Genomic DNA, 71511 nt, shown 5'->3' on the forward strand with positions numbered 1-71511 from the left:
CATTGCCGTCAGCCTCCTTGACAGTCAGCGTGCTTCGCACTGAGCCTACCGTCCTGCAAACATGCCAGACTTTGCAGTCAGCATTCTCTCCTTCTGGAGTGTTCTTCCCTCTGGCACATCACGTGCTTGGCTCCTTTTTGATTCGGGTCCAAATACAGCTCCTGCTTCCTAGTGAGGCTTTTCCTGGGTGCCCTACCTCAGTCAGCTGCCAGTTACTCTCTGCTTCTATTCTCTTCCGAGCACTTCTTGAATGCATTTGTTGCATTTATCTCTCTCTTCTACTAGAACCCAAACCCCAGGAGGGTGACCCCAAAACCTAGAGTAGGACCTGACCTTTGCCAGGCACCTTGATAATATCTGTGGAATGGACCAGTGAATATCCAGATATATCCTAAACACAAAGACCTCAAAATGCCAAGAACCCCAAAGCTGACAACCATGAGGTCTTGACCCAAGAGTCTTAAAATCTTTATCCCCCTAATCCCCAGTGAAATGACCTCAGATCATCGCAACCTACCGAATGGGCCATAAATTCCTACAAATGCTTCTAAACCCTTTGCAATCCCAAAATACCTGAAATGGCCCGACTTCAAACAAAAAGATCCCAAAGCGGCATAAATTAACTCAAAGTGCCTTTAAGCCCTAAATGATCTTCAGTGACACCGAATGATGCCAAAGGGTATTAACCATCCTTGAAAAGCTCTAAGCAGCCCCAAGAGAACCTAAATCTTATAAGCCTCTTAAAGACTTTATTTTTGAATCCTAAATAATTTTAACTTCAAATGCGAATATTCTGAATTTTTTTTAAAAAAGGCCTAATTCTAAGGACTCTAGAGAACCCAGTCCTGTGAATGACCCAGTGGCTGACAACCCTGAAGCCCTGAAGACTGAAAATGATCCCGAATGACTGTGAATCCCCCTAGAACAGAGGGCTCCTAGGGAAGAGGCTGTCTGATTACAATGTTAACTCAGATTCAGCAGATCTGACTTGAGATGCGGCCTTACTACCCAACTCCCATGGGGTGCTGATGTTGCTGGTCTACATACCACCGCCCCAAGCCCCAGATTATACCACATGACCCTAAACTAGCTCAAACAAGTCTAACTGCCTTTAAGGATCACAATACACTGAATAGAGTATAACTCTTACATCTCCCTAGAGTGCTTTAAAAATTCAAATTTACTTAATTTTTAAGTGACTCTAAACCCCAACAGTTCAAAAGAATCTAAAAGACCCAAACGGTCCTAAATACACCTAAGATCCCAGGTTCCCTAAACAACTCAGCTAGACCCAACATTTTTCTAAACCCAAGTTGACCTTCAGTCTGACAATGGAGCCCAGATCTAATGAGCCTGACTCTCCCAGTCTCAATGACACGAATGCTGACAACTCCAGCGAACCTGATGGTGATGACCCAGCAATCCAAATATGGGGCAGGCACCGTGTTGGTGGCCTGTCCTGACCTCGATTACCCCACGCCCCAGTGACTCAGCATTTATGCTCCAAAGGCCAGGGCTCTGTGTATATGCCTTTACTTTAACCCTGAACTAGAAGAGCTATTTATACTGACTTGGAAGACCCTGAGTCCCCAACCAACAACAATGGGCGATCGCCCCTGGCTCCACTGACCCTGACAGCCTGAAAGTCTAATTGCCATGATCTGATTACCCTGAACTCTAAACTCTGGGAAGGAGATTGGAGCAGCCCCACACACATTCTGACCAGAACCCTGACCCTACACTCATCCCTTTAATGATGGGGTACCTTCACCCTAATAATCCTAATGGCATGAGAACAGGGACAGAGATTACCCTGCAGTTTAGCTGGGCCTCAACTGGATTTTGATCCTCAGAGCCATAAACCCTGATAATCCTGACCTTAAACCCTAACCCCCTGAACAACCACAAAGTGGTATTAAGACAACCCACCGAGGCAGTGATGCCAATCCCCCTGGTGCAGGACACCGTCAGCCCTCACCACCACATTCCTTGCCTTTGGCCCCACCTGCATACCCACCGCCTGAGAAGCTAATTACAAAATAAGATCAAGTGATATTCTTTAGAAGTTTATTATTGCACATTGACCAAAACTCATCAGAGGGCTGTGCACCATATGCCCCCCACCCCCACAATACAATCACTGCAATTCATCCTGAATTAAGATGAAAGTAATGCAGATTTTAGGCTTTATAAAACCAAATTTAAGCTGACCTTAGAGTCATGAAGTTGCTTTCTAGGCCAGTGTGACATTCAGCGTGTTGAAGGAAAATTAAATGCCCGGAATGCCACGCACATAATGGACAAGCCAGGCACAAGAATCCATACAGGACATTGTGAGTGATTCCGCTGAGTATCCTGATGTTAACTGCTTTATCTCTCCATGGGAAATGGTCCCAAAATGCATCCCCTGCAAATTCAAGATCTATAATACTTTCTCAGACATATTGAAAGATAATAATTTGATTTCCATGAAGTAGACAAAAGGAGCTTAAAGTCCTGGTAATAAAAATTTGTCTCACAGCATGCCATAATTTCTTTACTCAGAATCCAGAGAGAAAGTCTAATAAAGTCCATAGGCCTGGCACAAAATCAATTCCACTCACTGCAAGTTGGTGTCGAGAAATAATGTTGAGGGAAAACGACTAGTTGGTGAAAGATACAGACAGGATGTTATTATTTATGGGTCACACACACACACATGAACACTCCACACATAAACATGTAGAAAGAGGCTGGAACCATATGTAATTGTGAAAGGTTACCTTTTGACTAGGCTGGGCAGTGGTGATGCTGCCTTTTCCTGTGATGGACTAACATTTTTCAAAACAGTTTCCCTTTCTTCAGTGATACACAAGCACACAATCTAAAGAGTCAAAACTTGTCTCTCCTGCTCCTTCCGGGCCCCACCCCCACCCCTCCCACCACACTGAAGGCATTCAGCCAATTCTTCATGGTCTTCTGCTTTATCTGGAAGTGACACACTGCTGTCGCCCTTTCTGATTTGCTAATCTGGACTCTTGTTTGTCTCCATCTCCTTCCCCACCTCCTTGTACCAATCATAATTTCTGGAGGGACTCATGTCCAGCCTTTACATTATACCACAAATACTTCATAAAGCTGAGCTGTGTCCGTACCATGATTATTTTCCTTTCTTACCCAAGGTGGAGCTGACCCCAGACCCCCCAGCTCTAAGCACTGCCACTTCTCAGTGATTATTCCCTCCTTCTAAGCCATCTTCAGGCTACCATGTGCTTATGAGTAATTCCCAAAGCCGCTAGTGAACCATGGAAGCTTCGGTTCTTTCCCTTGTCATTTACCTAACAGTGGAAACCGTTAAGATCGCAGACACAGAGAGACAAGAAAGAGGGTGTGTCTGGAGGGCAGGGTGTTTCAGGGGAGGAGCCACATGGTAATTCAGAAGGCCACACCCTCCTCTGTGTAAGCTTTAAAGGCCTGCTGAAATTTCCCCTCTCTGTTCGTTCCTGCTCCCTGCCCGACTGATTGTTCCATCTTGTCTTTCCTCGGTGAGTCTCTGTTCTCGCATGACAGCAGATGGCCCCATCTCAGATATTTCACTTGGCTTTGCCTTCTCTAAGGAGGCCAGGCCATTGGGTTTTGGGGGGCAGCTTTGAGTTGCTTTCCTTCATTCTTCTCAGTGCTCACATCTGTGGACCCAAAGGTACCCGCCAGGCAGAAATAATGAGTGAAGGCATTTTGGGAACACATTGCTGAGTTTTCAGCCCATATTACAGAAGCACTTTGCCCTATAGACTCCAGGCTTAATTTATGCCCCACGTGGACCAATTCATCTGTTCCCTGGAACATTGGGCTTCCTTGGGCTGTGTCCACGGGATGGCTTGTGGGCTCATGGGGGGGGGGGTACTACGGAGCTCAGGCCAGTGGTTGGGCAGTGCCCTCCCTGTTGATGGCATTTGGCTTTGTCTCTTTTCTTCTGACTCACATTTTGGCTGTAATCTTGGGGTTCATTTTAGGGACATACACTGGTGCCCACTTGCTGAACCCCCCCAGGCCTTGGGGCCCTCCAAGTGAGCCTGGCTCTTCCTGACTTCTAGGCCCTGCCCATTCCCTGCTGTTTTTTCTACCTGTGGCCACAACGCCCTCCCTGGACAACCTGCATTCCAGTTGTCCGCCTGCATAGGTCACTCCTACCACCAGTCCCCACCTAGCTGCTTCCTTTTCCCTTTTCCTTAGGCTCTGCCTGGAGGTGTCCTTGGGGTCCGTCAGGTTGGGGAGCTCTGTCCTTCCTCCATCTGGTCCCCGAATGGCTTCCAACCACCCTCAGAATGAACTTCTGTATAGTCTTCCACACCCTTGTCATCAACCTCATCTCACGTACCCACCATCCTGCTCCTTCTGTCCACATCTGCTTCCCTATGCCCTCAGCACATTCTCAACTTGGCCCTTTGAGCACAGTGTCTCTCCCTGCCAAGGTGCTGCAGGAAGAGACACCAGGCATTTTGCCACAGCTGCCTCATTCTTATTTTTCACGTCTTAGCTCAACCGTCCCTTCTGCAAAGAGGCCATCCTGATCACCCTAGTAATGTCCTTCTTCTGCAGTCAGTCTTTAAAACTTAAAAAAAGTTTATTATTGAGACACAATCTACATACAGGGAAATGCACCTATCGTAAGTACACAGCTTGGAGACTTTTGACAAATGCGTACCTTAGTGTAGCAATCTCTCCATCAAGAATCAGCCATTCCTCAGTGCCTTGTTATCACACCACCTTGTTTCATCGAATCCACTCAGCTCTGCACAACACTGTCTTGTTCGTCTGTAATTTGTTTTCCGTCTCCTCTTCTACGATGGAAGCCCCCATGAAACAGAGAGCTTGTCTGTCTTCTTCACTGCTGTCTCCCTCATGTTCAGGACGTCCCTCTCAGTCTCACTGACTGAGTCAATGAATGGTCTTCCCATTTGCATGAGCACGTGGCCCCTGGCTTCGGTGCTGCAAACTCGCCCAAGGGGTTCTGGGGGATTAGGCATTGTCCTCTCCTTAGTGGAAGGGAATTCAAGACGCAGGAACCCCTGAGGTGAGCAACACTCTTACTACCTCCGCTTCTGCGGGAATAAAGTTGGCTGACTCTTTCTCCGAGCTGGTGCTCTGCTTCACCGCTTCGCCATCCACACCTGCCCATCTGAGAGCGCCATCTTGGGAAGTCATGGTCGGGAAGTCAAACTCAGTCCAGAAGCCAATGTCATTCATGTGAACCTTGCAACGTCTGGGTGAAGCATGAGTGTGTGAGCTGGAGTTTGTGTGCATGAAGGTGTGTGCACACCTTTGCAAATCGACTTCTGTTTAGGTAGAATGTCCTCGCAGATACTTCCCCCTCAGACCATGAAGAAGGTCTTTACAAACCTACCTCCAGGAGGTGGTAGGTGTGGAGGCTGAAGACTAGGTGTCGCCCCCTGTTGGTACCTTCTAGCTCTATCACTGAGCATTTTACAGTCACTGTCCCACTGTCATATTGGCTGAGTGCCACAGTCCTGCTCCACAGCACAAGCCCAGTCCTGAGAAGGACCGAGGGCCAGGACAGCACCATCTCTCAAACTGATGGTTAATGAGAACGTCAAAGGCAAGCTCTGCAGAAGATCTTGCTCCAGACGTTCAGGTTCCTCCTGAATCCTGGCGGGTGGAGCCCTCGCCTGTCTGAGTCTGTGGTTTAGGGCACCCCCTGGTGGAAGATGCTCTGCTACTTCCACTCTCCCACCTCTCCTGAGCCGTGGCAGGCCTCCGCAGCGGCGTGGGAGGAGACTACAACCTCTGTCTTAATGGAAATAATGGAATTTTTAAAACCTTAGAAATAATGTCATTTTGACCTTGGTGGCTTGTGCATCACGTTGCACAAGGTGCAGCGAAGAGGTGCCCTGAGGTCGCAGGAGAGTCTCTTACCTGGGAGAGGCTCCGGTGAAAGCTTCCCTGGGCTCAGTGGTTTGTGCCGGGCGCTCTGGCACAGCCCCGTGTGCTCGGATGAGTTCCGAGCCAGACTGCTCAGGTCCCCATGCTCGTCCCGCTGTTGTGAGCCCTGGATTCCTCTCCGCCCACCTCCATTTCATCAACAAGTTGAGGGGGAAAATATTAGGACTCATCTCGTGGGGCTGCTGCAGGGATTGACTGCCTCTAGAACGTTTAGAAAAGTGCCTTGGTGGGGCCTATGTGAGTGTTAGCAACTATTCTGTTCTAGTTTTACTTAGACCAAAATCCCCACAAAAATCCTAGGAAGCTTCACAATTGCTGCAAAAATGTAGGTAACAAATGAGGTAGCAAGTGCAAGAGGTAGAGAAGATAGACTGCTAAAACTAATAATATTTTAAAGTACGCGTATACAGGATTGAGCGCGGGCCTGCGAACCACACGATCGCGGTTCGATTCCCAGTCAGGGCACATACCTGGGTTGCAGGCCAGTTTTCAGCAGGGGACTCATGAGAGGCAACCATACATTGATATTTCTCTCCTTCTCTCCTTCCCTTCCCCTCTAAAGATAAATAAAATATTTTTTTAAAAAAGTACAAGTATACAATTTATAAATAAATATCAGCATGTATTAAGAATGCTCCCAGGGCAGGTGTCCAATCTGAAAAGCTTGAGGACCATTAGTTCTGAGCCTGGATGGGGACAAGTGACCCCCAACTGAGGTATGGGTTTCACCCCGGGCATCGCCTTGGGTTTGCTCAGCTGTCCTGTGGGCTGGCAAGGGCCTCACTGTTACGTTTCACGTGGGGACACTGAAGCACAGAAAGGTCAGCACCCTGTCCAAAGATATAGGGCGTGTCCTCCAGCTAGGCAGGGCCTCTTCTCCGCAAAGGCTGCTGGTTCTCACGTGCTCCTGGACGCTTTCCAGGACAGTAAGCCTCCTGGCTGCCCGCTTCTCCTTGCAGGCTCCAAGGAAAGACCCTCAGCCTTTATAACTCACCTCTGGCTACCTTCTGCCCCCCACCCTTGCTCCCTTCTTGTAAGGCTAAGCAGGTTCGGGACCAGGGGAGCTGAGGGCTAGGCCTCGCATGGAACTTTATATGTCCTGCCACGTCTAGGGTAGAGAGAATGCCCTGCATTGTCTTCGTCCCCAACAGAGCCATGTCTTGGGCCTTTTCTGCCATTCTGGACCACAGGGTGCCTGTTGTCATCCTCAGGCCATGTGCAAAGCAATCACTAACAAGCAGGCGCGAAGTTGCACGTGATTCATAGAAGATTCCGTTGTTAAGCAAGTTTGTCCGTGTCTGAGTCAATCTCTAGAAAAAAGCCATTTCTGAAAATCCAACTGTCACGATGGTTTTGTAGGACCATTGCTTGGGCTCCAACATAGATTTTTGGTTCAGAATTTCATTCAAATGCATAATGAGGGACTGGTGGTATATCTGTCACTGCCAGACACTATTCTGGGTGCTAGGGATATCAGTAAAGATAATAAGACAGGCAAGTTCCTTGATTGCTCAGAGCTACTTTCTAGTGGGGAGGGAGAAATGAAAATATTAATCACAAATCAGCTGAATGACTGCCCTGATTCTTCACCCCTCCATGCATCCACGTGGCTGCCTAGATTCACTAAGTGTGGAGAACACCCCTCCACTCCTTGACTTTGGGCTTGATCACAAGACACGCTTTGGCCAACGGTATGTGGGTAGAAGTGAGTGTGTCTGTTAGTTTTGAGCCTAAATCTTAAGAGATCTCATTCATTTCCTTTGGCTCAATTGCTGCTCAGCCATTCCCATGGGAAAATATGCCCAGTCTGGTCCCAGCAGGAGGACAATACACATACGGATCAGAGCTGCCCCTAACTGACCCTCAGCCCTCCCATGAGGAGCTTAGCTGTCTAGCTGAGCCCAATTTAGAGCAGCTGAACCACAGCCAACCTGTAGATGTGAGCAATAGTACAGGATTGTGGTTTTAAGCCATGGAGTTTTGAGGTGCTTTGTTACACAGCAATAGCTGGCTGATACAAGTGCTTAGAAGATAACAAGAACCTGAGATAGATGCAGCAGAAAGGACCTCCTTTACACAGAATCATCTGCCAAGGTTTGGTGAGAAACCGACATACAGGCTGAGACTGAAGGCTGAGAATGGACTTCCCACGTGATGAAGGGAGAGGGGTAAGAACAAAGCCCTGAGGCTGGAGAGAACGTGTGTTTCGGAGGTGACGGAAGACTTGAGTGGCTGAAACAGAGTTAGTCAGGGAAAGAGGGGCCAAGATGAAGTTAAAGAGTGGAACAGAGCATTTGAGGCCAGGGCAAGAAGTTTGAATTTTATTTTTAGTACCACAAGAAGCTTTTAAAAAGAGCGGTGGGGCAACGCTGGGGAGAGGGAATGTCTTATGTTTTTAACAGACCGTCCTTGTTCTGTGTGGACAAAGGCAGGAATACCAGACAGGAGCCTATGGTAGACACCCAGGTGGGATGATGGCCGCCAGCACCAGGTGGTCGCAGTGGTGGTACTGAAAAGCAAGTGGACTAATAATGCACTTTTAGAACAGGTACTACAGGACCAAGATTTCTGGTCTGGGGTATGTTGAAAACTACCATCAACTGCCAACCAGTTCCCCTCCCTGAAAAACTAGTCCTGGGAACTTAGAGGGAGAAAGGAAGGTAGATGATGGGTATGGGCATTTGAAGGAGAATGCAGAAGTAATGGCAGCCTGTATTCACTAATGTTTGTTGAGTACTTCCTATGTCTTAGGCACTTCCCTAAGCACTGGGCTTTCTCACACCAATCCCGTGAGGTAGGTCATTGTCTGTACTTTGCAAATGAGGAAACAGAGATACCACAAGGGTCAGTGACTTGCTCAAGGGCACACAGAGCCGGTAAGAGGAGTGGAGGGATCTGGGACTCAGCACAGTCTCTGTGTTGGCCATATCCCGGGGAAGGGCTCTAGGAAAATGATGTCATGAGTCGCTATTTTAAGACTTTCAGAGGTCCCTCATTTAGATCTGAGCGATGGACCCTCTACACTCTGGCACCAGGGCTTGGAGACTGGATCCTCAAGGCCCCTGAGTGCCTCATGTGTTGTCTCGTGTCAAAAACCTCTCAGGATCCTGTAGCCCCACCCCAACCCCCAACCTCCAGACTCATCTTTTCTCCCATCCTGGATGGTGGCTAATTCACTTGAGACACCTCTTTCTTAGCTAATAATGTTAACACACAAGAGTTCATTTTTTTGTATTTGTTTTTTTTTTTTTAAGATTTTGTTTATTGCAGAAAAGGGAAAGGGAGGGAGAAAGGTAAGGAGAGAAACATTGGCCTCTTGCACGCGCCCTGACTAGGGACTAACCCACCCAGGTACGAGCCCTATTGGGAATCTAACTAACAAGCCCTCACTTCTTGGGATGACGCCCAACCAACTGAACTACACCAGTCAGGGCTTTTGCATTTGTTGTTTGCTTTTAAACATGAGTTTTGTTTTAAATACACACTGAAAAGGTCAAATTTTTAAAACTCTGCTTTAAATCCCTTTTGAGAACCGAAAGCCAAATTCTGGGTGAGAGCCGGGTGTGGTGGGGGCAACATGGGGCTCTGCTGGGTACGTAGGCACGTCACAGGCAGCGGCTTGTTCTCACGCAGGTGGCTCCCACCCTGTCACTACGAGCTCCTAGGCCAGCTGTAACTGCTCCCCAGGCAACCTCTGATTTTCTTCTGGTTCTTTGTTCACCCGATTCCCCTTCCTGCCTGCTCCCATCCTTCCCACCAGCAGGAAGAGATGACAAAAACCGGAGAGAAAGCTTCCTTCAGCTGGCCCCCACGGAGCCGGGGACGCCTCTGGGCCTTGCCGAGAACAATGGAGCTGTCGAGGTGCTCGGGAGAGCCTGGGGTCTGCTTCCTCTGGACCATCTTCATCCTCACCTGCCATTTTTGCTGACTGAAGCTGTTCCCATTCATTCATTCACATGGACCATTCATTGCCTGTAGGAAATGCCTTAGAAGGGGGTGGGGTGGGGGTGAGGTTCCCTTGCATCATGGCAGTGTAAGGAGAAGGGCAGTGCACTAAAAAAGGGAGAGAAGTCCATGAACTTGACTTGTCCAGCTTCTGTGGCTCCTGGTTCCTCATTTCCTAGATGAGAGGGCAGAGCTCAAGGCACGCCAACTCTTGCTTTTTCCTCCCATGTCGTTTCTAAGGTGCCTCGCTGTGTGCTCTCGTCTCTGCCTGGAAGCCACTGCAGAGGGTCCATCCTCCCCCTGTCTGAGTTGTTTCCAGTTTGGACAGAGCAATGTGAACATCCTTGTGTCTTTTGGAGGACCTGACACTGCTTGCTCACGGGTCTCTCTCGAGGATTGGAACTGAAGCCTGCGGGAGTTCAGGCTCAGCTAGGCTTTCTGTAGGGCAGAGGGAGAGCTGGGCTGGTTCAGAGCTGGGTGAGCGGCTGCTCCTGAGCCCCAGTGGCCTCACCCCCATCTGTTCAGTCAGGGTCCAAGGAAGATGCCCCAAGAAGGTGGGGGCTTCCTTCAGAGCTTCAGCAAGTGCTTCTCAGTGCAACAGCCCAGTCCGCCCTTCAGCCACACTGGGTGGAGGTCTCATGTGAACTGGAAATGCTTAAATGAGAGAAACAGGGGCCATGGAGGGTTTTTTTTTTTGCCTGAAAAAAAAATAGGATAAATAAAAACAGAGAGGAAAATCAGGGGACCGAGCAGAGAGCAGGACTGTGTATATAACCCATAAGCAGAAAACACGATTGCCGGCCCCAGGATTTTTAAAGCTTTTGGTGGGACAGCTGCGACCAGGAACACCACCCCCAGGTGCCTGGCTTTGGGTGGGTATTCTGATGATACTAGGAGGATGCACGCCCCCACCCCCCTGCTCCTACTTGAGGGCCACGGCCTTCCATTAAAGGCTCCAGCAGCAAGAAATGACCTTCCAACCATGATGATGAAAAGTATAAAGAATACCAGAATGTATTTAAAGGAGGCAAGAAGATGTGGAGGTTAAAGTGTGGCCTTCGAAGCCAGACTGACTGCCTGGGGCCTCTGCTTCCTAGCAGTCATGCCTGGTGCCGAAGCCTCAGCCTCCCCTTCTGTAAAACAACTGTAGTGCCTGCCAAGGCTGTGAGAGTTAAAGCAATGACAGGTAACTTCCTGAAACCGGGCCTGGCAGTAAGCATTCAAGAAAGTGCTCGCAGATGTTTTTGAAATGAGGGGTGAGATAGAAACATTTCTTTATGGTCCTGAAAGGCACCTGCCTCAGAGCGGCCTGCTTGTGTGGTCTCAGCAACACCTTCAGTAGCCAGCACAGCCTGAAGGTGTGACTTTAGGGCCAACATAACATGATTTCAAATCCTGTAGATTCAATAATGACATTTCTTAAGAAACCTGGGCTGTGGTGCAGGTGGTTAGACATGGAGGATTTGACTCTCTCCCAACCTTAGGTAATCTTTTCATTCATGAGAGAAAGAAATCTATAGTACATTTAAAAATCGCATTAAAAGACATGTCCAAGCCCTTCAATGGAATAGGAAGAAGTTCTTTCTCCAACTCTAGCATCAGAGAGGATTAGGAACTCACAGGTTTGGGGGGATGGTGTGGGGAAAGTGGTTGGAGAGGCTGGTAACACGGCACACACTTTCAGCTATAAGGTGAATAAGGTCTGAGGAGCTAATGCGAAGCATAGTGACGGCAGCTGACAACACTGCTGTATAACTGAGTTTGCTAAGGAAATACAACTTAAATGTCTTCACCAAAGTTAAACAAAGATAAATGTGTGAGGTGACAGATGTATTCATTAACTACCTGGGGAATCCTTTGGTAACACATATGTGTAGCAAATTTCCACTACATACACTTTAAATATCTTATTTTATATGCCAATTATACCTCCATAAAGCTGAAAGAAAGTAAGCCAGCTTAAATACAACACTCAGCATTCCTACTTTTGCAGGTGACAGGCCCAAAACAAAAGAAATGTCCTGATGTATCAGATCCGGTAACACTGAGGGAAAGCTCCACAGTTTCGGGCCCTTTTGGCTCAAATATTCAGAACTGACTGGAAGAGGTTCCTGCCTTTCCAAACAGTCTAGGAAGTGAATTAGGATTTTCTAATCTGACTTCCGCCAAGGTGGAGGCGTAGGTGGAAACAGGTTGTGCCTTCTCCCACAACCAAGTTTGAATACAACAAAGGTTTGGAGAACAAAGACACAGCCAAAGAACAGAAAATTGAATTATACGGAAGTCCGACAACAACGAACCGTTCAACCAGGACGGTAAGAGGGGTGGAGCCAGCAGCGGAACAGGGTCGGGCAGGAAAGATCCCCTAACCCCACATGCACAGGCAGCTGGGGTAGCATCGCGGACCCAGTGAGGGTGCAGGGCAGGCTGACTGGGGTCACACATTTGAGCACAGATAAACCATCAGAGCAATGAGACGGACCCAGCAGGCCCCAGAGGGTGAACCCAGTGAGTGCGACACATTCGCACATTGTGCCCAGTGGTCGCACATTTGCGCGCAGTGGAACGGACTGTGAGGCCCGGCGCAGAGGCAACCGCCATTGCTTTCCTTTGACCGCCCCCCACCCACATACACCTAGGGCTCTGCTCCTCATACGTAACAGGCATGAACAGTCCAAAATATGGCTCAAGAAGAACTCAAAGCCCCAGAGCTGATAACTCTAAGCAACCAAGAAGTAGCGAACCTATCAGATGCACAGTTCAAAATACTGGTGATCAGGATGCTCACAGAACTGGTTGATTATAGTCACAAATTAGAGGAACATATGAAGGCTAAACTAACTGAAATGAAGGGAAATGCACAGGAAACCAATAGTGATGGAAAGGAAACTGGGACTCAAATCAATGGAGTGGACCAGAGGAAAGAACAAAACATCCAACCAAAAAGAATGAAGAAACAAGAATTCAAAAAAATGAGGAGAGGCTCAGGAACCTCCAGGACATCTTTAAATGTTCCAACATCCGAATTATAGGGGTACCAGAAGGGGAAAAGAAACAGCCACGAGTGGAAAACGTATTTGAACAAATAATAAAGGAGAACTTCCCCAGTCTGGCAAAGGACATAGACTTCCAGGAAGTCCGGGAAGCTCAGAGAGTGCCAAAGAAGTTGGACCCAAGAAGGAACTCACCAAGGCACATCATAATTACATTAGCCAAGACTAAAATGAAGGAGAGAATCCTAGAAGCAGCAAGAGATAAGGGGACAGTCACCTACAAAGGAGTTCCCATCAGACTTGCGGATTTCTCAAAAGAGACCTTACAGGCAAGAAAGGGCTGGAAAGAAGTATTCCAAGTCATGAAATCTAAAGACCTACAGCCAAGACTGCTTTATCCAGCAAAACTTTCATTTAGAATGGAAGGACAGATAAAGTGCTTCTCAGATAAGATCAAATTCAAGGCGTTCATCATCACCAAACCCTTGTTATATGAAATGTTAAAGGGACTTATCTAAGAAAAAGAAGATGAAAAATATGAACAGTGAAAGGACAGCAAACTCACAATTATCAACAACCACACCTAAAACAGAAGCAAACCAAGAGGACAGCTAGATCAGGAGTGGAACCATAGAAATGAAGGACACATGGAGGGTTAGCAACAGGGGAGTGGGAGGAGGAGAAGGGGGAGAAGGTACAGAGAATAGCATAGACAGTAGGTAGAAAATAGATAGGGGGAGAGCAAGAATAATAGGGGAAATATAGAATCTAAAGAAGTTAGTTGAGACACGTGGTCATAAACTAAAGGGGGGAGAATGGTGGGGGAGGGGGTGTCCAGGTGGAGGGGAATGAAGGGGATAAATAGAACAACTGTAATGGTATAATCAATAAAATATATTTTAAAAAAAGGATTTTCTAATCTAAGAGAAACAAATGGTAAGAGAAGAATCTAGCTGGACATGGGACCCAAGGAACAGCTCAAGCCATCTTCAATTTTTTCTTGAATTTATTAGGGTGACATTGGTTAATGATATTGTATAGGTTTCAAGTGTCCGATTCTATAATATATCATCTGTGTATTGCGTTATGTTCACCATCCCAAGTAAACTCTCCTTCCAGCACCATTTATCCCTCCTATACTCTCTTCCACGACCCCCACCCCTCTTTCCCGCTGGTAGTTACTGTACTATTGTCCATGCCTATGAGGTATGTTTTTTCTTATTTTGCTTAATCCCTTCACCTTTTTCACCCAGCTGCCTAAACCCCTCCCCTCTGACAGCTGTCAGTCTGTTCAGTGTATCTGTGACTTTCTGTTTTGTTTGTTTGTTTATTTTGTTCATTAGGTTCCATATATAAGTAAAATCATATGGTGTTTGGCTTTTTCTGACGGGCATATTTCACTTAGCATAATACTCTCCAGGTCCATCCATGCTGTCCTGAAAGGTAAGATTTCCTTCCGTTTTATGGCTGAGTAGCATTCCATTGTGTAAGTGTACGGCAGCTTTTTTTATTTACTTGCTGTACTGATGAGCGTTTGGGCTGCTTCCTAATCTTGGCTATTGTAAATAACACTGCAATGTAATAAGGGTGCATATATTCTTTCAAATTAGTGTTTCAGGTTACTTTGGATATATTCCCAGAAGTGGAATGGGTAGGTTCCATTTCATAGTCAGAGATAGAAACCTTCAGGGAAGATTATACTTGGAGAATAGGCCTAGCGTGTGCTTCTGCACTGCCCCCTGCTGGCTGATGCTGGAACATGAATTCCTCCCGTGACTCCAGAAGACCTCATAGGAGGCCACATTGCTGTTCTCGGGAGACTGGAGGCTCCTCAAAGCAAGTGTTGAGCTAGGGGCAGTGGGAGTTGGCCAAGACCCTCCCATCAATGAAGGCCAGGCCTGGAAAGTGGATTTGAACAGCAGCGAGGAACAACTTCTCTGAGGCATGTCGGAGCTGGTTAGTACTTCTAGAACAAAGGCACAGGATCTTAGTGGAAGGAAAGAGATTCAGGGGCAGCAGAATTCAGGAGTCAGGCAGGTAGAGACGTGCTGAGTGCCCCACTGTGAGGGCTCTCGTCCCTGCAGGTGGTCTGGGGCGGTTGCCGTGCAGAGAACACAAGGTGACCTAAACACATGGCTGCAATTGGAGGGACTCTCAGTACACTACGGAAGACAAAAACATAAATGAGTAGTTATGTCACAAATGACGAGGAGGCAAGTTATTTCACCCAGAATCTTAAGACAGGTCTCCTGAAGGTCATGTCTGAGCTGGTCCTTAGGTGTGAGTGGGAATTCTGCAGGGAGTGGGGAAGGGCTTGAGAGGGTCGGCAACAGGGTGAGACTGTAATAAGCGCGCGTTGGGGATTATGGAAGGTGAGCTTGGAGAACACGGCAGGGTTGGTTACAAAGGACCACCTGCACTTTGTTCAGGTGCCGTGACGTTCTGCGCATGGCGGAACACTCTTAAAGATTTGGAGGACCCTCAGAGAGGAAGAACAGTAGATGCAAAACAGACCACAGGGGTCAACCTATTTTGCTTTCCTTGTAGACTCAGAAAGGTTGACAACCTGGATTGTTTCTGATACACCTGAAGGATGTTCTCACAAACCTGCCATATCTCTTGTCAACAGTTTTTGTTCTTTGCCTTTTTTACGGTGCAGGCAACCTCTGTAGTACTCAGGCTTTTGCTGGGGTGGGAAGGCAAAGACGATCATCCTTGGTTACTTTGCTCCACATATATAATGTTGCTGTGCCACTGATGAGATATAAGGAGCTCTTTTAAGAGACCCAGGAATTCCACCTTTCAGAGCGTCCTGCTTACCTGCACCCTTGCTCCTCCATGTGTGGCCCATGGACCAGCCGCGCTGGCATCACCTTGTTAGAACTGCAGAATCTCAGGCTGCCCCAAACCTGCCAAGGCCGAATCTGACTTAACCGAGATCCCCAGGGAATTTGTGTGCATTAGAGCTTCCGACGCGCTCCCCTATGGGGTGCAGGACCCACCGAGGGAGGGATTGTCGCTGATCTCGCCTTGTCTGTTCTCCAGCCTCGTGGCTTCACTGTCTTCCATAGGCCCCCAGGGCCCTGCTGGGCTGAACTATTTGTAGCTCTTTGAATGCACCTGATCTTTTTTTCCCTTCAGTGATACTGCTCTTTTCCTGTCTTCACCTGGGTACCACATTCATCCTTTCAGACGTGCCCTCTCGGGAAAACCTTTCCTGCTAGCGCCCATGGCTGGCACAACATTCTCCCACTGGGCACGCGTGTTATCCGTATCTCCCCCATCACAGTGCAAGCACCTTGAAGGCCGTGGTGGTTACTCGTTCACTGTGGTATCTGCAGAGCCTGTGGATGGTCAGACATGTACTAGGAAGTCTGTAAAGATTTACCGCTAACTGATCCCGAAGGCCAGCAGCAGCCCCAGGTGCTACCTCCGTTCTGTCCTTGGCGCTTCCCAGGGCCCACGTCCTGCTGGGTGTCCACCAAGTCACTGCATGCGGGGAGAGAGATCTGCAGGGCAATCTCCAATCCAGCTACTGCCCACTGTGGGACAGGGATTCTGCTCTGACTGGGGAGGGCTATAAAAATTGTCTGTAGAATGACTGAATGTGTGTAAAAGCGTACAAAGTGGGCAGTTACACTAGTCAGGCTGGGGCTGTCACACAGGCTCCCAAGAGCATTGTGCGCACAGCTTCCAAGTTCACAGTCGGCCACGTCATGCTGGTAACTTGCTGTGGGCCAGGTGTATTAATCATGAGTCTTATTTTCTGTACTTTGTGATTTTTTTGACATCTTAAAAAAATCTCTTTAGCTGGGGAGAGACTACCCATCTCAGGGCCAACCAATATTTAGAGAGCAAAGGGCTGGCTGGGAGCCTGCCTTTGATATGCAAATGAACCAGTGCGGAGCCTGACCTGGGAGCCTGACCTGCAATGTCAGGCCCAAGCACGGTAGGCCGGGGAGGCGGTGGGGGCGGGGCGGGGGGGGGGGCATCAGTCCCCTACTTTAAAGGGCCAGGTACCTGAAAAAATAAAGACTGCCACCATCACCCAAAGCCTGCTGAAATTACTCAAACTAGCCAATCCTGAACTCTTCACCCTGCCTTGTCCTCCCCGTGAAAGCCCAATAAAGGCTTCTGGCCTAGACTGTCCCTGGGGTTCCTTGTGTGGGCCCCTGCATGACTTGCCATACCTCTCATTTCTACAGGAACTGAGGAACCTCAAACTTCCCTTTCGATGGCATTGACCTCTTTGTGTTATCACTCAGTCACCTTTATAAAGTAAGACCTGGGCACAGAAGACCAGGTTACTATTTATATCATAAAAGTTGGCAAACTGTACCAATCAGGGCTCCCCTCGCCCACTTACCACACCCAGAGGGCTGTTACACTAGCACACCAGCACACCTCTGTACACGTGCACACACACGCATGCAAATATCCAACGGCAGGCGTGTTGCCTTTCTCAGCCACCATTATTGCTCCATCAGGGAAGAGACTGACACACAGTGCAAACTTAATTTGAGTTTGTTGAATGAAGGCGTGAATGAGCCCACACAATGTCCAAGATGAGGCAAAGGAGGACATTAGCTAAAATGTTGCACTTAAGTTAGGAGCCGAAGTAGTGTCCAGAAGAAAAATGATTTGTAATTCTAAGCAAAGCCATCTGCTAAGGCAGAGGGCCAATGACCTTGAAATAGAGAGGTGGAGGCCCCACAGACAGGCTCAGGCCCGCCCGGAGGTAGAGTCTGGAATCTGGACTTCCGGAAACATCTGTCTGCACAGGTCAGGGTCCTCCATTTGAGGGGGAACAGGTCTGCAGACCACACTAGGTTGGAGATTGCATGAGGGTCTTTTCAGCCTCTGCTTTTGTGACAGCGAACCCCGAAGAGCCCTTTCACTTTGGGTGGGCGGGAGGCCCTCTATTTTATGGCTATGCCGTGTGGGCCAAAAGCTGAAGAAAAACCCACCGACCTTTGTCTCCTCTTCCCCTGTGTTTTTTTTTCTTCCTAGGGGAGCAGAGCTGGTGATGGGGTTTGGCTTAGGTACAGGGAAGGATAAACTACATTGAAGAGATGCTAAAAGGGTTCTGGACCCAATTTTAGTATGTGTGGAGTTTTCCCCACACGTCCAGGCCATTTTCTGACACCAGCTGGTTGCCCTGTAATTTAATTCAATTCTGACACCATCTACCTGGAGATAGCATCGTGTTCCCCAGGTGAAGGGCCCAGTCTTCCGAGACTTCCTGCCTCCCAGACACCAATCCCAAGTCCACGGCCGGGTAGAGGTCTGTGCTTGCAGTCACCCCCTCTTGGGGCTCCATTATCGAGTGGCTCACAGAACTCAGGGAAACATTTATTTCTATATTATAGGTTTATTATAAAAGGATGTAGCTCAGGAATAGCCAGATGGGAGACATGCATACAGCGAGGTGGGGGGAAAGGGCACAGAACCTCCATGCTCTCTCTGAGCACGCCACTCTCCCCAGATACTCTCCTGTTCACCAACCAGGAGCTCCCCAAAGCCCATTCTTTTCTATGGGGCTATTCCCATACAAAAGGAGATTGTATGGGGTCTTCAGTGCATAGGTATGATTGATTAGCTCATTGGCCATTGATGATGGATTCAATCTCCTATCCCTCTCCTCTCCCTGAAAATCGGTGGGTGGGGCTGCAAGTTCCAATCCTTTACTCTTGGCCGATTCCCATGACAAACACCCCCCATCCTTGGGTGCTTCCCAAACATCACCTCGTTAATATAAACCCAGTAGTATGGGAAAGGGGCTTGTTATGAATAATGAGACACCCATTTCCCTTTTAGGGCTCTGAATGATTTCAGGAACTGAAGACAAAAGACTAAGTATTATAGCAAAAGGTTCTCTCATTGCTCTTATTTTGCTCCGGAAATTCAAAGGGGTTTGGGAGCTGTGAGCCAGGAGCCATGGATGAAGATCAGATACATATGAGAAATTTATTTTGGTTATCCGAATGGCCAAATACATATTTCTTATGAATCAAAATATCACAGATGCCATAAGCTCCTTTATTTTGTTCTTGATGGCTCAGTAGCCATAAAGCCCACCCTGCCAAGTGCTGAAATGACCTCTGATGAGTAATTCTTTCTGAGGGTGGGCTTCTCCTGTGCCCCCCGGCCCCATAGCCTCCCCCCTTGCCCACCTCCCTTTGTCCAGGGAGACCAGCTGTGTCAGGTGCTCTGGCCCTGACCTGTCTGTTTCTGGCCCCTCGAGTTCCTCTCTGGCCCTCCGCCAACTTCCTTTCACAATTTAGGCTCAAGCCTGTTAGAGTTAAAACAATCTGTATTGTTTAAGAGGGCTATACTTTCCCACAAAAATATTTGCATTAAAATAAGGCCCGGGAATTCCAAGGACAGACTGGGTGAGTGGGTGGATGGAGATAAGAACTTCAGGCCAGTGTATGGGGAAGCACCTTGGGGATGCAGTGACAATTAATTATCGGAGGGTAAGTTCTTCTGGGGGGTCAGCTCTGGGCTGGGTGCAGCCACCAGGAAGGCTCCTTTAAAAAGGGGTGTGGTCAGTGCAAGGGACCTACTTCAGTACAAAGCCCCCCCGTGGACCCAGGTGAAGGCTCTGAAGGGGTCGAGATCAGGCCTCCCCAAGAGCTATTACTTTGGCATGGGGATTATTTTTAGCTGAAGGCAGTTGAGACCCTCTGGGTTCAGGACAAAATTTTACCTCTCCCTTAAAGGCTTTAAATTTGGGGCCTTGCCCGTAATGAGTTATTACCAGATATAATATTTAAAAAATATATTTTATTGATTATGCTATTCCAGTTGTCCCAGTTTTATTTCCTTTGTGCCCCACTCTGCCCAGTACCCCTTTCCCTCCAGCAGTTTCCCCCCTCAGTTCACATCCATGGGTTGTGCCCACGGGTGGTCTTCCATCACCCCAACCCCCACTGGTTTTTACAGCCAGAATTTGGGGGATTTATCTTCCCGGGGCTGGAGCCCTGGGCTGTGTGGCCTGGCCTGGGGCTGGGATTCCTTGCTCCCAAGGTATCCCTCCTGATTTTTATCCACCACGCGTGCGTGTGGGACTGGCTGTGCTACCACACCTGCTGACTCTCTGTGCCACCTCACATCTCCGCACCATCTTCCCGTCTCCGAAACTCTGCTCCCGGAAACTCCGCCTGGGAAGCTCCGCCTCTCCTACTTGTCTGGGTGAATGTGGCTTCTTCAAATCCTTGGATGTCGTACTTCCATACACCTTGATTTTCTGGCGGTTCAGGCTGTTATTTGTTTTGGTATCAAATTGCAATTCTTTCTACAGTTGTACGAGGAGGTGAAGCATGTCTGCCTATGCCTCCATCTTGACCAGAAGTCCCAGAAGTAACTTTTTGGTACCTATTTTATCTATGGGGCAGTGTAAACATCTAATTACTGAACATCTGCTCTTCTTATCCTACAAATGAATTTTTTCCTCTTTGAAGTTCCAAGGCACCTTATCTTACCCTTAGCTCAGGATATCATATATACTTCATTTGCTCTTTCTCTGAATGTCTTATGTATGTGGGACCTCTGACTTTCTCATGTATGTGGGATTCCTGTACATACAAATGTGATTAAATTTGGCTATGTTCTCTTTGTTAGTCTAATCTGTCCCATGTAGACTTAATGATTAGGAGGATAGAGTAGGATTTCTTCCTCCCCCACAGCTCCCGTTTACCAAGGGAGAAGTGCTGGGTCTGTTTCTCTGGAGCAGGCTTTCAGTGGTCTGGGGTGGGCTTAGAGACGCCTGAGAGGCAGCGCCTTATTCCCATTTTCCAAGGAATGCCTGATTTCTTCCCATTCTGCAGCTGCGCGCCTTTCCCATTGACGTGTGAGTTTGGCTCCTTTCTCTTCTGCCGCGGAACGTGGTTCCCAGCTGAGAACAGGTGTTCTGCCAGCAGCAGGGATGAGAGAAGACCAGCCCTGTGCTGGGTCCCATGGCACGGTCTTGGGGTGGAGAGAGCAAACGCAAGGCTGCTGTGTGACCTTGGCTTGCCGGGGGTCAGCTCTTGAACAGAGCAGTGTCTGAGCGTTCAGGTGGGGAAACTGAGACTTATCTGTCGAGAAGCCATATCCGTGTGTCTCCTCGGTCACTCGCCCAGCGTGTGTGGTCTGCCAGTGTGTTAGCACTGCCCACGCGTGGGCACACCCATCCTGCTGTCAGCATTTCAGCTGCTACCCCTGCAGGCTCTAAAATGTGTCACGCAGCAGCATGTGGACGTCTTAGCGTGTCTCTGCCCAGCCGTATGCAGCGCATGAAGAGAAGGTGCTGGGTGGAGATGCAAGATGTGTCCAAACTGCAGGTACGAAGAAGGATCAGGGCCCCCGACCTAATGGGCCACTGCTCCAGTTCAGTCACCTATTATAAGAGAGCTGGAGGGAGTGTGGGCGGCTCAGGACAAACGAGTGACCGCTACCTGGGACACGCCTCAATAGCAGCAGAGGGTGGGATGTCTAAATGTTGCCTGGCACATCCTAAGGAAGGCGGGGCACCAGGGGTTCCAGGGAGATGCTGGTTCAGGGGAGCACGGGCTACTTCAACCAAGGGCGCTTCATGCCCGCTCCTTTCCATCTTCGTGACTGGCAAATACTTGCGTGTGTAATTTTACTAAAGATTCATTGACAAACGCAACTTGATGCCTCCCCCAGCCGTTGGGGATCGTGGAGTTGTTCAAACACACCTCCCTCTGACTGGGGAGTCTGCTCACACACCGCCTGCTTTCCAGGCTTCTCATCCAGGTGTTTCGGGCCAAGGATCAGATTTAGAATGGGAATTGCTCACAGGTGTAGGATTTTCAAATGGTCCTGTGGTCAGAAACCACTTGGGAAGAGTTAAATGTGTCACCTGCAAGGGGGAGAGGATGCTCAGGCAGCGCTTGTGGGGAAGGCAGCTTTTCATACCTAGATGACACAGCAGCTCTTACAGGTTAGTGCCGCGCACTGCAGGCGGCCCCTGGAATGGCTCCGCCCATGTGAACATCATGTAGTCACGTCGAGAAAAACTTAGACTAGTTTTGTCCCAGAAATTCTGCATGTGTACATCTATTCCACGTAAGTAGAAGTAACAGACTGCGAGGTTGTGTGAACAAGGAGGTTTATTGTTTGCAGCAGTGACAAACCAGCACGACCTGAAGGTCCAACTAGAAAATGATTCAGTTGTTAACAAGGTCCATCTGTACCTGGGAATACTATGCAACAATGTAAACAGACAGGTTAGCTGACTAGTCAGCTCGCCGTTGAACTGGGGAGAGGTTCAGGGTGTAGTGTTAAGTTACAGGGGCAAATGGCAGAGAAATGAGTGTGACATGTGTGATTATAGTATTTTTAAAAGAAATAATCAAACCAAAAATGCTCTGATGTATCTGAACACAATGAAAGTGCAGAGAAGGAAGGAAGGAGGGGTGCGGGTTGAGGGAGGCAGAGGGGGAGGCAAGAACACAAAAATTATAGGAAAAATGAAGAAAGCATACAATAAGCTTGAGAAAAAATTGGAATATGAATGCTCACTTATATAATCATTGCAAATATATACATTTATATATGCAAATGGATAAAGGCTGGAAGGCTATAGGAAAAACTAAAAAACACTGACTTAATCAGATGCTAGGATGGGGGGCAATGTTTTGTTTGGATTTCTGTTGTAATTTTAATGTCACAATAAAGTTTTTTTTAAAAAAATCAACCCTCAGGAAGAACAAGCAAGTGGTGGTTGGTGAGATTATTTATAATTCAAATGACTCTATCTGGAATAATTCAGAAGCTCCTCACAACGTCTCGCGTAGAGCAGGTGCTTGGCTTGCCTTTGCTGAAATGCAAAACCAGACTCACACAGCCTTGACTCGGCCTCATAATTCATAAACACGAGCAAGGCTGTTCAAGCACATACAGTCTCGATTAAAAGCCCCATAAATAAAATTTGCACCTGACTCACCATGCACAAATTCACTTCACACCCCACTTGAATCTGGTTTCTGGAACTGTTAAAGAAATGAGGGAAGGACAAGCCATTTTAGAAAATATACTACATCGTGGAGTAAGTGTGTTCATATCAGAAGTGAAGTCATATTGCTTATGTGGCTGCGTGTGCCCTTGTAATTAAACTCAGAAGAGCCAGGACCTGAAATTTCCACATCAGTGTATAAGTCTTTGTTCTTTCTGTTGGCATTGCTCTTGTTGTTACTAAGAAAATAAAAATTAAAAAATCGACATGTAAGAAATAACCCCCATGTGATCTGTACTTGAACATGTTTCTGTGAAAGAATTCAACAGGCGTCTGGAAGTGGGCGTGGAGAGAGGGGCTGGTGGTGTGAGGACTGAGACCACGGGGTGGGGGGTGGGGTGGTATGTCCTCTGAGCTGTTTCCGTGCAGGGCCGGCGTCTCCTTGAGGACCCAGGGACAGGCTGCTCCCGGATCCCCGCCCCCACGTCTCCACCCTCTTTCTGTGTTAAAACCTCCCAAATGTATCCTTGAGAAGAACACTGATAACAGTGGAGGCTCGGAACAAGAGGTACCACTATCAACATTGATGTTTTGAAAGACTTCAGATAAAGTGTCTGACAAGGCACTTTTTTTTTCCTCTCAGACTCTCTTTATTGATAAGAGAATTGATAATCGTCAGCAGCTGTTATCTCCAAATACAGTTCAACAACCCCCGTGACTCTCTGAGGTTACCAAAGAGCGCCCGTGGGGCAACTTAGAGCATTAGATTTGTTATTTTTATTTAAATGCACGTATACTGTGTAATAGTTGCTTTTAGCTGCAATTAACAAATAATATGTTTGTAATATATAAACACTAATAAACAGATAAGAAGTGGTGTATCTGTTCCTGCTTATGGTATGAATGAATTATTATTTTATTCTTCAATTACAGTTCACACTCAACATGGTTTCATATTAGTGTCAGGTGCACAGCAGCGTGGTTAGACAATAGTGGGCTTTACAAAGTGGTCCCCCCAGTAGCTCAAGTGCCCGCCGGGCACCATGCATGGCCATGACAACATCACTGACTGCAGTCCCGGTGCTGTGTGGATGGGGGGGTGGTTAATTAGACCCCCCTAAAGACACTGTTTCTTTTTGGCCAGGAGGAGCTAGTTCTTTGTAGTGGTAGGCAGTTCACAAGAATGACAGCCTGTCCTCAAAGGGGTGGTAAAAACACTGCCGGAGATGTGTGGAGTCTGGGTAAAGGGAGCGCCTGTAAAAGATGCTCGCGCGCATGTGCCTGCGGACACGCACAGGGAGTGAGGGGAACACCGGGAAGCAAGCACGTCGTTCCAAGTTGTTTTCTTAAATGTGTGGCCTGTTTGAGAGGCGGGAACAGCAAACACTTATCCTTTTCGCGAAAAAATATCTTGTACCAGAGACACAACCTGCGGTAGATCTAATCTGCTCTGAGAATCAGCTTGGCAATATTTCCTTACCAGACAATTTCCAGGCCTTGGTCTAGTTCTATTTCTAGTTTAATTTCACACCTTTATTATATTTTAGTTTAATTAGAATCGAGTAAAGCCTCCCTCTCACAAAGGTGTCAATTTTGACATGACCGTCAGCTCAGGTCTTTTCATATTTCTAAAACTGGAATTTCCATAGTTCCAACAGAGATATGTGTTTGGATTTGTCCTTGAGAGCCATCAGGGATGGCAGGACAGCTCTGGGATTGGACAGAGCAGACAACCTGGGGTTAGGCAAGCCGGGGTTGAGTTCCGGTCCTGCCCCTTTCCAGCTAATTCACCTCTTGGAGCCTCAGCACAACGGGAATACCACCTACCTCTGCGAGTTGTTAGGAGGTAGGGTGAAGTGCCTGGCACATCCCCGCTGTGTTGTTTTTATCTGTTCACCAAGCATTTATTGTGTCATACAGTGTGCCAGGCACTCCGCCGAAAGCTGGGGATGCACACACCCTCCGGTAGAGCCTACAGGGATGCATACACAAACAATCACATTCCTTCCGACAGATACCTGAGTAGACACTTAGGTGTGATATTTGAAGCGCTGAAGAATCACTGCTCTTTGCTACCTTCAGGACACGGGTGGGTTGGATACTGGGGGAAGAGAACTGGGATGACTCTGGTTTGCTCGCCTGCTCGCCTGCTCAGATGCCTGCCTGCCCGAGGGCTTATTTCACAAGGAACCAAATGAAAACCAGCAGGCAGAGCATCACCGACTGGTCCATGGTGACCTGGAGTCCTGCTCCTTTTTCCGACCAAAAATCACAGTGCTTGGCGGAGCAGAGCTCCCTGATCAGCCTCCACAGGATGCGCTGGTGAAGCTTGCCCTGTTTCTCTTGGAACAGCTCCTCCTGGTTCACGGCCTGGGTAGTGTTGATGCAGTTGATGACAAACTTCTCCTTGGTCACGTTGGCCTCAGAGCAGCCATTATAGTGGATCCCGTCGGGGAACTGCCAATAGTTGGCCTCATAATACCTGTTGCCCTCTGGTCCAAAGTCAATATCCAGCTTCCGGCCCTGCTTGATGAAGGCCCCGGGGTGCATCTGCACATCCATCTTTTGGGCCTCCGTGACCGGGGAGCTACTGGGCAGGGCCTTCCGGTTCCATTTGATTCTGTGCTTTATGCCTCTTGCCTCGACTGCAGCGAGCTGGCTGAAGAGCAGGACACAGACAATGGCCAACCAGCATCCACCCAGGCGCTTCCTCATTGTGTCCGAATCTGCAACAGCAAAGGGTGGGGCAGTTCACTTCTCCAGTGGGGTTGCCAGCTCCCCTGCCCCCTCCCATGTGTAGATTTTAGACAAGGAATGGCCACCCTTGCCCCATTTACATTTCTCAGCAGCATAATTGTTTTCCCACGCTTAGGCTGTACAGGGTTAAGTCAATACCAAGTTTCTTGCATTCGCCTGGAACTATCCATTCAGGGCGGTGACCCTGGTTTTCTCAGACAGATAAGAAACTGCAACTGATAATTACAGAGCCTTTGAATGTGCATGGGAAAAAGAAAAGGAGTAATGACTTAATACATACAGGTTTCCTTTGGTTCTCTCGAGTCTTCCAAATCAAGGGGTCTCTGGGAGGCAAATACAGTAGAAGAGGTGGAATCAGAGGCTTCTGCGCATAGGCTCTATTTAAAAAGAGTAAATTTGTTCACCAATGTTAACATATAAAATGCATCTATATATTGCTAGTCAGAGCAGCTTACAAGATGCATATGCTCTATTTTTTTTTAAGATTTTATTTATTTATCTTAGAGGGGAAGGGAAGGAGAGAGAGAAATATCAATGTATGGCTGCCTCTCGTGTGTCCCCTGCCGGGAATCGGGAACTGGCCTGCAACCCAGGCACCTGCCCTGACTGGGAATCGAACCGCGATTGTGTGGTTCGCAGGCCCGCGCTCAATCCACTGAGCTACACCAGCCAGGGCCATATGCTCTATTTTTAATCTTCCCTCTTTATTCTCTACTGCTCTGAGCCGGCACTGTCTTGGGCACATTCTGCCATCTATTCTAAGATGTCAGTGGCTACTGATTGTGAAGGCATCTAAGGTAGAGAGAGAGGGGAGATGGACTCAGGGGCAGTGGGAGATGGATGGGAGCATAGGGAGGGGCCCCTGCCTCTCCCCCCTGATCACGAGTAATCTTTTGATGTTTCACTTCTAGGGACAGTGTGACCCCATGAGCCTCCCCCAGGTAGTTTCTTATCACACACTGTGTGTCAGCCACTGACATTGTCTTAGTTCTTTCATGGGATAGGCATAATATCACCCCCATTTTATAAAAGCTGTGCAGAGAATCAGAAGTTAGGTAATTTGCCGAGGCTGCACAGTGACCCGTTCCCATACTACCCCCACCATGCCCCACTGCCCTTCTGGGCTGTGGGAGCGGATGGTGCTCAGATGTTGTGCTTCTGACTAACTGGGCATGAAGGGCAGCCTGACGGACCCTAAGCTGAGCAAAGACTAGAACTTGGGAGACATTTCCAAGGACATGAAATGATGGAGAGGACAGGAGGGCCTAGGGGAGCACTGAGGCAACCCTAGGGCTGCTGATGACATCAGAGAACACCCCTCCCTCCCAGCCTCCCAAACCGGTATTTTGTCACATCCGTCTCCTGAAGTTACAATAGTTATTGTGGAAGTCCACCCCCCAAGGTCAACTGTTCGGGGCACTGAGCACCTGGGCCTTCATCTGTGCAGATCAGGGATGTAGGAAGTCTCCTAGATACAATTTACTGTGTGCCCGTAAGTGCCAGAGCCTCGGGAGGGTGAAAAGCTAGCACGCTTAGCCCCTACCATACCCTCCATCATCTCATTGCACTATTTCTAAAAGTGCTTAGTTCACTGCTGTTAAGATGTTCAGCTCGGCCCTGGCTGGCATAGCTCAGTGGATTGAGTGCGGGCCTGCGAACCAGAGGATCGCGGTTTGATTCCCAGTCAGGACACATGCCTGGGTTGCAGGCCAGTTCCCGGCAGGGGCCAGTTCCCAGCAGGGGATGCAGGAGAAGCAACCATACATTGATGTTTCTCTTCTTCTCTCCTTTCCTCCCCCTCTAAAGATAAATAAATAAAATATTTAAAAAAAAAGATGTTCAGCTCTAGTAAGATGCTGGTTTTTATGTAGAGAAACAGGCAAAGTGCAACCTAAGTGTACTAGTCTCCTCTGGGCACCTACCAAGAGGCTTCTGCTGACTTCTCTTAACATGCAGGCATCACCTGGTCTCTGCCCGGGATGGGCGCGGCATGAATGTGCTCAGCAGCAGCCTGTGCACCCAGGCTGTCAGCACCCCAACCCTCACGGCCCCCTAATCTCAGTGAGCTCAGAGCAGCTTTCCCCAAACTGATTCAAGCAAACATTCATTAACCCCCTAAACTGGGGCCACACCCCATATCATCAGCCCTTACTCTTTGGTAGGAGCAATCTTAAATAAGAATAATAACATCATTTACAGGTGCATCAGATTAAATAATGGCATACAGACCTTGAGAAAGAAATGAGTCTTTTTTCTAGGCAAGGGCTTAAAAGCAAGAGAAAAATCCCCACCAGACAACCCTGAAATAGTATTTTATCACAGCACCGAAACACAGGCACACACACCTGGAATGACTACATTCTCACCAGTGTCCCCTGACTCATGTCCCATCCCAGGAGATGGGAGTCAAGTAATTGTTGCATGGTTTGCAGTCTGATGAGAAATGAGCAACCCCGACTACAGAAATAGGGTTCATGCACAAACTCTGCCTCCCCACCTACCTTGGGCTCTCTCTGGGAGTGTGCCTTTGGAGCCACGGCCAGCAGCACTGTCCTGTCGGCAGCCAGGCCTGCCCAGCTTTGTAGGCGCACAGAGGGAGTGGCAGCCCTGCTCCTCTCCAAATATGGCAGCCTCCCCTCCCCGGCAGGACCAATCAGGAGTTCCCAGATGCTCCTTTGTCTTGAGAAGGATGGAGCTTCTCAACACTTTTTACTAATAAGCGTCACGTGAAGATCTTGATGGAGTTCAGCAAAACTTGAGAGTTGCCTCTTGTTTTAGTCGTGTATTTATTTACTTACTGCTGCCAGTTTATTATAAAGGATACAAATAAGCAGCCAGATGAAGAGGTGTAGAGGACAAGGTCTGGAAGCATCCAAATGCAGGAGACCCCAGAGTTTGGGGTGCTCCACCCTCCTGGAATGTGGATGAACTCTCCAAACTGGGAGCTCTTCGAACCCCACTGTGCTAGGACCTGGGGACAAAAACCAAGTGGTGTAACAAGATGCTCCTATCGCCCCTCCACTCAGGAAGTTATAAGGTTTTAGAAGCGCTGAGCGAGGAATTGAGGACAAAGACCAAACACACATCACCTGACAACTTCTCAGATGGATGGCTGGCTGGTTGCATCCATCCAATGAGTCCAGGTGGGGCTATTTTTAAGACTAGTATTTTCAGAGGTGCCCTTTAGAATGGAAATGAGAAGGGTTAGAGAACTGCTTTCCCGTCAGTATCGACAACAGAGGGTGGTTTCAAAGGCCTTGCGGGATGTGCACTGTCCAGCACCTTAAGACCAGCCCCTGAGAACAAAGGGGGCTTCACTGGGCACCCTTTGTGGGGAGGATCAGGTCAGGCAGAGGGGGAGTGTTCAGGGGGACCTCGTGCTGGGCAGCCTGAGCGGAGAGGGCCTGAGGGGCCCCACTTCCATGGAGCGGTGGGAAAAGCAGAGCTAATGGTGGGTAGAAGGCCAAGCCAGAGAACTGGCCAGAGAACTGGGCTGCCGGGGTCCTGTGGAAGAGCTTGAACCACTGAATTCGTCCAAGGGTCCGCAAGTTGATCTGTGGCAACCCAAGGGGCCGAGACAGATGGAGGCGAAGCTACCACTGTTTAAAGATGGAGGAGGCTAGGAGTGGCTCCTAGTGACTCTGTCTCTATGTGATGCCCGGTGCCGCTGGAGGGGAACTGGACAATCTGTCACTCCCGGCATAGGTGACCACTCCTTAGACAAAAGGGTCTCGCTCAGATGTCCTCGTTACAATCATTACTGCAAGTCAGAATCGGAAGTGAATGTGGAGGCGTATGGAGTGAGATTTGCCTGTAAATAAAGTATGATCGCCGTCCTGAATGTGACATCATCTGGGTTCTCCAGATTCGCCTCCAAGCCCCTTGGGGAACCAAATTAAACGACCAGCAGATGGCGCCAGAGGAGTTTACAAACACTTGGTCCTGGAGATAGGAAATCCTCAACAAAGGCAAAGCTTCAGTGCTCCACTTGGATTTGGGGACCTCAGTTGGGCCTTTTTTTCTCCTCTGCTTTTACTTTTAAATTTTATTTTGTTCTATTCTTTAAAAACTTTATTTATTTATTTATTTATTTACTTATTTATTTATAAAGAGAGAGGAAGGGAAGGAGGTAAGAGAGGGAGAGAAACATGTACGAGATTAATCAGTGGCCTCTCACCCACTCCCAACTGAGGACCTGGCCTGCAACCCAGGCATGTGCCCTGACCAGGAATCGAACCTGCAACCTTCCAGTTCACAGACCAGTGCTCAGTCCACTGAGCCACACCAGCCAAGGCAAAACTTTACTATTTTTATCTAGAATCATAGACTTTTGGTCTTGTGAACACACCCACAAACACAGTAGTGCAGAGTTGGGGTAAACTTTGTAAAAATGCAGAAAAAAAATCTCTTAATGTTTCACTTTTCAGAGACAAGTGTCAGTACAATTTTGTTCATTGCATAGATGCATAGGATCATAAGCAGGGTTTGGGATGTTCAGAGCTGGAAAGGATTCAGAACCCTCTAGTCCAGCTCCTTCACGCTGTGAGGTCACGGGACCCAGGTAGGCCCAAGGTCACCCCGCCAGGCAAGCAGTGCAGTCCCTGCAGGCCCACTGCTCTGTTCTGAACTGTGTGTACCGTTCAGCCGGCCTGTCCCCATCTGGTACTGTCACCTCCAGGCCGCCTCCGTCCCTTTCTTTCATCCCTTTCCGAGCAGGACTTTGCCCAGAACATCGTGGGAGGTTGGTTTAGAGCTGATGAGGCGGCAGATTCTTCTTGTCAGGGAACAAAAGGCTGTTCTCAGAGGCACAGAGGGGTGTGGAGGACTGAAAATGCTCAGAAGAAGGGAGGAGCTCTGGAAGCTGCAAACGAGGCAAGAAAACTGTTCAGCAGACACAGAGAAGGCAGAACGGCTGCAATCCCTCCAGCAAAGACAAACAAACAGCCAAGGAATTAGTGGGAGGATACTCATCTCTCTAAATGAGCTGAGAGGCGAGGGCCCAGTGAATTGTGTCTTCTGGCATCAACGATTACATTAGGAATATAATTTAATGTTGATCATGTTTGTGAAAACAGGGAGAATGAAATTGATTCCACAGGGCTGAGTGTTCTGGGATGAAAAGAACCAATGGTATATTTCACACAAGTGTGTGAACAATAGGAAATGATGTGGATTAACCAAAAAGGCAACAGGGAAAGGCTGAGGTCTAGGATGCATGAATGGGTCACTTTATACCATTTCCTGGTTTGATTAGGGGTTGGACCTTTGGAGAGCATTTACAAATAAATACAGTGATTGTTCATCTACAATGCCAAACTGTAGCAGAAGGCTTGGTGTGTGGAAAGATCACCCACCATACCTTGGTGTTTTGAAGATTTACCAAGAGTCCGTCATGTGCCTGGGACCATGGTGTGCCAAGGAAGGCGGAGCATAGGGTGGGATAATGCAGTTGAAGGAGCTCCTGGCCTCACGGTAGAGAAATAGTTGAAATGTGTTTTGGAAAATAATATAATGCTTCTTAGAAAGCTCAGTAGCTGTCTAAACAGCCATGCTCATCTTTTCAAAGAAAGCTACACATACCCTAAGTGTGAAACATTATGTATTTTCACAAACTGAACACCCCCACGTAACCTGCACCCAGATTAAGAAACCGAACATGACAGCACCCCCAAAGGCTCTGCATGTCACTGCTGGGTCACTGTCCCCTCCCCTATACTATTCTGACTCTTTCCACCATAGGTTATTTTTGTCTGTTTTTGTACTTGACGTATATGGAGTTACATGGCACAGAATCTTCTGTGTGTCTTGCTCAAATTACTTCTGTGAGGTGTCCCCACATTGCGTCTAGTTGCAGACTGTTCACGCCATTGCGAGACCATCCCACAGTGACATCTCCATTTCCCTGTTGGTGGGCTTATGGGTGATTTCTGGCACAAATAGCGCTGCTGGGAACATTCTGGTGCGTGCCTTTTCGTGGGCGTCTGATTGCTTTTCTGCCAGCTGTGCTCTCTGAGAGGTAGCCTTGCTGGCTCATAATTTATCAGGAACCACTGGAGGCAGTGACTCGTTTTGTGTGTCACTGAATGTTGGTGGGATAGGATGTCTGTAATTGAGAAGATAGAGGGCCATTGAAGATTTAGAGCAGGGGTAACAGGCTGAATATTGCCATTTCAGTTGATTTAGAAGGAGTGGGCTGGGAAGGGGCAGGGCAGACCCTAAGAAGGACAGAGATACCCCACTTGGCCACTGGGTTGAAGTTCCTTGTTTGGCCTCCCTCTTTTCTCATCATCTCTGATTTTTTTAAAAGCCCGATTCACCTGATCATTTGACCTGTGAGTTTCTTCTCTCCCCAATATGCATGAAAATGTCCAAAAGGAGAAAGGCCTTCCCCAGGGTGCAGGTACCTGTACTAGGAAGGAAGGGCCAGCTATTGGGTTAGAGGCAGTGACTCCTTCATTACCCACGGTGGCTGTCATTCCAGGGGAAGCGCTGGGGATGATGCAAAGAGAGCTGGCACCAACCAGAGACCCAGGTTCTAATCTCCACCCTGCTGTTCTCTGCCTCGAGTGGCTTTAGTTCTCATCTGTTAGAGGGGAGCTTAGCCTTCTCTGTGACGTAGCCGTTCTGTCTCAGACAGTAAAACATCTACTTCACATGTATCTTTGGGGGAAGTGGAAGTACCTTAGTTTTCACAACTGGACGGGAGGTATCATGTCCCCCACTACTCATAGGTCTTCTCAAACATTGCTTGGCACTGTTGGAATCATAGACATCAATACAAATGCTTCCCCCAAGACATTATAAAGGAAAGTAATCTGCAGTCTAAAAGCTGTTTTGAATACACATTAATTACTCAAGAGTCTGCCAGAATTACTAGCGAAGGATTTACTGTTGTGATGACAACTAGCAAAGGCTGAAGGCATTCGTGCCAGAGGCTGGGTCCGTGATGGCTTCAGCCAGGAGGAAGGTTGGTGCATCACCAAGACAGGTCGCAGTCGGTGTGGCAAGTAGTGATCAAGTCCTAGAGCCATCCAACCCGGCAATGGCAGGGTCAGGTCGCTTCTTGGTATTAAAGTCTGCAGGGATGAGACCTGGCAGCAGATGGGAAAGGAGGACCCAACATTGTGGAGAAATGCTTTTACTGAAATATAACCAACATGCAGAAAGGTGCACATACTGTAAGTGCACAACTCAATACAGTTTCACTAACCGAACAACCTTATGTAACCCGCAGAATATTTTAAAGCCTCATGCCTGGTCTCCACCACCCACAGGTACCTACTATCCCGACTTCTGAGGCCCAGTACAGTTTCACCTGCTTTTGTGTTTTATACAACTCGAATCACCCAATATGTGCTGTTCTGTGGCTGGCTTCTTTTGTTCATCGTTATGTGTGTGAGCTTCATCGGCATTGTTGCCCAGAGGTGTTATTTTCCAGTTCTCATTCCTGTAAAATAGACCATGTTTATTTATTGATTCAACACTTGATGAGCATTTGGGTTGTTTCCTGTTTGGGGCTATTATGAATGTAATTGCTATGACAATTCTTTTTTAAAAAATATTCTCACCTGAGGACATGCTTACTGATTTTGAATTTATCTTTAGAGGGGAAGGAAAGAAATATCAATGTATGGTTGCCTCTCGTGGGTCCCCTGCTGGGAACTGACCTGCAACTCGGGCATGTGCCCTGACTGGGAATCGAACCACGATTGTGTGCTTCGCAGGCCTGTGCTCAATCCACTGAGCTACACCAGACAGGGCTACATGCTTACTGATTTTAGAGAGAGGGGAAGGGAGGGAGAGAGAGGGAACTATCGATGTGAGCGAGAAACAACGATCAGTTGCCTCTTGCATGCGCCCTGACTAGAGACTGAACTTGCAGCCTGGATATGTGCCCTGACTGGGAATCAATCCCATGACCTTTTGGTGTATGGACCAACCCTCCAACCAGCTGAACCACACTGGCAGGGCACTATGAAAACTCTTATGCACGGCTCTTGGTGAACATAGAGGTCCACCTTGGTCACCATTTCTCACTCTGTTGGGCAAATGCTCAGGAGTGGAAATGCTGGGCCATTGGATAGGCATCTGTTCAGCTTTAATAGAAACTGCTCCAGTTTCCCAGAACTGTTCCACCAGCTTAGATTCTGCTGTGTAAGACTGCTCCTGTGCCCGCCCCCCACACCTGCTGCATGCTGGCCCCTCAGTATTGGAGACCACTTTTAAGTTTTTAGATAAACGATGACAATAGTTTGCTAAGTTACAGTGCATCTAAGAACAAAAATTAGGGGAGAGGAGGCCTAACTTCGTCCCATCAGTTGCAGGGGTTCCTATCCTGGAAGGGGCAGTCGTGGATAGAATCTGGGACATGCCCTGAACTTGGCCAGGAAAAATGTCCTCACGTCTTTATTTCCACTAGCCTCTACCTGAAGTACAGCCTTTTCTCCATTACGAATACGAGCAGCAGAGCCGGTAGCATTAGCTGTACCTGTGACCAGAACCCCCTGGAGTCACAGAAGTTTTCATGTCACATCACAGGCATGTGGCCAACCGTCCCAGTTTGCCAAGGACTGGGCGGGGGTGGGGGTGGGGCTCTCCAGACACGGTATTTTTCATCATTAGAATGGGAACATGTGGGGCAAACCAGGACAAGTTGGTCATTCTAATTCCGGGTATTCCGGGTGATATCACTTACACTTGTCATTATGAAATTATGGCAGTAGGTCCAGCAGGTCTTAGTGAGTTTTCAAATATTTAATCAGTGTAAAACTGCTTTGGATGACTATATTTTAGCATTTGGTTTCCTGTGTGATCTCTGTATTTTATTTTATATATTTAAGTACATTATTCTGAATCCTTGGGCAGGCGGCATCCAAGGCAGGAGTCCCAGCGCATGGGGCCAGCCAGCAGGAGGGCCAGAGCCGAGGTGTCGCCCATAGCCTGAGCCTCCCGCGGCCAGCGAGCCAGTGCGCGTGCGCGGCGGCGGCCTCCTAGGCAACCGGGAGCTTGGCGCGAGGCGAGGCCCAGCCTGGAGTGACAGGGGGGACTTGGAGCGGCTACTGCGGCACTGCGGTTGGTAAAGCCGGCGGAGTGCTACCGCAGTAGGACCTTCGCTATGAAGGAGGTGACAGAACTTAGTGAACTTGCCTCCAGTGAAGGCCGAAACCTCTCTCCGTGGCCTTTAAGAATGTGGTTGGTGCCAGGCGATCTTCCTGAAGGGTCATCAGCAGCACTGAGCAGAAAACCATGGCCGGTGGAAATCAAAAGAACTTGACTGGAGAAAGTTAAAGCTTCCTGGGAGAGGAGTGAGAAGGAGCGGGAGACTGGGAGAAGGAGCAGTGATGACAAGTTCCTGGCCAACAACTGCACTGATTTCCAGTATGAGAGCAAGGTCTTTTTCCTGAAGATGAAAGGCGATTGCCACCTCTGCTTCGCAGAAGGAGCTTCTAGGGAGAAGAAAAACATGCGGTTGAAGCTTCTAGGGTGGCTGGTGGCGCAGGAGCTCCAAGCCGGGGAGCAACACTTGCGTTTGTGATATTCTGAAAAGACCACCAGGGGGACTGCCAGATGTGGACATGCCGTTTATTATTCACATTACAGGGGAGTGCAGCGTTGGCGGCACATCAGGCAGAAGAGATGGCACCACACCTCCAGCCTCAGTGCTACTTCTAGGGTTGGGGAGAGAGTAGCACGTGAAACTTCTACACTTTTGTGATGAACACAGGAGCCTTGGGACACAGGGGCCTGGAAAGGGCTGGGACCTCCAGATACAGACTGTTTTCCTCGTTCCTTTTGGCTGGTGGCTAGGCAGATGCCTGATCTCTGAAGTCATGGACGACTTCCTGAGTCATGGGTGATGTCCTCCTGAGTTACCCCACAGCAGCCTACAAGCAAGTCTTTGAAATCAGCCAAGAGCACATTAATCTTCTCTGTGTCCTGCCTCTTAGGTAAAGAAGCCTTGGACGATGCCTTAGCGGACAGGGACTCACTAAATGAGGATTCCTATAAGTATTCCATGCCCATCCTGCAGTTATGAGATGACCTCACCCTCTGAGCAAGTGAACAGCAGAATGAAGAAGCAGGAGAAGGCAGCGGAAAAGCGTTTGGGTCCCTGGCCTGCCTTCACTCTCCTTCCCCATCGTCGCCAATTCTTCCTTGCAACAAGCACTAAATATCTAGTGTTAAGCCTCTCAGTAGTGACAGCACAGCTACCCAAAACTGCTCCCGTGCCCCTGGAAAGCAGCTTCAGATAGATCTTGATGGGCACTGCTGGGCTGATGGTTGCTTTGAGCCAAAGGAGCTCCCTTTTCAGATTGTGCCCACAACTGCCCTCTGAATGAGGCATTGTATTATGCCTGGTGATCTTTGTGAAATCCAGGTGAAGCAATGGGGAAGTTTAGAAAGAAAATTAGCTGAAACAAGCTACGATGATATTTCAATGATGCATTCAAAGCAAGCCTAGTGTTTTGTTAAGGCATACATCCTGTGCATGCAAAAATGAATTCACCCCTCCCACCTCTTTCTCCAGCTAATGAAAAACTGTTAAGGTAAGCTGATAAAGAGATGGCTTGCTCTTCTCCATCAGCTTTCTAATACGCTCTTAATGTGAGATTTCGGCAGTGCCTTGTTTTGCCTCTTTAAATTATGACATGCACCAACCTTCTTTTCAATGCAATGCATCTAAAGTTTTGGTACCTGTAACTGTTTTGTTTTTGGTCATGATTAAGAGTCATGGATTTATTTTTTGTAACCCTTTGGCCTTGCCCTTGTGTACCCCAACGGTGCAGGATGTATCAGCCCATGGCAGTGAACATGGGTCATTGCTGAGATGTCAGATTTCTAAATTAGATGTCTTGGAATTCAGTGGGTAAATAAATGTTTCTTTGGGGGGGGAAATCAACAACAAGACAAAACATTACTCTGAACAGGGTCCATAGTCCTCACTGGACTCACAAAAGGGTCCATGGCAGGGATAGGCAATTTCAGCTGGGTCTTGATGTATATATAAGAGTTTTTCAGGTGGAAAAGGGGTAGGGAAAACGTTCCACATGGAGGAAAGAGCATGAGAAAAGGAATGGTGCATCTCAGGGTTGCCACTAAGGACAATAAGGTAGAGTTTCATTATGTGCTTTAAGATACCTTCTAAAATTAGACTTGGGGAATTGATGATAGTAAGCTATAACTGCTAATATTTGGGATCCGTGCAGCAGCTCCTTGGCTCAGTGTGTATAACAGCAGGTACCAGGCAGGGGTTGTCAGAGGGAAGCAGAGGTGGCAATCATGGTGGTGGCAGTCTGCAGAGACGACTGCCTGGAAGGAAGATGATAAAGCCAGTTCTTGGTGGGAAGTAAGGCTGGGCAGGGGGTGCACCAGTGGAGGATTGGATTGCCACTGAGAGGCTTATGGAGAGGAAAGAAGAGAGGGGGCCAGCCGACGTGTTTGGTGTTCTGGATTTCTTTCACAGCTACTTCTGCCCTGCCAGCTTTTCCATCTAACTGGGCTTGTGGCCGGGGAGGAAGGGCTAACACTACTGAACAATGCAGTCTCTTTTCCAGCCCTGGATAAAGATCATCCCCGATTCTGGTGGGGGGCGGGAGCAGGAGGCAATTCATTCATTTGTCACTAGTTGCTGTTGACAGACCACATCTACTTCCACCACGAACATCCCTGATTTCAAGGGCTGACCTGGTCCTCTTGCCCCTTCACTTTAGCTGCCATATGGAAACACTGGGGATTTTCCAACCACACTTGAATCAGTGCCCCTGTCCCAGCTTCTCTGATCGCCTGACCTCCAGCGGAAGTGGCACACAGGTGTGAGCTGACACACAGGGAAGGAGGATTGGGTATAAACTCCGGCGGGGGGTAGGGGGCGGGGGGGAACCAGATGGAAGGAGAACCAATGCAGGGAGAGCCCAAACGTCACGAGTGTGATTCACCTGGGGAGTCCAGTTCTTAAAGGATTCAGCGAGGCCTCAAAACAGGGCAAGCAGGTCAAGGTGAGTAAGTCAGGAATGTAATTATGGGCAGTTCGGGAGCTGAGGCACCAATGAAGGCTTCCATTTTCAAGGCTTGGCATTCGTACTGCCCGGTCTTGACGAAGACTTTGCTCATAGCAGGCCAGGGTATGTCCTCACTCATCTGGGTGACTGCTGTGAGGTGGGGAAGGATCTGATGCAGCTTCCTCCGCTGGGCAGACTAAGAAGTGGGGAGAAATGCCTTCTTAGGGGCAAGGGGTGAAGTCTCCACCAGGTGGAACAGAATTGTTGAACTAGTCCATATGAGAGTAATTTGTAATCTACTAGACTTGTCACAAAAAAACTGTACATGAAACAATTTCCCAAGACAGTCATTCATTCATTCATTCAACACCTGTGAGAAAAACGAGTGGGTAGAAATGTTTTTATAACAAACTAAATCTCAAACAATGCCTAAACCTTCCCCTACCCTCTCATCACTTCTATTAGGCAGGTTCATCTGCGCTTTAAACAAAAAAGCTTCATTGAGATATAATTCACATATCATGAGATTCACCATTTCAAAGGGTACAATTCAGTGATGTTTACTATACTCATAATGTTGTTTACTGATCACCACTAACTCCAGAGTATCTTTATCAGTATCTTTATTTCTGGAAAAAAGCCACAGGCCCATTAGCCGTCACTTCTCACTGCCCCACTGTTNTGGGGAAGGATCTGATGCAGCTTCCTCCGCTGGGCAGACTAAGAAGTGGGGAGAAATGCCTTCTTAGGGGCAAGGGGTGAAGTCTCCACCAGGTGGAACAGAATTGTTGAACTAGTCCATATGAGAGTAATTTGTAATCTACTAGACTTGTCACAAAAAAACTGTACATGAAACAATTTCCCAAGACAGTCATTCATTCATTCATTCAACACCTGTGAGAAAAACGAGTGGGTAGAAATGTTTTTATAACAAACTAAATCTCAAACAATGCCTAAACCTTCCCCTACCCTCTCATCACTTCTATTATTAGGCAGGTTCATCTGTGCTTTAAACAAAAAAGCTTCATTGAGATATAATTCACATATCATGAGAGTCACCATTTCAAAGGGTACAATTCAGTGATGTTTATTATATTCATAATGTTGTTTACTGATCACCACTGACTCCAGAGTATCTTTATCAGTATCTTTATTTCTGGAAAAAAGCCACAGGCCCATTAGCCGTCACTTCTCATTGCCCCACTGTTCTCCAGCTCCTGGCAACCACGAATCTACTTCCTGTCTGTGTGACCTAATCTGGGTATCCCATTTAAAGTGAATCATCCAATGTTTCCCTTTTTGTGTCTGCCTTCTTTCACTTAGCATCACATTTTTAAGGTCCCTCTATGCTGTGACATGGACTGGAACTTCATCCAGTCTCTTTATAATCAAATTATACTGTCTGGTCTACGCCCTTCACCTTGGAGGACACATGTGCTCTTCCACTGGAAGTTGCAGTTTTATTATCGCATGCTGGGAAATGCTGAATAAAACACTTCTGTTGTCCCACTCTGGCTGGTGTGGCTCAGTGGACTGAGTGCTGGCCTGTGAACCAAAGGGTCATGGGTTTGATTCCCAGTCAGGGCATGTGCCTAGGTTGTGAGCTGGGTCCCTGGCTGGGGGTATGTGAGAGGCAATCACACATTGATGTTTCCCTCCTTCTCTTTTTCCTCTCTCTAGAAGTAAAACAAAACAAACAAAAAAACCCCAAACCACTTCCATTGTCTAGTTACTCTTCAGGTGACTATATCAAAGTCCAGATGGTGGTTTTCATGGGCATTTTCCATAACTTGGATGAACAGAGCCAACAGCCAGGCCTTGTTTATTGAGTTCACTCCGAGCATGTGCAGTGGGAGGTAGCAGCCGAAGCTGGTGGATATCAGAAGTGCCGCAGTCACAATGGGCCTCTTCCATGGCTGACAGTGAAAAATCTTGCTCCTAAAATTCTCAGGGCTAAAAATGATCCCTGACAGAATTTATGGGGTGTGGTGGGGATCTGGGTTTGGCTGAGCATGTAGTCATTCTTTTTTTCATTCATCAGAGGGCAAAATAAAAGGAGATCCGGACATGCAGGAGAATGGCAAGAAGGGCATTAGCTAGACCAAGAAAATACAGCCTCCTTCCTTGTTGGGTTTCTTGTCTGGTCTGTGGGTCTTGACAAGGGGCAAGGCCACCTGGCACAGGTGGGAGGGTCTGAAATCTGTGGGGCTTTCCTTGTATGTTGGAGTTGGAGCTTTGGGAAGGTGAGCTGGGGCCATAGAGAAACCCGAGCGGACACATTCCATGTGTGGGCAGCTGCTGTGAGCAGGGTGATGGGCATGCCTAGCATTCAGAATTTGGCAGCAATGGATGGGAGCTCGCCAGCTTTCTGAAGCACCCACAAAATTACAGCTAACACTCATCTTTGTTAATGAACTCAATCCGTGTAACTCAAAGCCAGGTGTGCCTGCAGCCTGTGTGTGTGTGTAGGAGGCACATTATTGGGTTTAGGGTTTTAGATCTTCCGAAGTAGGAGCCAAAGTAAACAAACTTGCTTGATCAAGATGCTCTTCACTTTGCACCAGCCAGGGGATGTGCTGGCTGGATTTCAGGTGCTGGACCCAGAATGGAAGCATTTCTGTTTGCTCCACCATGGGCACTGGGGCAGGCGCCCCTGACAATCCTACGTGGAGTGACGGGCAGTGGGTTAGGCTTTTGAGGACACAAAGTAATCCAGAAGGTGGCATTTTTTTTTGTACGGGAACCCTAGCAGTGTGAACGTGGTTCCCCACCAGGCACAGAGTCCAGGAGCGTCTCTGCTCTGTGTTGGGAGTGACACTCCCACCCCATTTCTAGAAAGACGGTACTATGGGCTGAATTGTGTCCCCTCCGAGTTCTTGCTGCAGTCCTAGTCCCCGCTACCTCAGTGACTGTATTTGGAGATTAGGGCTCGAAGAGTGAAAGTTAGAATGAGGTTGTTAGGGTGGGCCTTAATCCAACACGAGGGGTGTTCTTACAAACAGGTTGGGACGTGGAGACTCGTGGAGGGAAGAGGCCGTGTGAAGACACAAGGGAGGAGAGAGAGGCCTCAGAAGAAACCCATCCTGCCAGTATCTGATCTCGGACTTCCAGCCTCCAGTGAGGAAATAATAGTCTGTTGTTGAAGCCACTCCGTCTGTGGAACTCGGGCAGCCCTGACAAACTAGGAGATGGTATACTCAGCAAGGAGGGCAATGAAAATGGGGTTCTGGAAGTTTCCCTGAAGTCAAGTGAGGGTGACTGAAAAATTGGTATTTTTGCTCAATACAAAATTTAACGTGATGACTCTGTATTTGTTTACTGCTAGTTTTTAGAGAGAGGGGGGGAAGAAAGGGGCAGATCTGCCAGGACAGTTAGGGGTCAGGGGCCGCCCCAAGCACCCCAGCGGCCTCCAGACTGGGGGCTCCAGCAGGAGGTGGGCCGTGCTAGAGGGACCACAACGGNATAATCAGCAAGGAGGGCAATGAAAATGGGGTTCTGGAAGTTTCCCTGAAGTCAAGTGAGGGTGACTGAAAAATTGGTATTTTTGCTCAATACAAAATTTAACGTGATGACTCTGTATTTGTTTACTGCTAGTTTTTAGAGAGAGGGGGGGAAGAAAGGGGCAGATCTGCCAGGACAGTTAGGGGTCAGGGGCCGCCCCAAGCACCCCAGCGGCCTCCAGACTGGGGGCTCCAGCAGGACGTGGGCCGTGCTCCAGGGGCCACAACGGCAGACTGCACAGAGGACGCTCATCTCAGCTCCTGTTTAATTGTAGTCGGATATTAAACATTTACAAATTTTTTATACAAGTACATGCAAAGTTACAAATATAGAAAATATAAAGTACATGCATATTTCAAAGACCGCTTTGGATCCTTATACAAAACTATTCAGTGCACATTGTAAGCCTAAAGGACCACACAGAAGGGGTTCCCACGTGTTACGCATTTAGTACCTTACGAAAACAGATGGTGCAGCAGATACCCCGGGTATTAACTGCTCTAACCAAAATTTCATTTGTCATGTGCACTATATATAGATATATGTTGGGTTTTTTTACATGGAATACCCGCACACGTCCAAGTCAATCACATTGCAGAATAATAACAGAGATCTGCTAGGTGACAATATTGAACAATCCAAGGAGTAATTTTACTGTATTTAAATAACAGAATTTCTTTTTCTACTCTGAACAGATCATTTTTTCTGTCATCTCCAGCCTAACATTTTTTTTTTTTGGAATCCCTATTCTTCCATTCAAAAGCCAATGACAGAGGCGAAGGACTCAGCCTAATTCTGGTTTTTGACAACTATGAGATAGCTATGAAGAAATGCAAGCGCTTCTCTGTATACTACTCATTTTCTTCGTTGCATAATCTTCTGATAGTGGTGTTTTTGCAGCTGCAGCTTCCTCTATATTAAAATCTGGTTTCACCCAATGTCAAAATCATTCTTGTTTCCAGGTAAACGAACACAGGAGATTTGTTCTTAGTGTCCAGAACGTAATCTAATTTTTAGCTGCTTTAGTTATCTGCAGTTTATGTTAGTAAACAAAGGAGTGCCCCGTGTAGGTGCCCTCCGAGGGCACCACTCCCAAATGTTGGACAGCTGTAGCCCCAGACGCCTCTCATATTGTCAGTTATGTCCATGCCCCGTGAAACCGTCCTCTGCCCAGAGGTCTAACGTTGCGTGAATATTCACGCTTGGTGCAATAGCTGCTGTGTGGCCTGCGCTGCAAAATGCAAAACACTGTCCCAGCTCTCTGCAGACACAGGCACCCATTCTCCAGCAGGCTGAGCCCGGGCCCAAGAGCTGAGGATTCCTAGTTTTGTTTTGTGAATGAGTGTCCTTCCAAATTTGGCAGAAATGTTGTTTAAACACACAGATGCAGTCAGGTTTCCTTAAAACGAATGAGAAAATGTGTCCACATTGCTAACAAAGCACTGCTAACTACGAGGGAGTGTTAGTGTGCTGAGCTCTCGCAGAGCCAGGGGTATGTAGGCAAAGGCATTTGAAGACTGTCTGGGGATTATTTAGTCTCGATCTGTTGCACGAGAGAAAAAATAAGCCTAGATCATGGAATGATGATTTGCTGTTACCCCCTTACCAGCCCAGCACTTGCAATGGCCCACAAAGGACCCAATCAAATGGGCTTGACCACTCAGCCTGCCAGGCCTGCTCTGCATTTCCCTGTGGCTTCGGGGCCCAGGGGATTAGCCTATGGTGACAAAGGGAGAAGCGAGAACGAGACACTGCCACTAAAGAGCTGCAGGTGGATACCCCCTCCCCCAACCTGGTAAAGGACGAGGATGGTGGAGAGAGAAAGCTGCCCTCATCCCACGATTAGGAAAATGAGGAAAGAGAGGAGGAGGATCACAGGAGGGGAGGAGAAGAGGACCACGCTCGCCCCTCTCTGGTAAGCCTGGTACTCTTTCTGGTACTGGATGGTGCACATCTCCTCCACCACACGCTCCATTATCTTGACGTCAGTCGAGGTGAAGTTCTCCCCCTTGGTGGTGGTGGTGACTGTGTGCTCCTTGACTGTGATGTTGACGCAGTCACGCACGAAGTTGTTCTGGTTGCTGTATTGATCCACAGGCCTGTAGTACACTTGGTTGGGGAAACGGTTCATGTTTTCACGATAGTAACGGTCCTCATAGTCATTGCCAAAATGTACGAGGGGCCTGCTCATAGCACTCCCCAGCATGTAGCCGCCCAGGCCCCCCACCACAGCCCCCGCTGCCGCGGCTCCTGCCACATGCTTCATGTTGGTTTTCGGCTTACTGGGTTTCCCACCATAGGGCTGTCCCCAGCCTCCGCCACCATGGGGCTGTCCCCAGCCGCCACCACCATGGGGCTGACCCCAGCCACCACCGTGGGGCTGACCCCAGCCGCCACCATGGGGCTGACCCCAGCCACCACCGTGGGGCTGACCCCAGCCACCACCACCCTGGGGTGGGTAGCGGTTGCCTCCAGGACTTCCCTGCCCCGGGTATCGGCTGCCTCCACTGCTGCCTCCTCCTCCAGGCTTCGGTCGCTTCTTGCAGAGGCCCACGTCACTCCATGCGGCCACAAAGAGAACCAGGATCCAGCCGCCTACATGGCTTTTCACCATGATGACTTATCTGCAAAATGAAGAGGGTCTCAGAGTACAGTGTTGAATCCACTTAACTTTTGCTGCATAACAAATGAATGCAGAGCAGTAGCATCAGCACCTCGGTCAAAACCGCTCTTCACTCTGCACTTCTCCTTGGCAACACTTACGACAGAAGTAGCTGTTCAGTAAAGGGTTAACACAATGCTTCTTCACTAAGGACAAACTGACCTTAGGACAATCTCTGGCTGTTTCCTGGAAACTTGATAAAGGTGCAATGCCAGCAACATTGCTTATGGTAAAAATAACCTGGCTTATAAATTGCAACCAGACTGGGAAACCTACAAACATTTGGTGGGTTTGCCATCAGTTTGGACTTTAGACCAGTGATCCTTGTACCTGGCACATTCGTGCGGGGACCCTGGAAGCTGTGCCCATCAGGCTGTTATAAGGGACACTGGCTCGTGTGGGGCCTGGGACTTCTACGCCAAGGGGAACCTTTTACCCACTAGCATGAATCTCATGCCCTTAAACCTGAGCAGTCACTGTGGGGCCTGGGGCTGGAGACATGTCACCAGCTGCTGGGTGGACCACAATGACCCTGGTGTGGCATCTGTGGAAGTCTTGTGAGTCTAATGTCTAGTTAGAAGACTCCCAGGTGGGTGTTGCTGTAATGAAATACCTTTGCAAATAGTTGGTTCCTGCCTTTCCTCTGTGAGGATGGAAGAAGGAAAGAAGTCTCTTGTTTGCTGCTATTTCTTTAGGGGCTAGGGCGTGCCTGGCACAGAGAAGGGACACAGTACCTACTAGTTAAGTGAAGGAATGAATATCCCCTGAACATACGAGTGCCAGCAAGAATTTCCTCAAAGGAATAGAATTTTTTTAAACAAAAACCATGTTGCATTTTGCAAGCCCACTTGTAAATTAATCTTTCTCGTTATAGATGAACAGACGGATGGAGCTGCTTGAAGTGGGGAAGGATGGCTGTGTTCCTATGGTTTGCAGCCACTGACTGACTGAGTGCGTTTCAGTTCTGCATGTAATGGCTTATGAGTGACTCACTGTCTTCTAATTTTTGGCACAAAAGAAACACATCTTATATAAAAGGGCTTAGGAAAAAACAAACAACCCAAATGTCCTCGATGATAATTTATGCCCCTTTGCAGAATGTATAGTCATTCATCCAATTAAAAATCTCACTTCAGACTAAAGATCTCACTTATCCTGCATGATCAGGTGCCCAGGCAGAGCTCAAACGCACACGGTAGAATGATTCTCCAACAGCTTCTACTCCAAGTGAAACCATATGCTCTAAATTATCATTAGGTGCCGTAACACCAAAAATGGCATATGCTGTAATGCTGATGTTAATCTTTTCCCCAGCACTGTGTATCTCCAAATAAAAGTGGCAGCAAATACTGGAAAATTATTTTATATAACCTTCAGAGCTAAAGACTAAATTGGATAATATTCTGAAGAAAAAGAAGGATGAAACAAATCAATGTATTAACATCCTTGTTTATGTTTTTACTATCATTGAAATGTCTTAGTGGCCATAAGCAAACAAAAGTACGTTTGAAAGTTACAAGCCACGTTAAACAGATCAGATCATGCCAATTTAGGAGTTTTGGAGGCTCCCTTGGGGAGGGGTCGGAGGGGCAGGGTGCTGGGATCCGCAGACCGGCCTCACTCTTGCACCGGCCTCACTCTTGCACCGGCATCTCCCTGTGGTCAGTCTTCTGCAGGCCCCTTGTCTGGTCTACTTTCCACTCGCTCAAGGCGCCCAGCTCCTGGCCTCCACACTGCTCACCCTTCTGCGCAAACACCCCAGGGAACTCAACTAGGGGATTATCACCCTCAGTCAATACCTCCTACGCTAAAGGGGTTCTGTGTCCACAACTATTTCATTCACTCAAAAGAGCCAAACCCAGCCAACACCCTGGAGCTAGTCTTGAATTTTCTCTTTCTCACAGCACACATTGATTCTGTCAGCATATCGTATCAGTCTATCTTGAAAACAAACCCTAAACCTGAAACCTGTCACATTTCCCAGCCCTCCCATCCTCGTGGAAGTCTTCCCCATCTCTTCTGACTCCAGTCAGCTGGAGTCTTTCCACAGCCTCCACCCAGCCTCCCTGCTTCCGGCCACTGTGTGCCCCACACAGCAGCCTGAGAGGGCCTTCCCATCGTCAGGCCCCACCATGCCACTCCTTCAAACTCAGGATAAAACCCCAAACCCTGACCCTGCCAGGTAGGCCCCATATGACCTTCCCACTGCTTCTCACACCTGGCAACCCTCTCCTACCTCGGGACCTTTGTCCCTGCTGCTTCCAGGGCCTGGAAGGCTCTTCCTCCAGTTCCTCAAATGGCTCCAGTCTGCTGTGACATCACCTCAACAGGGGGTCCACCCCACTCTACATAAATCAGCACTCTGCCTATTCCCTTACCCAGCCAGGAGGATGTTACTTGACATCTATTATTCACTGTTTGCTTATCGTTCATCTCCAGGACAGAGTCTCATTTCATGCACAGCAGTATCCCTGGTGCCTAGATGCAGTGGCCAACTCATAGACTTGCAAAATAAATGCTGAATGAACAAGCATCAAAACATCTATGATAAAGTATAAGAAATAACCAAGCTAACAAACAGCTATCTACAGTGAACCATGTTTATAAACTTACAAAACACTCTTTTCTGAAATGGCCAACTGTCTACTATCTTCAACTCAGTTAAATAAACATTTGCTTCATGAGCCAGCCACGAATGGACATGTTACCTGAAATGGTCGAGCAAGAAACAGAGGCTGCAAGAGGAGTAACACTGAGAACACTGAGTCTAGCACGGATCGTGCCTTGTTCAAGGTTGTAAGAGTTACAGCTCAGTAAGCTCAACTAGACAGATGAGCAGGTGATGGCACCACGTGGTAGAGGAGGCACGGAGAGGAACTGGGTCCTCAGAGGGCCAGACACAGAAGGTGGATGAGAGGAAGTGAGGATTGGCAGGTGTGGGGACCACAGCGGGTTTCATGGAAGTGAAGCTCCAATGTGCGGGGGAGAGGCAGGTGGAGGTCACGCAATGAAGGGCCGCCTGAACAAGGGGAGCAGCATCCTGACTGCCCGGGAGGGTTTACATCTGTTGTTCCTGTGCTGATATTAATAACACCCCTTTTATTCTCAAGAGTGTCCCAGTTTAGAGGTTAAGTTACAGGGTCAGCCTAATTACAAGGCATGTCGAGTAGTCTGAACTTGATCCTGAAGGCAGTGGGCAGTCACTGAAAAGTTTGGGGTTTTCTTTCAGAAAGAACATTGCGGAGAATGGATTGGAGATTTTGTGGGTGTATGGCTGGAAGTACAGAAACTAGTCAGAAGGGCACTACAGTGATCAAGGGAGAAGAAGGTGATGGCCCTGACCAGGGAATGAAGAGTAACAGATGATTTGATTTAGAAGGTAGCTTCCTTCTGGAGGGCTTGGTGTTTGACGTGGAAGGTGAGAGATGGGAAGAACTGAGTTTTCTGCACTGGGCAGCTGTGTGGACAGAGTGCAGAAGGTGGAACAGGTCTGGAGGAGGATTAATGAGGGGTTTGGCTTTGGCGCTGCTGTTATCAAGCTATGTGTGGGGCAAGAGATACCAGTAGGCAGCGTGGTGAGTCTAGAGTTGAAGGATGACTGTGGACTAGAGATACAGGCAGCGGGGAACGAGAGCCATGGCATATGCTGCTAATTAGTACTTTAAAACTGATTACTGAGTGAAGCTGGATAGAATAGACTACTCTATATTTTATTATGTTCACACTATTTATACATTCATAGAATCTATTAAGACTAGATCATTTTAAAATCAATTCAGAACAAAAGCAACATTTAATTATGAAAAGCCTTAAAAATAACAACTACATTTTAAAGTAGAGAATCATTTCTAAGGACAAGAGGGACCCAAAACTTAAACGAGACTTGGTGAATCTCTTTCTGTTTGTGATAAAATAAGGAAGACCTTATAGTATTTAATTCAAACCTCTTACTCCACCAAGATTCAAAAAGGTCAGCTGACATATCCTTGGTTACAACTTACTGTACACAACTTTGTTTTATGAATTAAAAATCTGTGTGAGATGGACTGTCTTTCTATTAAAATATAAATTACAAATATTGACTTTAGAATGAACTCATTCAACAAATATTTATGGAGTAAGTACTATGTGCCAAATTTTAAAGACAGAGAACACTTGAATTGATCAATGACCACAGAAAAAATGAAGCTATTTTCCTCCCTGTCTGCTTGAAGACCGGCCACCATCATGAACGACACCGGAACCACCCGCACCAGGAAGTCCGTGACCAACAGACACCACTGCAGCGGAAACAAACGGTCACTGACGTCCTCACCCTGGGAAGGCAACAGCACCCAAGGTGGGAATTCGGGAAAAACAGCCGAAAAGTGTAGGGCCACACCAGGTGTCACCTTTGTGTTCGGTTTCAGAACCCATTTGGGTGGTGGCAAGACAATGGGCTTTGGTGTGATTCCTTGGGCTATGCAAAGGGAAAAGAACCCAAACACAGACTCACAAGACACGGCCTGTGTGGGAAGAAGACAAAGCCCTCAAGGAAACAGGGGAAGGAAGGCCAGAGCCGAGGGAAGCAAGTCAGGGGGACTGCGAAGGCCAAGGTCGGTGCTGGGAAGAGCGAGCCGGAGACCTGCCAACAGGAGGAGTGATGATGCTTCAGTGACTTCATCTGCGGTGGCAGAGTTTTCATGAGAGGATGAAGAAACTAGGAACTCTTATGTGTCAAAAAATAAAGAAAAAAATGTCAAAAATGACATATAATTACTTATCGATTCATTAAAAAAATATGTCTTCAGTGTTTTCTCGGGTCGTAGCACTGAGGAGCTGAGGGCAGAGCGGTGCATCAGATACTAGCTTAGTGGTTCAAGGACCAGAAAGCAGATGTACCCGGAGCCGATGAGACAGAGGGCAGGTGGCCGGTAGGGGCTGGGGTGGGTGAGGGCCAGCTCACAGGGCCTCGAGTGCGACAGTTTCCATTTCATTCAGAATGCAGTGGGGAACCATTAAAGGGCCTTAGGAAAGTAACCTATTAGGGCTATTTTTAAAAAAAGGTTACCCTGATTGTTGTGTAAAGATGAAAATCAGGGCCAAGCAAGGAAATGGTGAGACCACTTAGGACACAATTGAGGGAAGACAGCGGTGTGGCCTGGAATGGTGCCAAGACTGCTGGGGAGCTGCGGATAAGTGATTCTGCAGACGTGTATTTTGCAGAAAGAACCAATTAAGACTTGCTGACAGAGTGGACAGAGGAGTGCGAGTTAGCCAGGTTTGGGGCTTCTGTGACCAGGCCCATGGTGGCAGTGCCCCCTACCAAAGTGGGGGAAACTGCTGGGGGGCCAGGCTAGGGAGAGAGAGCCAAGAGGTTTAAAGGCTTGGACACATTTAACTTTGCTACATCTGTGAGACACTGCGGGCGTACCAATTCAGGCAATTGTTGAAGGAACCTGGACCTTAGTGTAGATACGCATTTGGGCATCTTCACCTGTTGACAGCCGAGGGGGTAAAGGTCAAGATTAAAGCCCTAGTATTTCGAGTGTAGGGCTCTTGCTCTTAGTCCCCCAGCCTCCAGAAATACGGGTGTCAAAACCTAAAAGAAAATACTACCAAACTGATTTCAACATTTTAGTCAAAGAAGAATATACTGTGACCAATAAGGCTTATGTAAGGGATACAGGGTGGTTCAAATGGGGAAATCTATGAACAGGTTAAGGGAAAAGATAAGATTCTCTGCAGATGTTGAAAAGTTTTCAATGAAAATCAACATCCATTTCTGGTTTTTTAGGTTGAAGCTGTTAAGATCATTTCTACAGAATTAGAAGGCAGTCCCTCTTCATCCAAAATCTCTACCACAAATGTCTAAGCCACCCTATCTTAATTTAAAAAGGACGGGTGTCTCATTAATCTAGTCAACAAGACAAGAATGCAAGCAATCATTTTATTATAGTTATGGAATTCTAACCAGGCACGACTTTCTACCTGGAACGTCGGCCAAAAACCCCTCACAGTACATACGTGAGCTCACTAGGCAGTTTTTGAAACCAATATATAACCAAACAGTCCCCAAATTAATCAGAATTAGTTAGAAGATTTAGCATGGGAAAATCATTCTACTCATATGGCAATAAAAATTAAAAATATCTAGAAATTAATCTAAAAATAAGTAGTACTTATATGAGGGATGTAATAAAATTTTAATGAGGGACATAAAGGAAGACTGGAAAAAAGAGAAAGATGTACAACATCTTTGGTTGGGAAAACCAACGTTACAAGATACCTATTCATTTCCAAATAATCCATCAAGTCCACACAAGTTTAGTCAGGATTCAAAGGGGATTTCAAAGAACATGAGGAAATAACACTCAAAGTTAAGACTGAAGAAACTTGAACAGGAAGAAAATCTAGGGCACAGTGGGCATGCCAGGTGTTAGAATGCACGATAAAGCTACAATAAATAAGACTGGGTGGCATTGGCAAATGAGCAGAATGGGAGAGCAGTGGAAATACAGAAGGTACAAAAAAGGTCCATAAATTACCCTAATCACACTGTTCCCATGTATACGCGGGGACTGAGTCAGAGCTGGTAGAAACTTGCCCGATGGTTGTATGCCAGGGGCTAAATTTCTGATACTCAGAACAAGTTACAACTGGAAACCTAAATTGGGACGTGGCACCAAACAGCCCCTAAACTCCCCACCTCCCTGGGGAAATTTCCTGAGCTAAGCAGAACTCATTTGCAGGTGCAGCAGTCCCCCCTTATCCATGAGGGATACATTCCCAGACCCCTGGTGGATGCCTTAAGCCATGGGTAGTACCGAACACTATATATACTACTTTTTTCTATACATACATACCTATGGTAAAGTTTAATTTATAAATTAGGCACAGTAAGAGATTAACATCTAATAACAAAATAGAACAATTATAATATATTGCAGTAAAAGTTATATGAATGTGGTCCCTCCTCTCAAAATACCTTTTCGTCCTGTATTAACCCTTGTGATGGGGGCTCATGCAATGCCCACATGGTGGGATGAAATGAGGTGCTCAGAATGGCGTCAATTGAAAACTTAGGTACTGTTTATGTCTGGAACTTTCCACTTAATATTTTCAGACTGAGGTTGACCACAGGTAACCGAAACTGCAGAAAGCACAACCACAGCGAATAAGAAAGAACTACTGAATTTATTTTTTAAGGTCATGGCCCTAAACAGAATTTGACACAAGGTATACAAAATCTGGGGTGATGGGTTTTCACTGCTACTCTGAGGCCCCGTTCTGGGCGGAACAGGAGGAAGGGCCCCCAACCTGATCAAACCCCAGAATTATTTAGAGTTTTTCAGAAGCGGCGGTGCTGGAGCCCCTCCCAGACAGCAGCCTGGGAGTGTCTAGTGATGGGATTTGGGAATTTATTTAAAAACTTCCCAGGGAATTGCGCTCCTACCCAGGCTTCAGAGCTCGGTCCTCAGAGGCCCAACAGTTAACAACATTCTAATGCTTTTCCTAAAAGGGCACACATACCTCCCTTGATGTGATCACACAATACTATGAGAGTAATTAGTAGAATACAAGGAGAAAAAAGATGAGCAAATTGAGAAAACAATCCTCCCACTGTAAGAACAGCTACACACACTATTCACTCAAGGACCAGCTATAATGCTGCAGCCAACACCTCATTAGACACAGGCATGTTCTGAATGTTTTATATGTGGCCGTTCACAGCTGATATGGTTGCCTTGGAAGAGGAAATAAGATATGAAAAGGGAGAATGGAATAGGTAAGTTAAAACTGCAGCTTAGAAAACCTTCTTCTCATTAACACCTTCTTCAGTTGGTTGAAAGTCACCTTCCGTGTTAATATTTCATTATATTTTTAAATGGTTGCTTTGTTATACAGTGCAGCATGATTCTAGAGAAAACTGTGGCCCTTCCCCTGCAAAATCAGTTTTGAGTTTTCTAAAAAGGATGATGCTATAGGTGTGAGGTACACATATAGGCCTCCAGACCAGGCGTTTGTGATCACAGCCTCTCCAGACCGTACTTTCTGAGACAATTGGGGATTTTCAACCATCACAAGACCGAAGAGATCCCAGAGGGTACATACCTCTGCTGTGGCTCAGCTAAGCTGGGTTTGTACCTCCAGGAAGATGACGCTTTGGCTTGGCTGAAATTGTTCAGTCTTCAAATACACTCAGGAGTCCTTAAAAACAAAAAGAAAAAAAAAAACTAGACTTGATAAATAAATCTAAGATAGGATTCCTTAAAACAAAAGCTTCATGTATAAGTTTCTAAGCCACTAATAAATCTATTCCAGAACAAAATAGGAAATATTTGAAAAAAGCAAGGAGGTCAACTAAAAAAGCAAGCGTGACATTGAGCTTGCTCTCTTTCAAACCGAGTCTATCTCACTTAAAAAATGACATTATTTAGAAGAGTAATGCATCAACAAAAAGAAAATTAAAATCACCTATAATTTCTACTAAAACTTTCTTGGTTTTGCTTTTCCTTTCAGATTTGTCACATATGCATTGATTATGAGTAAGCAGACACAATTTTGTAACCGGCATTTGGACCTGTCTTTTTCTCCCTCTGTATCGCAGGCTCTAAACCGTGACTTTCAATGATTACATAAGGTCCTTTCAGTTAATTTGCCCTGATTTCTTAGCTACTGCTCTGCTGTTATACATTCGGGTTGTTTCCCAGTTGGTTCTAATTTTAGGGCATTCTGCCCCAAATATGTGCCTGTATAAACCTCTTTTTGTTTGTTTGTTTTTTTCTTGTTTGGTTCTTCCACTGCAAGTTGACTCCCATGAATGAGATTTCTGGGTCACGGCTTTTAACCTCCTAATGCGTGGCCTGACTGCTTTACAAAAAGTCTGTACTGATTCCCCACTGCACAACATGCCCCGTAGGGGGTGACTAGGAAAAAAAATACATTGGTATATATACCAATGATCAAATTTTAAAAAAATATTTATTTTTAGAGAGAGGGGACAGGAAGGAGAGAGGGAGAGAAACATCAATGTGTGGTTGCCTCTCATGTGTCCCCCACTGGGGACCTGGCCTGCAACCCAGGCATGTGCCCTGACTGGGAATTGAACCGGCAACCGACCCTTTGCTTCACAGGCCCAGGCTCAATCCACTGAGCTACACCAGCCAGGGCCCAATGGTCAATTTTACATAGATGGTTCAAGTTAGTCTTCAACAAATTCTGGAAGTAGGTGTCATTTCCTTATTTTATGAATGGACAAAAGGATGAGGAAACTAGGTAACCGGTCCAAGGTAATGAAATTAGTTGAAGAGGTATCTTGCTAATCCCAAAGCCCTAGCACCTTCCCAGACAACTGGATTATGCAAATTTTAGGGGTTGCTGTTACTGTTATTGTCGCTGTTTACAGATGTAAAATGATAATCCAGACTTGCTTTAATTTGTACTTTATTCTGTAAATGACTCATCATTTCACCATTTATCTATTATAATCTTGACATTTTCCTTTCACAAGTATGAAAAAGTTGTGTTAGGTACGAATAATACACAGATCACACCATAGCTCTGCTTTCTTTCCTTTTCCAGTTTAGTTCTTCATTGTAAGAGCTCCTCAGTGTCTGTGTAGGTAAAAATGTTCCTTTTCACTGATTTTTTTCCTCCAAATCCGAGTGAGTTAATTTTTTCAGAAGTCTGACATTTTCATTCAGTTTTCTGTTTCCACTTTTTCTGATAATTTGATTTGTAAAAATATTTAATCCTATTTACCTAGGCCTTTCTCAATGAAAGGGAAACCTCAGATACAAGGAGGATAACCTTGGTCTGGACAGTGAACTTGCATTGTGTTGTGTTATGAAGCTGGAAATGAGGAAACGAAAAAATAGAAAGCAGTGGCTTTAGGATGGTTAGGGCAGATGTGACGGCAGTAGCTTTACAATGAAAATAATCTGTTTGCTGTAGCTACCGCAAAGAGTAAATGGAAAAAAACAACAGAAAGACAGTAATGTCATCTTTCTCTCCACTGTTCAATAAACAAACGTGAAGGCACCTCCAGCACGGATGGAGAAGAATGGTTCCCCTAGAGGGGGCTTCCCGGCCCAGATCCCCTTCCTCGGAGCCCCCCAGATAATCGAGTTCTCTCCTTTCAGAGGAACAGGAAAGAAGTGAAAAGCGAAGACTGCGGGTCTGCCACACCTGGGGCGCGCAGGAGACGCTGTGGCCCGACGGCCTGGACCTCCCGGGTCCGCGAATGAAGGGGCGGGGACGCCCCAAGACCCCTCCCCGCTGAGGCCCCAGGGCCTGTGCAGGCAGTCTGGCGGTTGCCAGAGCCCTCTGGGCCGCGGCCTCCCCAGGGACCATCCTGGCTTGAAGCAGGGCGGGCGGGGCCGCCTCTTCCGAACAGCTCAGAGGCTCCAGGGTGCCCCTTCCCCCACTCCGCACACCCCCTGAGCATCTGGAAGTGCGGGGTCTGGCCAAGGGGCGCCCCTTACCGGGTCCCGGCCTCTACTCGATGGCTCTCCGGAGCGACCGACAGGCGCTGAGCCTGGAGTCCCGCGGCCCCCAGCGCCTCTCCCTTGTTCTCCTCGCGCAGCGCCCCAGCGAAGCCCGCTGCGGCTCCCCTTCAGGTTCCCCGGCCACGTTAGCGCGGGGTGATCGCCCCCATTCCCCCCGCCCACAGCCCCTCTAGCCCCGAGACTCCCCATCCCGCTCCCGCGGCGGACACGCACCTGGGTGTGCGGGGGGTGGCGGGAGCGGTCAGACTCCCCCGAACCACCAACACCCCTCCCGAGCGGGCTCCGCCAGCTCTCCCCCCTCAATCCCGCCCCATTCCAAATAAGAGGAGCTTCTCCAGCCAGAAAGGCACAGCCCAGCTGCGTCATCGGAGGCCAAAGCGCACACCCGCAGACCCGCCGCACCCAGATTCCGCCGCGAAGACCCCTTCCGACTGTCAAGGTCTGCCTCCGGGTGCCGGGGTCTCACTCTCAGACTCCGCCGCGCGCCCGCGCACCCCAGCAGTCCGGACCCCCGCCCCGGACCCGTGCTAGTTGCTCAAAGGGCGACAAGGCTGTTTACCTGCCTCGTTCGAAGAAGCTCGCAACGCCGCGGATGTGAGCGACTGACGCGGAGAGCCGGCGAGGCGCGGGGACGAGGAGGAGGCGCCGGGGGCAGGGAGAAGGGGCGGGGGCCCCGGAGGAGGTCCGCGCGCGCGCGGACCAATCACCAGGCGGCCTCGCGCACACCCTGCCCCAGGAAGGTGCTTCTCCACCTATCTGGGACCGGGTATCTGAGTCACCGNCGGGGGGGGGGGGGGGGGGCGGGGAGAATGAGTTGAGATTCGCTTAAATGTTTATGTCAGCTGATACCTCTCCCCGTGTCATCACTCCCTGACCTGGCTCATTGACTGTAAAAATCATCATTAAAGGGATATTCCGCCGAAAGACCTAACTCCCCTGTTGCATAAGGGAATACTCGAGAAACTAGAACGGTAAGGAATGAGAAAGCAATTTCTGGAACTTTGGTCGCCAGCAATTTCTGAAGAGGAAAAAAATTTTGCTACTCTGGATTGAGTCGAATATTTATCAATTTCCCCATTAAAATCATTAAAATCAACAGTCTACGAAGGACTGTAGCCATCCCCTGTTCTTTCATTTATTCAGTTTCTGGTCCTTATGCAAAAGAGGTGATTTAGATTATTATATTCACGAATTAGAAAAATGGCACTCTGCTTGACAAGTCCATTCCGTACATTACAGAATGGTGTATTCTTGCTCATTATTCCTGCTAAGGAATTAGAGTTTAGTCTCATGTAAAGGATGGACAGGGACGAAGTGATGGGACGGGTGGTGGGGTTTGAGGGACCATATAAATTGTTATCCAGGTTGGGGTGCTTTTGAGCACGAAAGGGGTAGCAAAACCAAGTCAAAGGGCATAAACCAGTACTGCCTTAGGAAAAAAGAGACGGCTTGTTTCTCATGAAAGGCAAAAGGTTCCAACAATCTTGTAAGAAAAGAGATTTGAGGATATCAAGACACCCATGGGAAATGGTATGTGGATTAAGTATTTGTGTCCTGGAGCCATCACTCAAGTGGGAGGTGACAAGTGGTGAGGCTGGGATTCTCCCCAGCCAGGAGAATGTACAGAGTGAGGGAAACAGCTGTGGGTCATATTTATGAATGTGGATGGAGCCCTGGGAAGGCGAAATGCGTGGTCTGCCCCGCAGCACGGCCACTGGAGGGAGATGATGCAATAACAGATACCTGGATAGTGGCCACTTAGAAATGAGCATTGGGCAGCAATGCCGGCCTATTTTCTAGCCATTAGTGTTACATAATGATTATGTTGAGAGCTTATTACTTTTAGAATCTTACCTTCTTTCCTCAGAGATGGCTTATTGGGAGGTGAAGTGGGAGCCATGTAGCATCTGAGCCTGGAGCTGGAGTAGGTGGCCAGATCAGACTGACTGAGGGGTGAAACATCAATCTGTGGCCTCTCAGATGCAGCCCGACCATGGACTGGCCCGCCTCTCAGACATGTGCCCGGACCAGGAATCGACCCTGTGACTTTTCACTTTGCAGGATGATGCCCAGCCAACTGAGCCACACTGGTCAGGGCGAATTTGTGGCCAGTTTTTAAAAACTGCCAAATTAGGGTCAATGGTCTGGCCTGTAGATTCTTAGGGGCTTTCCTTGACCTTATGGACAGTGTCAGGGTGGGCAGCCTGGCAAGAGGAAGCTTTTGCAAGTGTCCTTACATCATCCCTCATCCCAACCGTATTTACAAGTGCCTCTCTTTTCACCACAATCACCGTATCCCGGAATAAACAAGGAAGGCCGTTTTCTGGACTACTGGCGTCGGGCTGGGGGTTTGTCCTCTGGGGCCTATCTGATGGCCTTGGGGGCCCCTGCTATGCTGAACTTCACAACACCATCAAGTCATTCTTATTTTGTTCAAAGATTTTATTTATTTATTTATTTTTAGAGAAAGAAACATCCATGTGCGAGAGAAACATCTGTTGGTTGCCTCTAGCAGGGCCCCAACCGTGGTCCTTGCCTACAGCCCAGGCATGTGCCCTGACCAGGAATAGAACCGGTGACCTTTCAGTTTGACGAACGACACCCAACCCACTGAGCCACACCAGTCAGGGCATCACGTCATTCTTTGGAAGACTCCCATTGTACCATCTGTCTCCTGGCTCAAAGTTATTTGTCAACATTATTTAGTACCTCCTCAGCCAATATGGAGAAGCTAAAGAAGTCACATTCTAAATTTATCTTACAAAAGGAGAATCATTTTATTCAAAAAATAATTTATTGAGCACCTAATATGAATCAGATAGGGCAGTCTATGACCCTCAGATATCAGAGGGAATATAGGAAGCTACAGTGAAAGTGACTAGGTCATGAGGTCCTAACAGTCCATGACAAGGAGTGTAGATTTTAATTAAATGTAATAGGAAGCTCTTGAAGCTTTAAGCAGGGGAGTGATGTGACCTGGCTTGCAGACCACTCTGGGGGTTATATGGTTAAAGAGGAAGCAGGACCTGATGGGTGGCTTTTGCAGTGGTGCAGGGGACAGAACATGGTGGCTGATCTGGGGTGGTGGTAGGGGGAGTGCGTTCTAAAATGGCCAAGAATGGAGGCAGACCAAGTTTTAGAGGGAGCAACTTTTAGAGAAGTTCCTTCCACTTTGGACACGTTGAGTTAGAGATGTCTGTGTAACCCCCGATGGGTGGCCCTGGGCATCCTGGAACTCAGTGTGGAAGGTGTGGGAGGAGGGTGGGTTGGTGCTAAAGATGTGCATTTAGAAGTGTCAGTGCACAACATGTAGAAGGTTTTCAAAGTCATGGCCTTGGACAAGAATATCAAAGAAGAAAGTGTAGTCAGGAAAAAAAATATTGGGACGCAGCTGTGTTCACCACTATACCACCAATGCCTCATTGAAAAAAACACAACAAACTGGGTCAGGACTGAGTTGCAAGGAACGCTAAGCATTTCAGATAAGCAGTTCCCAATCTTCAGCGTGTGTCACCTGAAGGACTGGATAAAACACAGGTTGCTGGGCCCCACCCCAGAGGATCTGACTGAGTAGATCTGGGTCTGAGAATCTCCATTTATAACAGGTTCCTGGGTGCTGCTGAATTACACTTTGAACTGGATGAAGAGCAACTGGCAAGCGAGACTGAGAAATGATGGTCAGTGAGGTAGGAGGGAAACCAAGAAGTTTCCAGAAGCTGAGAGAAGAGTGTTTCGAGAAGGTAGGAGTCAATTGTTGAGAGACCAAGTATAGCCAGGAAAGAGCTCACTGGATTTGGTGACATGGGGGTCGTTATGGGACTTGGTGGGAGAAGTTTCAATAGAGTTGCTGCAGTTGGAGACAGAGTCCAGGGTCTTGGTTATCCCAAACAATGAATGGAACGACGATGCAAACAGGGTTAGGTGAAGCATGCAATGCTAATTAAGAAAAGTACACTTCCAAGCCCTGGCTGGTGTATCTCAGTGGATTGAGCGTGGGCCTGCAAACCACACGATTGTGGTTCGATTCCCAGTCAGGGCACATGCCTGGGTTGCAGGCCAGTTCCCAGCAGGGGATGCATGAGAAGCAACCATACATTGATGTTTCTCTTCCTCTCTCCTTCCCTCCCCCTCTGAAGATAAATAAATAAAATATTAAAAGAAAAAAGAAAAAAAAAGAGAAAAGAAAAGTACACTTCCCAAGATGCAGAAGTGGGCTGTTCTTTGGTAATAGAAAATGTTCTCTTCCCCTGCAAAGATGCAGGTTTTATAGGGGGCAGGCTTTTGCTGAGTCCATTTGTTTCATTTCATGGGTTTTTTACTGCACATGCAAGAGTGGTTCTATAACCTCTAAGCTTCTGCTCCCTAATCCCTTTTGATTGCCCTCTTTAGGTCAAACAGCAGTGCTAATTTATTATAATATCATGATAACTAAGTGGGGTAAAAACAGAGGTTAACTACAGCTACAGCGAAGGTGCGAAGGTGTGCTCTCTAGCTAGATGCTAGAAGGCATATCTGGGTAAGCAGGATGCTGGCCAATCACAAGGCGTCTCAGAATTTCCTCATCTCCTACTCTACCTCCTGCCTCAAAGTGATGGGGACAGATGTGAATTGAAGAGGGAATGAAAGGTGAGGGAGTAGAGACAACTGTTCTGAGTGTTACCCTGAGGGGAGGAGAGTATTGGGCAGTAGCTGGAGGAGAGTGCAGGCAAAAGGGAGGTTATTTGGAACTCTCTAACAATGAAGGGCCTCTTCAGGGTGGGTCCCTTCCATGGGATGTTCATGTTCTCAAAGACCTCGTTCCTTCCCTCTCTCCACTCTGCCCGCCCAGGCTGGGGTCCGGTGGCTGCAGCAGTTTGAGGTACCATACCAGAAATCACTGCAGACAGAGGAAGAAGGCAGCCAGCTTGTTTCAGTGGTCTCCTCTTAGGGGTGAAGAACAATCTCTCCAAAGGTGTGTGCTCATGAATTTAAGGAGAATACACTGCTACCACAGCACAGGGTGGCTCATGGCTGTCCACTCTTTGATGTTTCCTTTGTAGTTAGACTCCAAGGTTTAATGTTCCGTGAGAGGGCCCTGACCATGTTTCTGGGCTGCAGCCCTGTGGTCCACTAGTGTTTTCTTTAACTGCCACGTTGAGGCTCCACTCCAGCTGTTTCCTCAGTCCCAAATCTCTTCACCCTACCTCTCTTCTGTGGGGTTCTAGCTCAGATGGGTCCTCCTCTGTGAAATCTTTCCATATTGTCTCAAACCATCTATCTCCTGCTCTGGCGGTAACTGGCTGATATCATCCAGCCTCATTATTTATCTGTCAGCCTCTAACTAGGTTGTAAATCTCAGGGAGAAGAGCCTCAGGGCTTTGCAGATGGTAGATGTCCAGGTAAATCCTGTGAACGATGTCCTGAGTGATTACCTCCTCCAGCCTTTTGTTTTACTCTTGTTCCTAGTTTCCCCCCGGCTCCAGCAGAATTTTCCCTTTTCTCTGTGTGTCTAGTTACGTGTGAAGTATCCCGGCTCCCCACTCAACCACAGCCAGATGTTTTGTGTCGTCTAGAACCTTTGTCATACGGGGGCTCTTCTCTTGCTTTATTCTGTACCACAAGTTCCATGGCATAAACTGTTCGATGTTGTCAGCATTCCTTTGTCTCCCACCTGGGCTTGGCTTCTGACTTGTTCCATTGTTCTGGAAACTGGAGCTACCCTGTATTTCAACTGGAAGTTTCTGCAACATTAGTAACTTTTCCTGTCATTGACTAAAATGACTTTAACACCCAATTTCAACATAGGTGTGTGTGGTTTCCGCCACTATTAAGCAATGCTCCGATGCTAGCTGGCTGTTCTATAATTCAACTCAATTCTGATATCAGATTCCACAGGTTAAGGGTTCAGAGTCACAAGACTATGCTTCCACCTTGTCCCCCACTTCAGATGCCAGCTGTGAGCTCAGGCAGTCACCTGTGCTTCTGACCAACTGCTATAGATCAGAGGTTTCATTAACCCCCTCCTGGATTTGATTGATTTGGTAGAGTGACTCAGGTAACTCACAGAAAGATGTTACTTATTGAGTCAGCGGTTCATTATAAATGGATGTAACTCAGGGACAGCCAGATAAAAGAGATGCGTAGGGCCAGGTATGGGAAAAGGCTGTGGAGTGTCTGTGCTCTCTCCAGGTAGGTCACTCTCCCCGAATCTCCATGCCTTCACCAACCCGGGAGCTCTCTGAACCAACCTCCAGTTTCCTCCCTGGAAATTAGGGGGTGGAACTGAAAATTCCAGCCTTCTATTCATAGTTGGTTTCCTCAGCAACCGGCTCCCATCTTTAGGTGCTTTCTAAAAGTCACTTCATTAATACAAACCCAGCTGTGATGGAAATGGGGTTGTTATGAATAACGAGACACCCACTTCACCTTTATGTCTCTGAAATGACTTCAGGAACTGAAGACGAGAGACCAAAGTATTGTCATGAAAGATGCTCCCACAGCCCTTGTCCACAGGAAATTTGGGAGCTGTGAGCCAGGAACCATGGATGAAGACCAAGTATATGAGAGACATATATTTTGGTCACCTGAATGACCAAATATACATTTCCTATGAATCATAATATCGCACAGGTGAACAGTCCGCTGCCACCCTCAGCCCCCACTTGGCATGTGCAGCTCCTTTCTTTTTACATCGATTCTGCAAAAGGCCTGTCAGAGAGGGCCTGGAGGGGGGTGTTACTGGGGAGGGGTTTTCTTTTCCTGCTTTTTATTTTATTTTTTTATTTTTAGAAGGGAAGGGAAGGAGAGAGGAAGAGAGACATCAATGTATGGTTGCTTCTCGTGCATCCCCTGCTGGGAACTGGCCCCTGCCGGGAATTGTCCTGCAACCCAGGCATGTGCCCTGACTGGGAATCGAACCTCGATCATCTGGTTCACAGGCCCGTGCTCAATCCACTGAGCTACACCAGCCAGGGCTTTTTCCTGCTTTTTAAAACCCAAGTTAATAACACTCCATGAGACAGGTTCCAGTGTTAGCATGTGCTTCAACACCTGGTAGAAGAAATATCACTCAGCATCCTCTCTTTGCTTCAGAATCGGACAGTCTTACCGTCTGTGTAAGAAAGGTCCAAACCTGTAGGGAACCTCTTTGAGTTTACTTGAACCAAACTGAGGACAATTGCTGGGAAGCAAACTCTCCATGGGAAAATGAGAAAATGCTCTGGAGAATGACAGATGTTGAGCTTTTTATATACATTAAGACAGCCATTTTCAACCTTTTTTCACTTTATGGCACACATAAACTAATTACTAAAATTCTGAGAGGCACACCAATAAAGCACTTTTTGCCGACCTGACGAAAGAACGGGTATAATTTTGATTCACTCACACCAAATGCCTGTTGTTGTGCTGACATTTTTACTTCGACAATCTACAGGAAAAGAGGTCAGTGCCCCTGACTAAACAGTCAGGTGTTACGTATTTTAAATTTTTTTGCGGCACATCAGTGTACCTCTTGTGGCGCATGGGTTGGAAGTTGCTGCATTGGAGTAAAAGGAGAAGGTGTGAGGAGGGTGACACGAAATCCCTTAGTGGTTGAATAAGGAGGCAGGAGGAAGCCCGATGGGGAAATCTCTGGGATTGGATGAAAAGGCAAAATAGAGAAACACATACTTCTTTCATGTTGGTGGGTACAGAGTAGTTAATGAACATTTATAGCCCATGGAGATGCTATGCAGGGAACAAGACCGCAAGGAAGCAGTTCCATGATCTCATGCTGTGGGGCAGGCAGTTGTGCCCTGAAGGGTCTGGAAAAACTTACTCTGAAATTCCAAAGGCATGTTATCTTAGACACAAAAAGACAACAGACGGGTTCACTTCAGGCGAAGATTGAAGCTACGGGCCTACGACGTGACTGCCCACCACGCATGCTCAGACCAACCTCCATGGTTACTTTCAGTCTCTGAGTTTGTAAGACCACCATGCAGGCCTCCCCTGAGCTTGTCAGGTTTAGTGTGTGACCCCTTTTTTGTCCATATTATTCCTCCTTCCAGATTAATTTTATAATTCTGTTGAGATCCAAGAAATTTATGATTAGGATTTTTTTATTGGAAAAACGCATCGCATTTATTAATATGTGAAGGATAGACATCTTTATGTGCTACAGACTAAATGTGTGTGTCTCCACGCACCCACGTTCATATATTCAAGCCCTAACCCCAATTTAGAAGTGGGGCCTTTTGGGAAATGATTAGGTCACAATGACAGAGCCCTCACAAATGGGATCAGTGATCACGCAAGTGAGATTTATGATTGCTCCCCCAGGCTCGTTAGGACACACCAAGAAGGCAAATGAGGAAGATAGCTCTCACCAGGAATTGAATTGGCCAGCACCTTGATCTCAGACTTCCCAGCCTCTGGGACTGTGCAAAGCACATTTCTGTTGTTTGAGCCACCTGGTCTGGGGCGTTTTATTATAGCAGCCTGAGCTGACTAAGGCATTATATAAAAGCATTGTTCGCAAATCAGGGAAATATGAATCTGTTCACTCAGGTAGTTTTGTGTACCTTCCGGGAGAGTCATGGCAGGATGCTTTGTCCTATACCCATTTGGCCCACCTGAGTTCACCTGTGCAGGTTTTCAGNAGACTTCCCAGCCTCTGGGACTGTGCAAAGCACATTTCTGTTGTTTGAGCCACCTGGTCTGGGGCGTTTTATTATAGCAGCCTGAGCTGACTAAGGCATTATATAAAAGCATTGTTCGCAAATCAGGGAAATATGAATCTGTTCACTCAGGTAGTTTTGTGTACCTTCCGGGAGAGTCATGGCAGGATGCTTTGTCCTATATCCATTTGGCCCACCTGAGTTCACCTGGGCAGGTTTTCAGAATGCTTATACCTTCCCACCTCAAAACCTGCATCTCTCTTCTATGCGTAAGGTCTTTCTCTGGCACTAGGTCAGCTTGCCTTCCACAAGAGCACCCCCAAAATATGGGAAGTGGGGGCTCCTAGGCCAGTTCTCACTACTGGAAGACGTGAGTTGGTGACCAGTGCTTCAGCTTCCCCGTCTTGTGTTTGGATGACCTGAGTTGTGCTCCCGTCACCTCCCAGAAGGAACCCGTGGGATGTAGCCTCAGAGCCCACAGTGGTAGCTGCCCTACCTTTACTGGTTTATCTCCCTTCCCTGTTGCGTGCTTCCTGATATTACCTCCCAAATAAACCAGCTGGATCTCAGTGTTCACTTTCGGTGGACCCTCAACGAAGACTACAGGTTTTGCAGTTTTCCTCTCTTATTAAGCGTGGCCATGTTGTTTCCACAGTGTATATACAATCGGATATTTCACTACTGACAGCTACAAACTAGGCAAGACTCTGTTGTATTCCCGAAAAGGATACACTTCAATTTTGCATACATAATTGACTGATAAAAATAACACATTGCAAAACGTCCCCAAACATTGCACAAATAGAATTAGAAGCACAATAAAATAGCAAGCTTCTTTTTCCCCTCCACATTTTTATTTCTGCCTCATCAATGTCTGACACTGTAGAGGGAAGGGAGAAAGGCTGTAACTCTGCATGAGTAAAATGAAAGCAAGCATTGTTAGGGAGAAAGTCACGGGAGCATCCTCCAGGCAACACTCAAATAGTAATTACGGGGGAAAAGTACTGTAGCATGCAGTTACAGAAATAAATGATGTTGTGGCTATCTGTCATACATGGGGCTGTGGCCCCATGATTTGTGACCTGGGTATTGGTGGGAAGGGCTTATTTCTAAGACTGCAAGTGGTTGTGAAAGGTTTGTCACTGATGTGTTTGCACTGTCCCCAAGATGAGCTTTGCAGTTGTAAGATATCCCTTGCTCCAGAGTGATAAGGTGGGTGACAGGGGTCTGGTCCCTGAAGAGACCCTTTGGGTTTCATGAACACTCCTGGCTCTGGCTGCTCAGAGTCACTCTGGTGAAAGGTACCTGACAATCAGAATGTGTCTGGTGAACAAATGCCGAGAGTGAAAGGATTTGAATATCATTCTTCTGAAGCTCTTCTGGGCAATGGTGCAGAGCAGGGAGTCTTGCATTTTGTTTCTAATCCGTTTGTCTTTGTTAAAAACACCCTTGTCTTGTTTTTAAAATATATTCTGTACTGAGGGCACTTTTCTCTGAGAGCTAGACTTGCTTCTCAGCTGCAGCCCAAGAAGCTAGCCCTCTGACCCCATGCTTGCTTCTTTGGGTCTGGTTCTGTGGGGGTCTGGTGGCTGTGGATTTAATTTCTATGTGGCTGCCCAGCTGGTGGAGAGGAAAGGTCTGGGGCAGGTTGGCTCAGCTTTGGCCTGAGCTGTGTCCTGCTCCTGACCACAGTTGGGTCAGGCAAGGGCCTGACACCCTGGTGGGTGTGCCTACTAGGAACCCCCAGGGAAAAGGTTTGTCTAAGGGGGAGAAATGTCAACCAGACAAGCCTGGCCTAGTACACAATCTGTCCTTTGTGTTTGTCTGTGTTGGTTGGGGGGTGCTATGAACAGTAAAATGGAAAGTATTTTTAGCACATGAAACTTAAAAGTCTCTTGGATTCTAGTGAAACGGAGGAGGAGGAAGAAGAGGTTGTTCTTACTTTTGCTTGGGGTACTGGGTGACTTCCAGAACCTCAGCAGTGGTGACTGCAGTGGCCCGTGGAGGAGGCCTCCTCCCACAGCCCTGCAGCCTGAGCAAGGAACTTGGTAGTCACAGATACACGTGAACACACCTTCTGTATTCCCGAAATCCTTGGGCGGGCCAAAGGTGCTTTGCAGGGGAGTAGGTCCTGTATTAGCAGACAAGGAACACAGATACTTCCCAAATCTATCTCTCATGCTCCAACATTAAAAAAAAGATTTTATTTGTTTATTTTCAGAGAGAAGGGAAGGGAGGGAGAAAGAGGGAAAGAAACATCGATGTGTGAGAGAAACATCAGGGAGAAAGAGGGAAAGAAACATTGATGTGTGAGAGAAACATCTACCTTCTTGCACACTCCCATCTGGGGACCTGCCTTGCAATACAGGCACGTGCCCAGATGGGGAATCGAATCAGCTTGCAGGCCAGCACTCAATCCACTGAGCCACACCAATCAGCTTGCAGGNGGGCCAAAGGTGCTTTGCAGGGGAGTAGGTCCTGTATTAGCAGACAAGGAACACAGATACTTCCCAAATCTATCTCTCATGCTCCAACATTAAAAAAAAGATTTTATTTGTTTATTTTCAGAGAGAAGGGAAGGGAGGGAAAAAGAGGGAAAGAAACATCGATGTGTGAGGGAAACATCTATTGGTTGCCTCTTGCACACTCCCAGCTGGGGACCTAGCTTGCAATACAGGCACATGCCCAGATGGGGAATCGAATCAGCTTGCAGGCCAGCACTCAATCCACTGAGCCACACCAATCAGCTTGCAGGCCAGCACTCAATCCACTGAGCCACACCAATCAGGTGCTCCAATTTGTAATTCACATTCAAGACCATAAGCTCTTCACTTGTCTAAGTGGGGGCAATAAAAATAAAGAGGCATTTATAAAGGAAGCGTATTTCCTCATCTGTTTTCTTCCCCCAGCTCTGCTAATAAAAACACAACTTGCTGTCATCACACTGAGTTTATTTTCAACACATTGTGAATGGCCCTTGCTTTTGATGGGTTTCTGAATATTTGCACTGTGATTCATGATTTTTTTTGAAATAAAAGTGTGAAAATGTGTCAAATGGTATGAACTTTTCAATCATTTGGTAAGGCACGTCATTCCTTAATATATTTTGTATGGCCATGTTCTCAGATACTGGGTTTGAGAGAGACATCAAGCCCTGTTCCTTCCCTCCTAGACCAGCGCCTGTCCCCTGTGCCTCACCAGGATGCTGGCAGCCACCTCCGTACCTTCCCCCTCAACCGGAACTTTCTTTTTGCTATGAATACTGCTGGCCATGGTCGGATTCTGGGCCTGCCTCTCTGAGCACAATGTTCTTTTCCTCAAAGCCCATGGTACGACTCACTGTTGATGTCTCCCACATTATGAGTTCTAATTCCCCCAACTTCTCTTCTCTAACTTGTTCTCAGAAATTCTGTGTTCTCATCCTGTGGAATTTCCTTGAGAGGCACCTAAAAATTTTAATTGTTTTAATCCTCCAATGGACTGTGATTTTTTATGCCAAGACTAAACTGAGAACAAGACTGTCTTTTTTATTTTTATTTTTTATTTTGAAAAAAATTATTTATTTTTAGACAGAGGGGAAGGGAAGGAGAAAGAGAGGGAGAGAAATACTAATGTGTGGTTGCCTCTCATGTGCCCCTTACTGGGGACCTGGCCCACAATCCAGGCATGTGTCCTGACTGGGAATCGAACCCGTGACCCTTTGGTTTGCAGTCCGCGCTCAATCCAATGAGCTGCACCAGTCAGGGCATGGCCCTTTTATTTTCAAAGAACTTTAAATTTTATTTTTCAACTACAGTTTGTATTTAATATTATTTTGTATTAGTTTCAGGTGTATAGAATGGTGGTTAGACACACAAATACTTTACGAAGTGTGCCCCTGATATTTGCAGTCCCCCCTCCCTGCATAATACATACCTACTACTATATTAACTGACTATATTCCCTATGCTGTACTTTACATCCCCATGACTGTTTTGTGACTACCAATTTGCACTTCTCAACCCCTTCCCTGTTTTCACCCAGCTCCTCAAGCCCCCTCTCCCCCCTCCCAGTCCTCTGGCATCCATCAGCCTGTTGTCTGAGTCTATGATGTCCATTGTAGTTGCTTGACTGGGATGAAAATGGAAAATGCCAGAAACGTTTTAAATGGGTGGCATCTGAAAAAATGTTAATGGCATAAAGCAGAAGCAAAATTGAGTGGCAAATTAATCTGAATGTAAAATGGCTGGAGGTCATGTCAGAGGTCATACTCAGTAGTATTTGCTCTTCGTCTTACTGAATAGACCAAATGAGACAAACCGGGTTTGGAAATGCTGCATTTAAAGCAATCTGAAAAAAGCATTCTGAAAACTCTGGTGTGTACATGATCATATTTTGCTTCTGATTGTTCTGCCTGGGAGTCGTGCCTTGAGATGAAAAAGGGGGAGTGAGGCCTGAGGCAGGAGGGGCCCGGAGGCTCCAGGGCTGGGAGGGAGTCAAGACTGGCACTTCTGGTAAACGCAGTAGGTTCCACCCCGACTTGGATCGCAACTCGGGGAAGTACATGCCTGCGTGAGAGTCGAGTGTCCTCCCTGTGGCTCAAACCCAAGCCCAAACCTCCGCTTTTTTGCCAGTGGTCTGTCTGCGCTGGCATGGAGGCCCCATTAACCCTACCGCAGCAATGCCCTACGCCGGTCTTAACCATTCCAGATATTGAGATTTTGAGTTTGTCCCCCACAAGTCCTAAAGATTTGGGCCGTGGTGGTGGAGGTTCTGGAATCAACAGTTGGTTTTATTCTTTGGGTGACACCCAGTACCTCTGGGTGACACAAAGTTGAGACAGAGTATGAGTGACCAAGGGAAAGAAACCCAACGCCACCAGGCTCCAGGGCGGAGGGTTTGTTACGGCGAAACAGTAGGTGACAAAACCCGCGCAGGAAGCCCTTGGGCCTCACGCAGCAGCATCGACAACAGTTGCTTCTCCCTCTTTTTGAATTATGATCATACATTTTGAAATATCCTCATTAAAATTTTCCTGCCTAGGCAGTAAGGCTCTCTATATATCCATAGAAAATATAATTTTTATAGCAAATATAGATGAGCATAAAAAATAAAAATAATAATTCTTCCCCTTTCAAATTACTTTTATGTGTACCTATATTTTTACTTACCCAAATATAGTCACAATTTTTGAACTCGTAACCCCTCCCCTTTACAATATGCTGGTATTATGCAACAACATTTTGGCATAGCATTCCACTGCGTGGCGAGAAGAACAATCTTGCAGCCAAATGCGTTGCTAGAGATAGAACATGCACGAAGGATCGGCACATTTTTTAAAGCTCTTTAAGCATGCAGCCAGAGTGCTTGTACCAATTTATATTCCCAGTAATGTCTGAATCTCCCAGCAAAGTATTACCTTTTTTTCTAATCATTGCCAATTTGATCACTGAAGTGATATTTAATTATTTTAATTAATAATTAAGTCTTGCTGATTGCTATGAAATTAAAATATGAAATCCTGGCTTTTACACAGACCCTCAAGAGACAAACTGAGGAGGAAGCATTTCCTTAAACTCTTTTAAGCCCTTGCCTATTGGTTTCTTGGTTTTCTTTTCTCTTTCTTGCTTGATAAGGAATCCAGCTACTCCTGTTACTGAATTTACCTCCTATGTCTCTGGCGATCTTTGGGAATGCTCTTGTATTTACCTGGAATATCCTTAAGATTCTTCCTTGGTAGATGAGCCAGAAAAATATGTGGAATTTCATAGAGACAGTGGAAAGTGCAGAAAGCTGAGAATTTTTTTTCTGATTAGACTTTTGCGTGAAATTGTTTTCAATCTGTGGACTCTGAAAAAGAAAATCTCTACTGGGAGGGACTCGTGGAAGTTAACTGAGCTCAAATTTAAAAACAGCCTAGCAGCCATTTCTGTTTAGGGGGCCTCTCACGCAAATCACACTTCAGGGGCGAGCCTGCCCTAACCTGCCTGCCAGCAGCCCTGAACTGCATGCCTACACTGTGTTCCTGCAATCTGAGTCAGCCCTTATAAAGAGGTTACTGGAGTTGTACTTCAGCCAACAGGACCAAGGCTTTTCCTATCCAAACAAAGTTGTGCAGGAATATCCAGCATCTTCACTGACCAATCAGAGAGGCTCTATTCTGACCAATCAGAACACTGCCTTTTGGGATCAATCACACTGTGAGGATTTGAAGTCCTCATTTGTAGAGCAGACTAGCGCAGAGCAGAGGAGACTGGCGTGGAGGAGAGCACAGCAGAGCTGAGCCGAGTTGGGTGAAGCAGAGCTATGGAGCTGGAGAGGGCCCTGGCTCCAGGGCCACCTTGCTTGTCCCAGGACGCCCTCACAGCAATGCTGTTCCACGGCTGTGCCGCTTCATAGTTGAGCTGAAACACTATCGAGCTGTTCCCCAGCCGAGGTGTATCACCGTTGAGCTGTTTGCACTGAACAAAGTTTGTCTTCACCGCACCCTGGATGGGGAATTTCTGTTGATGTGTCGAATCGACACCAACGACCATCGGTTGACAACTATCTTTTTTCTTTTACATTCCAAACTCCTCAAAGATAAGAACCAAATGATTCCTCTTTCTCTCCTTAGGAATGTGTTAACCAACTTGATACATTTTTAAAAATTATTTTGTTTATAATTTAACCCCCTATTTCTACGAAAGTCATACATCTGGTTTACAGAGTCAGTGTCAGAATCTGTGAGGAAGTTAGCAGGCCTCTTCCTCAGCAAACTTCTCTTTCCTAGAAGCACCTACTTTGATCTCTTTTGGCTAATTAGCTTTGGTATTTATCCCTGTATTCCTAATACCACACTTCCATTGCTACTCCTTGATCTTTCAGTCATAAACATTGTCCTCTCCTTGTAGAAGATGAACATTTATCTCTTTGCCCTTCCTGCTCGTTAACCCCCCACATTCACCTTTACTCTTCCTGACCCCTGATCACCCCAATGAAGATAAATTATGATTTTACATAGACCAATATTTAGAGTCAACATTGTCATGATCGGAAAATACTGTTCACAACCGAGTCATGTAATAAACTATGAGTATTTTTTTTATTGCTCGACTTTTGTTTTCCTAGAGTTAATAATTGCTTTGTTATTGTTTGCTTCTATTTCTTGCATTATCATGAATCCAATCCCAAACTTCTCTTCAATGGTCTAAGTCTTTCAATGCATTTACCTGCATCTGGGACTCATTTCCTTCTCCCTTGCAGAGGCTGGTCCAGCAGTTTCCCACCGCTCCCTCCCGTCTGCATGGCCATCATCCCGAGTTCTCCCCCTTCCTCCATCGTGAGGATGCCCTTTGTCTCTCCCACGCTGGGTCTCCTCTTTTTGGAGTGCCTTCCCTTCCCTTCCCTTTGGTTTATGCTCTCATTTTGATGGGGTACATTGTAAAGAAAAATAAAAATTTAAAGTACAAAATATAACCAAAGACACTGAAATAGAGAACAGGCAGACGGTGACCAGAGGGGAGGGAATTTCAGGGGAAAAGGAGAAGAATTTACAAGAACTAGTATAAAGGACACATGGACAACAACTAAGGGGGGTGGAAATGGGAGGGAGGTGGGGAGCACTGGGTGGGTGGGCTGGGATGGGAGTAAAAGACAGAAAACTGTACTTGAACAACAATTAAACGAAAGTAAAATAAAAAAATTAAAATAAAAGGCTAGTCCTTTCTATGGAAAATGAGACTTTCTTTTTTTAAAAATGTTCTCTCATGTGTATCTTAATCTCTTTATAAACTAAACAAACAGCTGGTCAGCTTTACGATCCAGGAATGTCTTTGCAAACACTGATGCAAATACATCTCATCGAAACATAAATATCAAGGGAGATAGCACCCCTACCTCCCAGTTTCTGTGGGGGGTGCGGAGCGAAGAGCCTACCTTTCAGGGGTGTCTCACTCCAAGCTGCAAAACGAGTTCCTTTTATAAGGATAGGACAATTTAAATTTTTCTGTGGATAAAGTAATTAGCGCACATCGATGTCCAGCCCAATTACCAGGTGGATTTAAGATAAACTATGTGCGGCGTGTAGGGCTGCCAGGTGCTCTGGTGGATAATTACTGTTTATCCTGAAAACACGCGTGAACAGTGTGTATCTCCTTGGCTACATAAAAGAGTAAGCTTTTCTTCTGTTTTCTGCTTTAAGGCTCATTCAACATGACCCTTGTCGAGAGGTTTTCTAGGTGAGGAGAAGAGCTTGTTTTCATTTCCCCAACAACGTTCACCACCAGGTTCCTGAGGTATGGAACCCTGCGGGTAAATTCTCTGAGTAACGGTATTGCCGAACATTTGTATTCGAACCTCAAACTTGATTTTTAGTTTCCCCCGTTACAGAGTTCTAGGTTAGATGTGTTTTTCCTTCAGAGTTTGGTAGGCAGTGACGGCTCCATCGTCTCTGGTTTCCAGAGTTGCTGTTGGGAAGTCGGACACCATTCTGATACCTGGCCTCCTGTATGAGCCTGTTCTCCCTTCTGGAAGCTCGTAGAACATTCTCTCTGTCTCCTGTGTTCTTAAATTCCACAGTGACATGCTTTGGCGTGGGTTGATTTCTTTCTTTGTGCCGAGTGTTCACAATCTCAAAACTCATCTTTAGTTCTGAAAAATCTAAA

General features: G+C 47.2%; 2 protein-coding genes across 3 annotated transcripts; both read right to left on the reverse strand.

Annotated features, from left to right (window-relative positions):
* Positions 1-24745: 24745 nt before the first annotated feature.
* On the reverse strand, positions 24746-25934 carry PRND (prion like protein doppel). The gene is made up of 2 exons (XM_037051772.1): positions 25877-25934; positions 24746-25565 (listed from the first exon to the last, which is right to left on the reverse strand). The coding sequence occupies exon 2, from the start codon at positions 25552-25554 to the stop codon at positions 25015-25017; it is 540 nt and encodes a 179-aa protein (XP_036907667.1). The 5' UTR covers positions 25555-25565; positions 25877-25934; the 3' UTR covers positions 24746-25014.
* A 15410-nt stretch (positions 25935-41344) lies between these two features.
* On the reverse strand, positions 41345-54961 carry PRNP (prion protein (Kanno blood group)). 2 transcript variants are annotated; one of them, XM_037051707.1, is made up of 4 exons: positions 54808-54957; positions 51853-51948; positions 43599-43720; positions 41345-43565 (listed from the first exon to the last, which is right to left on the reverse strand). In XM_037051707.1, exons 3-4 carry the CDS (start codon positions 43708-43710, stop codon positions 42928-42930), a joined length of 750 nt encoding a protein of 249 aa, XP_036907602.1. In that variant the 5' UTR covers positions 43711-43720; positions 51853-51948; positions 54808-54957; the 3' UTR covers positions 41345-42927. The 2 variants fall into 2 exon arrangements, with proteins under 2 accessions (XP_036907602.1, XP_036907601.1); XM_037051706.1 differs by having other exon boundaries at positions 41345-43720; positions 54808-54961.
* Positions 54962-71511: the final 16550 nt, after the last annotated feature.

The sequence above is a fragment of the Sturnira hondurensis genome, unplaced genomic scaffold (assembly GCF_014824575.4).
Source record: "Sturnira hondurensis isolate 20B ecotype Veracruz unplaced genomic scaffold, ASM1482457v3 Scaffold0007401, whole genome shotgun sequence".
NCBI lineage: Eukaryota > Metazoa > Chordata > Mammalia > Chiroptera > Phyllostomidae > Sturnira > Sturnira hondurensis.

Excerpts from the sequence above, each read along its gene's own strand:
- PRND (XM_037051772.1), bottom strand. The coding sequence starts at position 25,554 with ATGAGGAAGCGCCTGGGTGGATGCTGGTTGGCCATTGTCTGTGTCCTG.
- PRNP (XM_037051706.1), bottom strand. The coding sequence starts at position 43,710 with ATGGTGAAAAGCCATGTAGGCGGCTGGATCCTGGTTCTCTTTGTGGCC.